This window comes from Diadema setosum, chromosome 18, assembly GCF_964275005.1.
Source record: "Diadema setosum chromosome 18, eeDiaSeto1, whole genome shotgun sequence".
NCBI classification, from domain to species: domain Eukaryota; kingdom Metazoa; phylum Echinodermata; class Echinoidea; order Diadematoida; family Diadematidae; genus Diadema; species Diadema setosum.
The window spans coordinates 25,857,420-25,929,508 of NC_092702.1; the positions used below are offsets into that span (position 1 = coordinate 25,857,420).

The following is a 72,089-nucleotide window of genomic DNA, read 5'->3' on the forward strand; positions in this document are numbered from 1 at the left end:
GGTACCAAATCTGTATACACTATAATGAAGATACAGCAACAAGTACATATGACCTTTGACCCCACTTTGCACAACCTAGATGGCATCTGAGCAAAAAGTGGTTATTTTGTGAAATGATTCTTGTAACATGATCTTTGCGTGTGCAAAATATGGGAAAGATAAGACATGTATTCACAAAGATACAGGATAAAACATTTATGACCTTTGACCCTAATTTACATACCGAAGATGGCGTCTGATCAAGTAATTGTTATTTTATCAAATAATGTACGTGACATGAACTAAACATGTGCAAAATATGGGGGTGATAGGGGCTGTTTTTCTTGAGTTATTGCAAAGAAAGTTGCAGAAACATAGAAATATCTCAATACATCGAAGATAAGCTGTAATTTCAACCAAGTATTTTAACATGATCCCGACATCATATGAAAAAACAAAGGGCACGTAACGATAGCGCAAAGTCTCAGTTACAACATATTGAAATCTGAGAAAAATTCACCGAAGGGCAAGTGAGCTAGTGCTCCATAAAGACAATCATGTCAATTTTCACATCTAGAAAAATTCCCTCCCATAGAGATAACACGTCATAACGAAGAAACAGAAAGAAGTACATATGACCTTTTGACCCCACTTTGCACAGACAAGATGGCATCTGAGCAAAGAGTGGTTATTTTGTGAAATGATTCTTGTAACATGATCTTTGCGTGTGCAAAATATGGGAAAGATAGGACATGTATTCACCAAGATACAGGATAAAACATTTATGACCTTTGACCCTAATTTACATACCCAAGATGGCGTCTGATCAAGTGATTGCTATTTTATCAAATATTGTACGTGACATGAACTAAACATGTGCAAAGTATGGGGGTGATAGGATATGTTTTTCTTGAGTTATTGCACAGAAAGTTGCAGAAAGAAAGAAATATTTCAATACATCGAAGATAAGCTATAATTTCAACCAAGTTTTTTGACGTGATGCAGACATCGTATGAAAAAACAAAGGTTACATTAACGATAGCACAAAGTCTCAGCTACAACATATTAAAATCTGGGAGAAATTCACCGAAGCATAAGTGAGCTAGTGCTCGATAAAGATAGTCATGTCAAATTTCATTTCCAGAAAAACTGCACTCTAATAGAGATAACACGTAAACTGGTCAAATTTGACAAGATTACTTTTAATCCATTTTTACGAGGTGATGCCGTCATCTAATCAAAATATTGTTATTACATTAATGAAAGAACATTTAATAAGCTACAACATACTGAAATCTGGGTGAAAATTGACAAAGGATTAGTGAGATATGCTCGAATAAACTTGAAATTTGATGACGTCATTTTGAAAATTTACTTTTTTTACTTTATTAAGAAATTTGATATCTTTTAATCATTTTGCCAGCATTTCCACCCCATGAAATGACATGTACAACTCATCAGCTTTCAAAATATGTAAAGAAAATGGGGGGTTACCGTCCATCCTGACGAGTAAAATCGGATTTAAAATTGGCGGTTTTTTGGCATAGTTGCACTGTATATCGCCATTGACGCGCGCGCGGAATTTCAATTTTGACGCGCCCGTATGACGTTATATTGAGTCGGATTGACTTGAAACTTGGTAGAAATATTCCTTGACATTTCAGACATCCGATCAAAGTGTAAAAACGGGAAATTTCTATTGCATATGAGCTGTGCGTGCGTATATGTGCGCGCGCGTACGCGTCCGTCCAAATTTTTCAATTTTTCAAAAAATGCTCCAAATGGTCTGAAACGTGTGCAAAAAAATTTTGAGCTCGATTGGAGCATACAAATATTTCAACGCGCGCGTACGCGCACGTTTTATGGGTATAGATGAATTTTGAGAATATGTGTAGAATTCCCTTGACTTGAAATATATGTGACGTAAATCTCATTGAAAAATTCCATTCTATTAATGAGATATGAATGAAAATGTGTTTTCATATAATGACGTCATCGTGACGTCACGGTCGACTGATCACAATGATTTTACTTGATCTGTCGTCTTTGGGACTCGATACATATATGGTATGAGTTTGACATTGATAGGAAGAGCACTTTCTGAGCTAATCGAAACACAACTTTTGTCCAGAAAGAAAGAAAGAAGAAGAACTAGAACCGGAATTTGTCAACACTGACAAATTAGGTGATCCGATCTCTTCGAAAATCAATGATTTGAGTCCTGATCCAAATATTCATGACCATACAGGTTTCATCTGTGTTGACGGGACATTGGTAGTGTGATGTTTGGATTCTCATTTAGAAAAGGGAGTGAGACCTGCCATCTTTGGTACCGAATTCCGTATACACTAACGGAAATACAGAATGAAGTATATTTGACCTTTGACCTCACTTTGTAGACCCAAGATGGCGTCAAAGTAAAAAGTGATTATTTCGTGAAATGATTCTTGTAACATGGTCTTTGCGTGTGCAAAATATGGGAAAGATAGGACAGGTATTCACCAAGATACAGGATGAAACATTTATGACCTTTGACCCTAATTTACATACCCAAGATGGTGTCCGATCAAGTAGTTGTTATTTTATGAAATAATGTACGTGACATGTACTAAACATGTGCAAAATATGGGATTGATAGCCATTGTTGTTGTTCATCTATTGCACAGAAAGTAGTAGAAAGAAAGAAAAATAAAGAAAAAAATATGTTATTTTATAGAAATTTGAAGGAAAAGCATAAAAAAATCAGAAAAAGATAAAGTAAGGAAAGGGAGATTAAGATTAACTAAAGAAAAAGAAGAAAAAACGTGTTTAAAAAAATTCAAAAAAAATATTGGCAGGGGTGAGCCTCGAACCAGGGACCTTAGGATTACGAGTCGGATGCGCTACGCAATGACCTATTTCATTCTCCATAGGCCCTGTGTATTAAGCAAAATGACGCTGCATCGAAGCCTCGTGCCATTTTCAACCAAGTTTTTCGACGTGATGCCGACATTGTATGAAAAAATGGAGGGCACATTTACGATAGCCCAAAGTCTCAGCTACAACATACTAAAATCTGGGAGAAATTCACCGAAGCATTAATGAGCTAGTGCTCGAAAAAGATAGTCATGTCAATTTTCACTGCCAGAAAAACTGCACTCCCATAGAGATAACACGTAAACTGGTCAAATTTGACAATATTACTTTCAATCCATTTTTACGAGGTGATGCCGTCATCCAATCAAAATGTTGTAATTATATTAATAAAAGATCATTCAATAAGCTACAACATACTGAAATCTAGATGTAAATTGGCAAAGGATAAGTGGGATACGCACGAGTGAACTTGAAATTTGATGACGTCATTTTGAAAATTTACTTTTTTTACTTTATTGAGAAATTTGATATCTTTTAATCATTTTGCCAGCATCGCCAACCCATGAAATAACATGTCCAACTCATCAGCTTTCAGAATATGTAAAGAAAATGGGGGGTTACCGTCCATCCTGACGAGTAAAATCGGATTTAAAATTGGCGTTTTTTTGGCATCGTTGCACTGTATATCGCCATTGACGCGCGCGCGGAATTTCAACTTTGACGGGCCCATATGACGTCATATTGAGTCGGATTGACTTGAAACTTGGTAGAAATATTCCTTGACATTTTAGGCATCCGATAAGTGTAAAAAAACGGAAAATTTCCATTGCATATGAGCTGTGTGTGCGAATATGTGCGCGCGCGTACGCGTCCGTCCAATTTTTTCAATTTTTCAAAAAATGCTCCAAATGGTCTGAAACGTGTGCAAAAAAAATTTGAGCTCGATTTGAGCATACAAATATTTCAACGCGCGCGTACGCGCACGTTTTAAGAGAAAATATGAATTTTGAGAATATGAGTAGAATGCGCATAACTTGAAATATATGTGACGTAAATTTCATTTAAAAATTCCATTCCATTAATGAGATATGATTGAGAATGTGTTTTCATATAATGACGTCATAGTGACGTCACGGTCGACTGATCACTTTGATTTTAGTTCGATTGCCGTCTTTGGGAGACGATATATATATGGTATAATTTTGAAATTGATAGGAGGAGCACTTTCTGAGCTAATCGATACACAACTTTTGAGGAGAAATAAAGAAGAAGAAAAACAAAGAATCCGTACAGATACAGAAGGTGATCCGAGAGGATACTCGGATCACCTAACAAAGAATCCGTACAGATACAGAAGGTGATCCGAGAGGATACTCGGATCACTTAAGAAGAACAAAGAATCCGTACAGATACAGAAGGTGATCCGAGAGGATACTCGGATCACCTAAAAAAGCAACAAGAACAAAACGTCTTCATATTTTTGCTGCCACTTTCCTCCCACTATAACTTATTCCATGCAAAAGAGTGGGACATCCGATCCCTGTAAAGTGTGTGTGTGTGTGTGTGGGGGGGGGGGGGGGGTCACCAAGCTTCCCTTCCCCCCCCCACCCCCCCCCCCCCCCCCCCCCAAGGCTGCGCCGGTCCGGTTATGGGCTTGTAATCGTGGTGATGGTGACCATCCCCCCCACTCCTCAGTACGGATTTACGCCGTTGGTATCTAGCGCGTAATTGCCCGGAGGTGCTCACGCAAGTCCGATTTAACCGCAGCCAAGTTTTGAGCATGACCAAAACTTTTTCCGGGTGAGTCGCGGGAATGCCCGTAGAGGTCCACGCAGAACGCCAGTAGGAGGCCCTTAGCGGCAGCACTTCCCAGGCAACTCCCACGCAGGTACTTCGCAGTCCCGTATGCAGCCAAGATAATGAAATTCTGTGGGATTTCGGCCATTCCATTAGAGGAATTCCTTCACCGAGTTGTCAGCCCCCACGCGACTGGTACAAAGGTCACACAGTATACTCGCAAGTATAATTTAAGTAGAACGCGTCCAGCAAGTAAGACACATGCGCTGACTCGCTCAAATCCTGTTCCGCCCTCAGGAATGTCCGGTATGCTAGAAAATCCCTACACGTAACAAGCCTGAATAGCTTGCCCGGAAGCGAATATTTTTTCCGTACATGGAAACGCTACAGGACATGAATTATTCATAAGTTGAGCTGAAAGAATGAAATGCGCATGCACATGGACTTCGGACAATGAACGCCACATGCACATGCACATGAATGCACATTCGCTTCATAGCGAAGTAGCCCTACTGTTCTGTGGAAGCGGTTTATTTACGAACGAATACGAGTACCCGATCGACAAAAAAAGGCGTGCGAAAGATTTCGGAAGAACTCTCATTTGGCCATTTATGCATGTACGAATAGTGGTAATGTGGCATCAATTCCAAGCCTATGGCTGTAGTTTAGGTTGTAGCTTGTAAAGCTGTTTATTTCACGCGAGCTGCGAATGTACCTGCTTCAAATCGACTGCACTTTCTTCGAACCCTGCATGCTCGCTCATGCTCGCCACGCCGGCTGCCCTGGCTGCGCTGACAATCACGATGCTGTCTGCTCCCCGCATATTTACCAGCGGGGTTACGTAGGGCGCTCATGAACTGCGAATCGTATGTACTGTATGTAATGTATGATTGAGGGTACCACCTATCGTCACCCTAAGGATCTGTAGCTTGTTTATTCCAAAAGTATAAAACAAATTCGCCTAAATCTTATCTCAATATGCCATAAGTACTGCAGTTTTGAATGTCGTGACCATTTTCTTCGCGCAGCGGGGTACTTAGATCGGCACCCCCTCCCTCCATAGGTAATACACGTGAATTTCACAGCCATGCGTCGTTACCGTGAGCGGATGTGTAATTGAAACGTGTTCAGTCTGGTTTGTTAGTTTGTTAGTTTCATAGCAAATGGCACTTAATCCCACGCGTACATTTCGTTCTACACGCAAACAGCCATGATACGCAGGGTGCCGATGTCAAGGTACCCTGCCGATAGGTGGTACCCCCTTATCATACACTGTATGTACAGTATGCGAGTCCGTTCATTCGTGTACAAATTGGCCGAGCTATAGAATAAATTGTGAAGTCCACGCGCTTGCGCACTTCAAAATTTCAGCTCAACTTATGAATAATTCATATCCTGTAGCGTTTCCATGTACGGAAAAAATATTCGCTGCCCGGAAAGGTGTGACAGGGCCTAAACACGGTTGCGCGTAATTCATATGCGTGCGCACCTACGGGCGACTACGGTTGAGATACATGCTAGGTACTGTCATGTGCGGATCATCTACGGGGACCTCCGGGTAGTCAAAAATGCTCGGAAGGCTTTTTCGGTCGGTCACTCCCACCCCCCCCCCCCCCCCGACATTCCGCTGATGAACACCCTATGCTCTGTGGTTTGCTGCATGGTCAGGCAAGCTCATGATCATGTGCTAATTTACGACCCTATTCCGAACCGTCTGTAACAATCAATTTTAATACCCCCTCCCTTCATGTTTGTGTAAATTCATCGAATCGTGAAGGCCATTGTTATCTGCCAAGTCGGGCAGGCGTCGAGAAAGCTGACTGGCTCCTTATTTACTATCCATCTTTCTGGGTAAAATTGAAGTATATTTTCAAATCAAGTTTTCTCGAGCAGGCATAGATAATTTTTTACGCATGAGATGTCATATGAAAGGAAAAAAAAATGGATATTAAGGTCATGATTTCATTTTTTGCAAAACATTGCCGAAAAAGCCTGAAAAAAACTCATTCAAAGTCGCCATTTGCTCGTGCAAATGAAAATTTAGTAGCATTCCTGTCTATTGTTCTAACTCAGTCATGCATGAATTATGAACAATGAGTTGTGCATCAAATGAAAGAAGTTAAGTATATCTTTCCATTCATGTACAGCTCAAAAAGCAAATATATGATTATGATCGCAAAGAATTGCAATGAAACTCGGTTTCGTTTTTTCTGGGACACGCTGTAGTAGACTTCTTCTGGAGGCAAAAAACGTTGGAAAAATTCATACCAACCATAAATGTAAGATAAATGTTCAGAACCTGAGGAACGTAGGCGAAGAGCTGTTCAGAAGGTGCGCATTGCCGGAACAACCTCTCGGTGAACGTGGTTGTCATTGTAAGCATAATAATCTTACTCACATTTTAAGGATTTCACATGCACATTGTATCGAATACGTGCTGCGCATAATTTTGTTCCACCTTTTTTTTCTGTCTCTAATAAACAAATCAATCAAGCAAGAGTATGATTCCTCTGGAAATTACAACCGACACATAAGCACAGCTTCTGGTAAATATCTTCTTTTTTCCACTGACATGCTTTTTCTTTTTTTTTCGGATCGTCAGAGGTAAAAGTAATTCATTAAACTTCAGTATATTTGTGCTTAAATTATGTGTTCTTTGTTATGTATCTTCATTGTCTGTAACCTAAGAACCTACCTTTTTAACCTAAATTAATCATTATTTACATGTATCTATGTACGTATATTGTTTGTTTGCTTATTGTTCTTATATAATACCTTGTATGATACTCTGTTGTAATATTCTGTTTCCGCAGCGCCAGCAGTATCTTTCTAGGTATAGAGTGAGGGCTTTATAATGGTCTCTGTACAATTAAGCCAAGAGGTACACATAAAAGAGGCCTGGTACCTCCTAAGGTAATCATATGATTTACGGGAATGAAAGCAAAATGAAAGTATATCTTGTGACTATCTCTCATGGAAGAAAACTCAACTCTGTTCGTGAATTTTAACTCCCCCATTTCAAGCTCGAGGAAGAGAAATGGTTGAACCCATGCAAAATGTAATCACAAAGTGAGGAACATCCTAATACACTGGGGGAATACTGAGAACTACGTAAGAAAACAGAAATAACAGGCCTTTTATCACCCACACCAATGCACTACATTGATATGAAGGTGTCGTGGTACAATTATCATTTGGAAGGTTTATTGACAAAATGATATGAGGATCGTTTATTCGAAGGTTTGTTTACAAATATGTATGCATATCTCTCTCTCTCTCTCTCTCTCTCTCTCTATATATATATATATACATAAATAAATAAATAAATAATATATATATATATATATATATATATATATATATAATATATATATATATATATATATATATATATATATATATATATATATATATATATATATAATGTATATATATATGTATATGTACATTTCTCTCCCTCTCTCTCTCTCCCTCTCTCTCTCTCTCTCTCTCTCTCTCTCTCTCTATATATATATATATATATATTGTTGCGGGAAAATGTGTGTGTTGGCACTGACTACTGTGGGGTTTGCAGGATGTTTACCGAGCGGGAATCATACCCCCAATAGACAGGCAGATTTTCCGCAATGGAAGGGAGTAAGTTAGTTATAAGGTGCGTGCAGATACATTCACGCAATTCACCATCACGATGAGAGAGGTACATACATGGAGTTCAAATGGAAGAGCGTATTTCTGGGTAAACTGCTGGTTTATTGGCAGATACTTTCGTTGACACACGTACATGATCGACATGAGTTATTACAGGACTTGTCTAACTGTGCGACACGAAGACTTTCGCTAAAGTCCCCCGATTCGAGAAGTCGCTCTCCAGGAAATAAAAGTTCTCTGCTTCGTCAGAGCAAGCGATAGTTATACCTCAAAGCTTAATGCATTTCTTTAAACTTACAAAAGTATTCGGGTGATTCAAATTATGTGGAAGCTATGAGAAACATAGAATATTTGGGTGCATACCTTGATATAGGGTAAAACATAGAATTCTTCAGTGGACTATACACAACATAGAATTCCAAACGATGTAATTCGAGGAATGGTCAGAATTTACGGAATGAGCAAGGAATGTGTACTTTATCAGAGATTCAGGCAAGAACGGAAATCCACTTGTTTTGGAATGTGCCCTGCTCTGTACTTTATTAAATAGAGTTATGCCAAAAATCCTAATGTTTTGGGATGAAGGCCGGAAAGAGTAGAAACCCTAGAAAGTGTCAACATGGAGGGGTGTGCTTGGCACGTGTGGAATGTAAACATTGACCCCACGAGAATTCGCTGCGGAAGGCAAGTGGTTTTCATCTACAACAAAGCACGATTGTTCTTCATAGTCAGTGCTTTTCTATATAAGTATAGAATATTACAAAGTGCACAATCATTATACAATTTCATAAACCCCAGTGTTATTGCAGGGCCAACATCAGTACTCATTGCTGATACGTAGGCCTATAGCATACAGCATGGAGATCTAGGACAAGCGATAGTTACTGTGGGCGCAATTTATGGTTGGAAATTCAGAAAAAAAAAAAATGTAACGGCAGTAGCTTCGAAAGCAGTCTTTGATGCGTAAGTGCCAAAAGTCGAACTCTTATTGGTTAGATTTCTTGCTTAATTATGGAACACCGGCTCAGGTTTCCACTTAGTCTCCAAGCCAATGAGAAACCCACTTAATTTACTCACTATTTACGACAACAATGCAGCAGTCAGTACTGTGGGTTATAAAGCGCCCTCTATCGTCACGTTTACTGTGTCCCCGGCAGAATCCTACAATCTCTTTTACCACATGGGCAGGAGCTGTGTCCCGAAAGTGACTCTGGGAACTGAAGAAGTCAAGAATCCTGTTACCAAGGGAGGAATATTCCTGGAAGAGTTCTGTAATGTCGTATGAAATCTTCATTGGAAAGCAGGTGACATCGCAGACCTTGTTTCTGACGCAATCAACTACGTCTTTGGACGTGAAGAACAGTTTGTGGTTATGGTTGCTAAGAAGCCATGGTTTTTCCCGGTACATCATGTGCATCAAGTCGTCTTCTGCAAGGGAAAACAATTGGTAAAGCGGAGATGAGAAGTTCAGTACACGTGCCTGATTTCTTTTGTGGACGTATAAAAAAATAAAGTAAAATAAGAGCCATGCTACCAAGATACTAATGTGCATTCTCTTGACTTGTCCGAAACGCACTAAATTCGACAAGCGCTAGTAGTAGTTTAATGTGTAGACACACAATGTATTGGTATAATTCACATCATAGATGCTGTGCAGTATGACATCACATGCGTGCATGGATATCAACTGTACAATAATATATTATATAAATATATTTATATATGATTATATATATATATATATATATATATATATATATATATATATATATATAAGATTAAAAAAAAAACTTGAACAAAATTCATGCTGTATTCACTAACGGTCTATTTCTACACACAAAATAATTTTCGAGCAATTCGCTCTCTATCTCAAGTGTTGATACTGAAAGAACAATAACAATTAAGCCATAACAATATTGCAAACGGGTTGCAATATTATTCGCCATCTTTAATAATTCCGGCAAAAAGCTAAGCGTGCAGATTTTCAATGGGAGCAATAACAAAAATGTGTGTGCGCGCGTGTGTTTATGTGTGTCTGAGAGAGAGAGAGAAAAAAAAACATGTTTGTTTATAAATAACTGTGTGTTTCTCTCTAAAAAAAGAGAAGAGTTAAAATGTTCACGTTTGAAAGAGTGAATTACAGAAAAGAGTGAGTTTCGAGTGAAATTGGAGTGAAGTTCGAGTGAAATTGGAGTGAGTTGTGAGTAAAAATGTTCATTTTCACTAATTGAAGTGACCTCAGGAATCACTCCAAAATCTTTGAGTGATCCCTGAGGTCACTCCAAAATTAGTGAAAGTGAACATTTTCACTCAAAATTCACTCCAACAAACGCTATTTCCAGCCTTAAGGGGAAATATGGAATAAATGATACTTTTGATAAAAAGCATATTAATTTTCGGAACAGTGCAAAATTGCCATTTTTGAAAAATTATGTCTTAGTATGGACTCAATGAAGCATTGAATTGACAAAAGCGCAAAATGCATCTTACGCCACTAATTTCTGTATGTTAATGAAATAATACAACTTTTCTTTTTCGAAAAAAAACCCCCAGATACATTATGTATAGCTGTACATTCTCCCATAACCCACTTTTTCATAAATATCCAATGTATGCACCCATTTTTTTTTTTTTTTTTTTGCATCGCTGGCAGTCTCCCCTAAATTGGATTGATGCTACGGTCCTAAATTCACACATTCTACATCATCTGTGTTCTACTGTGGACTAGTCCTGAGATCAATGATAAGGCATTATTGTCGAAACCGTAACGGGAATAAAGAATTCCCCTTTGAAAAGAATTCCCATCAAGATACCTCGTTTTGAGACGTGTATTCGCCCTATGGACGCTTTTATATACTAATATATATATATATATATATATATATATATATATATATATATATATATATATATATAGTTATATAGATATTTGTTTGTGTGCGTGTGTTGCATTATGCGTCTTTTTAACAAAAGACCCCAAATACATTGTAGGCCTACTGTATGTTGGAAAAAAAAAGATTTGGCAGCACATGAGAGAAGAATACAGGTGTTTTTTTTTGTTAATATATTAATTTCGTTGTTAACATGGACCTGATATTGAATGAAATTCAGATAAAGAATATCATAAAACAAACAAAAAGTTTGTGTATAATTTCATATGGGTTGCATATCCCGAGGTTGTGGGTTTGGATTTTGTTTCGTTCTCATAAGAGATTAATGTATCTGTGAATGAAATAGTGCTATCGAACATTATAAACACAGACACATATTTTGAAAGTACTGTTGCAAAGATGATATCAGAATAAAGAATGAATACGAAAATACGAAATGTTATGATGTTTGCAAACAATACCTATGATCAATGAAAATGAAAAAAAAACAATAAAAGCATAAACGTGTGTGCTAAATTGACTGCAGTAAATGCGAAATTGGATGCCCAAGAATGAATTCGAATGAACGAGCGCAGCATATACGTGATCACGTGACTATATCACGCTAAATTGAATGAACGATTGCGAAATGGTGCTTGTCTTACGAATTTGAACGGAAAAAGTGCTGATTCGAATGATGTTAAAGGTAATTTGAATGCTCCAAAATGAATTTGAATGAAAAGATTATAAAATTGAAATACCGAACATGCCATCTAGGCTAAATTGTGCTAAAGTGAATGCAGCAATTAGGAATTGGACTGAAAAAAAAGTGCGAAATTGGCCGGGAAAACCAATATTAGCATATCCAATTGCAGGTGCGCCCTCACTTGGCCACCGTCATAATAATAACCGCCGTTATTATTTGTACGTTGAATGTGAAGAAATCAAAGGAAGCACACTCTCTTATAGGCGTGAATCAGTGTCCTCATACTGTATGATAACCCGGTTCGATCACCAGATGTTCTGGCAATAAATATTATTGTGTTTAAAAGGTTACATTACTAACTTTTGGTTATTTTTGTTTGAGTAAAAAAAAAAAAAAAAGGTGAAGAGTCCGTACGTGAGAGTCGGGGCTGACATGTTTGTCGCCGGCGTGACTGCGTGTGTGAATATCTATACACTCCCACCACGGCCTCAACACTAAAGCACCATAATGATAAGCCTTTGTATTTCTACAAGTGTGGCTTTTAGAGGGCAGTTCTGTCACGCTACGGGAAGCGACATTGTTACCAATTTATCTCTTTTTTTTCTAAAATGAAATTGTCCTCTTCATGGGACCCCCCCCCCCAAAAAAAAAAAAAATGTATGAAAAATAATAGAGGACAAGAACGATGTATTGTTGGGTTTTAGATGCCATCGTGCTGTTCTTAATAGGCTTTCCCAATATTTAGATAGACGGTGGACAGGATGTAATTTTTTTTTTCGCCTTTTTCTTTCTCGCTTCACTAGTCAAGTATTCCGTATTAGATATCCTATCCTCCTGCTTATACCCGCCTGCTTTATACAGTTCAATTTGTAATTTTTTTCCTGTAACTATAAAGCATGACATTTCAACGGATGGAAACGTTTTATATCGCAGCGATTCACCTCGATTTGTGGCTTGTATTTGTAAAATTATTCTCCTCAGAACGGTATATTTTCATGAAATAGATAGCTGTTTTCATGGATGCATCTTTTTTTCCCCCCGAATCATTTAAAGGTACCTTATTAGACAATTATATCATGTTCTGTGAATTTGTACTAAATCAGCACCTTTGCAGATGACTACTCCCCTCCCATATCATGTAAAGCAAGTGTGCACTGCAACATTGCCCCTTTTGTGAAATATTTTTTTTTTGGTAAACTTCATTTCACACCTGGGTATCATTCTATAGTTGCTTGATCTAAATGTCAACATCATTTCATTTTATTTTTTTTTTCTAAGCAGGTGTATACCGGTAGGAGGCCTTTATGTTTGGCGGAAAGGGAAACGAGGGTGTTTGGGCATTTTCGAAATTAATGTTGAAACATCTTTTGCACTTTTACTGAATTTTGTTTACTTTTTCACAAACACTCAAACGCGCAAACAAAATTAAAAAAAATAATAGTTCAGAGGGCGAGGGAGGGCAATTGACTGGGTTATCCCCCAAGAAACTCTCCTTTTCCATCATTATCTTCTTTATGCCATTATCTGGACACCCTATGCAATTAATTGATCTATAGGTGGCGCTGTTCATCCTGTCGGTCTCGTGGGCCTTCTTTGCCTAGTGTCGGTCTCGTGAGCTTCTTCTACCGAGTGTTGGTCTCGTGAGATTTGTTTGCCTAATGTCAGTCTCGTGAGCCTTTTAAGCGTAGTGTCGGTCTCGTGGGCTTTGTTTGCATAGTGTCGGTCTCGTGAGCTAATGTGTGTAGTGTCGAACACAATGAGCTGTATAACTTCTGGGCTTATTCTACTTGATGTCGAACTCGTGGGCTGCATACTAGTAACTAGTGGGCTGTAAGACTTGTGAGCTGTATGACTCGTGGGCTGTATGACTTATGAGCTGTATGACTTGTGGGCTGTATGACTCGTGGGTGTCGGTCTCGCGACGTGCACCCCATTGTGATACAGGGCGAAATCTTCCTTCCCCATTGTCACCCTTAACGCTTCCAGTGAAGCTAGAATCCCCCCCCCCGAAATCAATCTACAGCAGTAAACATTGAAGCATTTTAACATGCCATTTCCCGTCACGATGCTTTCAACGTTTGAGTATAGTTTTCTATAAACCTACATCATTTGCCTGCGAATGAAGTACAGTACAAACAATAATACCAAATGCATGGTCGACTGATGAAAACTAATAAATGCTTTTCAGATCTCGACAGCACGAAGAAGAAAATAGAAAATATGTGTTTGTCTGCTCCTTGGGGCGGAAGTCTATGTACTTTCGACTCCCTCTACTCTAGTCATCCATTGTGATAAAGAGCGAGATCTTCCTTCCCCATTGTCACCCTTAAAGGAGACCTCCGGATGATTTTCAGATTTTCACATTTGAACAAGTATAAATTAGTTATACTGAGGACAGAGTTTCAGAATTTGTGGTAATTGGGAAGAAGAATAAGGATATTTTCAAAATTTAGCACAAATTGCAATGAACAAGGATGATGACATAGCAGAGTCACCATAAGAATGCATGAGTTGGGGCTCAAGGAAGCAGAACAAAAGAAGAAGGCATGCATAGATTATACACAGGTGAACTCGCAAGCAAGCAGTATTGTAATGGAATTACACTGCTACATTTCTGAAATATGTGAACCTCTTATGTCATCATCCTTGTTCAGTGTAATTTGTTAAAGGTTTTTGAAAGTATTGTTTCTCTGCTCAAGAACCACAATAAATTCCACAAATCTATACATGGAGTTGTCGATTTATGTACTACATGATGTAAAATTATGAAAATCGTCTGGAATGTCCCTTTAACGCTGCCAGTGAAGCTAGAATTCCCCCCCCCCTTAGAAATCAATCTACAGCAGGAATCATTGAAGCATTCTAACATACTATTTACATTTCCCGTCACGATACTTTCAACGTTTGAGTAGTTTTCTATAAACCTACATTATTTGCATGCGAATGAATTACAAACAACATTTCAACACAATGCGTGTTCGTAAGAAACCATTAGACTCCCACGTATCTCAGTCGGCAGAGTGGTTATACTTGATCAAAAGCACAATTATGCTTGCAATACTCGACAGTACAGAATGATTAACTTGCCCTTTGAAGCAGTTACGCAAATTTGAACTTGTTTGTATGCTGTCCTTCATTCTGAATAATTGGTATTGTGGACATGTTAATTTAATTCTGGTCCAACTTGATCGTCACAATGAAAAAAAAAAATGAATGATGGCAGTCTCATCATACTAATCATCATTAAAATGGAATCTCAAAGTATAGCCTGAGCCATTTTGCTTCTAAAATTTCACGTTTTCCCATGATTTATTGAGAAAAATAGTGATGTCTCATCATATCTTAGGTTCTATCGCGAATTTTTATTTGTTAGGATGTTTTATGATACAGCTGACCCACACATATGCATCAAAAATGTGATAACTCGAACATTTTTAGAATACACTGCTCCCAATGGTAAAAAATAATGTACCTTGCGAACCACGCGAACCAGTTTGATACAACCATTTTCAACATGTTCACTTGCTTTCGTTATGAAAGTCTCAACTCAACTCCCATGAATACCAGGCAATCATCTGCAGGAGCAAGTCAGGTGATTACGGACCTGTTAAAAAAAAAAATCAAGAATTTGTTGGCCTCCTTGAGTCAATTGCTGGGACTGCCAGTGAAAAGAAACTTGAGATTTCATGAAGAATGTTGAAGTTCTGCAAGGGGAAATGTTTGACCTGAAAAAAAAAAAAAAAAAAAAAAAAAACTTGGAGGAGAAGATCAAAGAAGTGAAGAATCTTCAGCAAAACGTCAACAGACTTGAGCAATGCAGCACGAGATTAGAGAACTCCATACACAGCCAAGAACAAAGCACCCGGCGATCATGCATCCGTATCTTTGGCTTGCAAGCGAAAAGAGGAGAGAAGACGGACCTGTTAGCAGCAGACATCATCAAGACAAAGCTTGGAGTGACCTTGGACCTGGCCAAGGACATCGATCGGTCCAATCGGACTGGGAGCCCATGTGAAACTGCCCAGCCTGTTCAATCTGCTCGTTCAACCAATGAGGCTTTACCGTTCCAGTCACGCCCGCGTCCCATCATCGTCGGTTGACTAGCTACCGGCAGAAAAGAGAGATCGCCGAAAATCGCAAAAAGTTGAAAGGAAGCAGAATCGTCCTCATGGAAGATCTGACGCTGAAAAACCAAAAACTTCAGTCACTGACCCCCAATGCCCACAACAAGAAAACAATTTGGTCATCTGATGGCCGTGTGATCGCCCTTTTTGGTACATCTGGGGTAAAGAACATCACAAAACTGATTACATGTGAAAAAGACCTGAAGATACTAAACACAAAATGATTGTCATTTATACACACGTAAAACGTTGTGCATAAATACGAATTTGTGACCCGCAAACAAGTACAGCTGTATAAGTATATGATTGTATTTCAATCCAACTCTCCGTTTATCTTTATTATTTTGTATTGATATACAAGTTTACTTCATTTTATATTCACGTTGGTACCTGCATGTTGTAAAGTCGTATAGTCATTATCATTATGTTCCAGTGTCGATATGTGTGTTTTGTGTTCAGTAGGAGTGTAATGTCGTGTAAGCATAGATTTCTAGGATGTCTCGATGATATTGATTTTAATACTCTTAATGAATTTATCACTACCTGAATCTGAAAGTAATAATGATATATTTCAAACAAATTTTACACCGGAGGAGTTCAATGATTTCATAGAAGATAGATATTTCAACAATGATTTGAGTATATATCTGTCCGTATTCATATTAATGTGAAAGTTTGTGTCATCCGTTTTGATGATTTTTTTTTTTTTTTGCTTTTTCTCTCTTCCTTGTCTATGCATATTAAAATTGTTGGTATTAGTGAGGCATGGCTAAATGATGATTCACCTTTATCACTGTGTAATATTGACAATATGAGTTCGTTGGTAACAGTCGCAAAACTAAACGCGGGGAGGTGTTTAGGTATACACAAAGACATATCTTTTAATCGCCGATGTGATCTTGATACTGACACTGATGTTAGAGTATATAGAAATAACAAATTGCAATACCTCCTCTTTGATACGTGTTGTGTACAGACCACCCAATAAGTCACTTAATGAATTCTGTGAGTCTTTGAATGATATTTTAGATATTGTTAAAAAGGAAAAGAAATGTTTTTATTTGATAGGTGATTTAATATTGATTTGCTTAAAGTAGGGTATGTGCAATATGAAAATGACTTGTTTGAATTCGTTGTCATTGAATTCTTTGTTATCTTTGATTCATTATCCCACACGTATCTCTGACTCATCCGCCTCATTACTTGACAATATTTTTACCACTGATTCTTGTCAGATCCAGTCTGGAATCCAGTGGAATCCACGTCATAGGTATATAATATGACGGTGACATTAGTTTTGATTTTTTTTAATTCATTTGCTGACAAATACAGTTAATTGTTTCCATTGAAACGCAGGAAAATGATAATGAACGGTGTACAAATAATATTCGTCAATTATTTAAAAAAAGTAAAATGTATAAACTGTACGAGACTACGAATGATTATCGTAAAACTCTTTATAATAGCTATAGAAATGAAGTGACCAATTTGATAAAAAGAAATATCATGAGAAAAAGTTAGGTGAGAGTAGTGGGAAGAGTAAAAAGACACGGTCCATGTGATAAATAATGCCTTCGGGAAAAAGTGCAATAAGAAAACAATCATTAAACATATCAAGTGTAACAATAAAACAATAACAAATGAGAAAGAGATTTGTAATTTGTTGAATACATATTTTGTTGATATTGCTTGCGATATTAATTATTCTGATGACGATTCAGATGAATTTAATTACCTTCAATATGTTACAAAATTTGAGTAAACCGCATTTTTAAAACCAATGACTTGTAAAGAAATAATTGCTATTGTAATTAGTTTTAAGAATGATGTCAGAGCTGGATACGATAATAGTGATATGTGAATTGTGCTATCAATTTGATATGTAAACCCTTTTGTGCAATATTTAATCAGTGTATGGAATCCGGTATTTTTCCAGATAAACTTAAGATAGCTAGAGTTGTATCAGTTTTTAGGGTGGTTCCCCTGATTAAATGACAAATCATTGCCCAATATCCTTTTTATCTGTTTTCTCCATTTTTTTGAAAAATGTATTTCCCCTAGGCTTGTTGAATTTCTGACGAAGTGCTATATTATCAAGAAAAATCAGTATGGATTTAGACCGGGACACTCCACATCTTCTGCATTGATTGTTTTTATTCAAACGGTGATCTGTGCAATAGACAGCTGGAAATTTTTACTGAGCTTATTTTTAGACCTGAGCAAAGCATTTGACACGCTTGATCATAATATTCTTTTAGCTAAATTAGGTCAGTATGGTATTCGTGGAGATATTTTAAAAGGTTTTAAGTTATTTGAGTATTCGTTGGCAGTTTGTATCAATTGATAAGAGTGTTTCAGAATATAAAAAAACATATGATGCAGAGTGCCCCAAGGGGCGATCCTGCGGCCTATTTTATTTCTTTTGTATACAGATGATTTACCAAATGTTTTTGATAGTTTACAATGCATTTTATTAGCCGATGAAACAAGGATATTTTTGTGTTGTGATGCTATTGATTCTTTACAAGAGGTTTTTCATAAGGAATTGCAATATGTTACAGGTTGTCTACGAATGAATAAATTAGTAGTTAATATATCAAAAACGAATTTAATGATATTTACAAAGAAAATATGTTGCATTGACACTGTATCTATTAACCTGTGTGGTTCTAAAATCATGCAGGCTTCGTCAGTGAAATTTCTCGGAGTTTTTGTAGACAATAAATTGAATTGGTCAAATCATATTAATTTTGTTTGTACTTACTTATTACAAAATATTGATGTAATGTATAAACTTAAATTCTCTCCTGAAGTCTGTTTCGCTGTCAATTTATAATGCTTATAATTTCACACCATTTGTATTATGGAATAACTGTTTGGGGTAATGCTAATGAATGTCATATTCAAAGACTTTTGGTACTTCAAAAAATAATGTGCAATACGAATTATTCCCATGCCTCTTATCTTACCCAACTCCACCACTTTTTTCATCTCTGAAAATATTGCGGTTGAATGATATGTATAGATATCGAGTGGGAAATATGTATATATGTAAGAATCTTTTATTATGAAAAAGAAAAAAACTCTTAGATTTCTTACTCTGTCAGTCTGTGGAATTCTCTCCCCTGTGCAATACGTAATGCTAACTCTTTGAATATATTTAAATCTGGTTATAAAGACAATTATCCTTAGTAATCACACCCAAGCTCATTTAAGTCAAGAGTATGTCTTATCCCTCATTTTATGAGACATCATGTATTTTGTTATTTGTCATTGTATGTTTTGATTGTTTTGTCTTTGTCTCGCCCTGTTCTTATGTATTACTTGCTCCGAACACATTGATAACAGTTATTTAATGAATATTTTTAGGTCAGCCAAGAATAAAGGACATTTCCTTTCTGGCTGCTGCCTACCATAGCATTTCTTTTTAAACTGTTTAACTGATATGTTTGTAATTGTATTCTATAGTGTCGATGTATATGTTTGTTTTCAATATCTTCTTTGATTTGGTGAAATAAAGAAACCCTAGCTGCCTAACTTCTAACTTCTTTGTAGGATGCAACTGTTGTCTTTGCTGTCAAACTAAGCGTCTGAAGCCAGGAGACTACGAACAGCAGACCGCCTGTATGGCGGTCATCTACCCACGGCGCACTACGTTTCGGGCAAATGGAGCTGCCGTGGCCGCCGGGAACATGGCGTGAACGCAGCTGCAGCTCAATTACGCATAACAAATGGCGCATATTTTATTTGCCTGTGCAGCTCCAAAATTCTGGAATTACCTATACCATTAGACGTCAGAAAAACCCCAACTGTATATGAATAGCAGTCTTTAAATCACGACTCAAAACACAACTTTTCATTAAACTGTTCATTATCAAGTACATCAGAAACTTTTGCAGCGCAGAAGAATGTATAATATCTATAGGTTTTGTGTTTTATAAATTGATATACTATTATTATATATGGAAGAACTCGCTCGGGTGACTCACGCATACCGCTATTCAAAAGATGCACATGCAAGGTTGACCTTGCATGTGCATATAGCACTTCATGCGTTACACGGTGGGCCAAAGGAATATATGACACAGCTGAATTCACGGACACGTTTAAAAAGGAATGTAAACTCTAGAAGGATTGTGAATTTGAACATCGCTTCAGAAAAAAAAAAACAACAGTAAGTGCATACATATTATGTATGCAATATTATTGTACATTGCAAGGAATCTATTCTGAGACGGTCAGGTTCTGTGTGGATGTAATGTTCAAACTTCGTTTACGCATCTACATAATTACTTGATTAATTAATCAATGCATAAACTTAATAACACTTCTAAAACTAGATATATACATGCAGTAATGCACACTGATTCTGTAAGGTCTTCTGAAAGATTCTGAAAGATTTGGGCCACGATGTCAAAGGTAAAACGAAAATGTTTACTTTTAAAATTTCTTTCTCATATTTTGAAAATAAACTTTATCAGCAGAATGGCTTAAAGCCAAAGTATAGTTTTGGAAATTCTTAAAAAAAAACGATAAAAATAATAAAATCCCTAATTGGTTTCAGTGTATAGAATAAGTTCTAACAACCGGGTGAATATGTCATTTTTTGATATACACAAAAATGTAATATCTCGGGGGGACCTCGAGATTTTTCCCGAAGGATTATATACAGAGCTCCCTATAGTGGCCGTTCATTGATTATTCAAACTCTGTCACTTAAAGTCACTTTAAGTGTTTAATTTTATTCTCCGGTTCTGGAGACTTATTTGGAGCGAGGATCATCCAGTTAAAAAAAAAAAATGAAAAAAAAATCACCCTTTCAAAGCAAAACTATACCATTTGAGCTTTAATAATGGACAAAATGAATGCATGGTGGCCCAGAGAGAGAGACTGGTGCTCCTCAACTTATTTGCCTAGGAACCAATGGTTGGTTTTGATACATTATTCGTATACTTTTTTAGAGCAAAGATGTCAAGGAATTTAAATACAGGAAAACTGCCCCATAAAGAAAGGCAAAAAAAAAAAAAAAATGGGTGAAAGGTGGCATTAAACTTCTCTGGGCCCCTATGCTTCATAAAAAATAAAAGTTAGCACCATCCCGTTGGCGTAATTGCATGCTGGGACGAGATACGATCGCCCAGCAAGTGACTACACAACCCAAACCCGAGACAATATGTTTTACCATGGTTGCTAACAGTTATTCATTGATTCAAATGCTCCAACTGGTTCTACCTTTAATGGTACTTTTGAGAACATTGATGAGAAGTGCAAAATGGTTATATTAGTGCTGAGCTTGAAATGCTCTTCCAAAGATGACGTTTTAAATCTAACTGGCCGTGTTATCAGCAGTTGAGCCAAAGATAAAATGTTGATCATTACAGCATATTGAGTGAGCAATGAGCATGGATGGTTGAGTGCTCAAACATTGTTTAGTGAGCATATTGTTTAGTTCAATTTATGTGTTCAAACATACTGTTAGCGTTTACTGTTAAAGTATGGTGAACGAAACATTAGAATCAAGAAAATCATATAAAATAACATGGTAAAGCGGAGGGAAATGTCTCCTAAAACAGATTTTTAATGTGACTTATTAAAAGATATTTGCGCCACTGAGAAATCGCGAGTTAAAACTGACTGATTTGCTTCACCGATATTCGCTCCGGAACAGCCGTCTTTTTCGAGCCCTAAAATATGACGTCACGAAATGAACAAAACCGTTTACGAGTGCAGCGGGACACCGAGGCCGCCATTCATAAAGCACGTATTTCTTGGTGAGGGGATACAATATCTGGCCTGTCTTTAGTCGCCTCTGCTTTCTCGACTGAGACATTGAAACGTCCAATTTTTACCTTATATTGTACGGAAAGACTTTGAGTTTGACACTGAGAGTGAATTGAGTGATGACAGTGACAATAACACTGATAGTGACAGTGGCAAAGTCGGGGTGGCAGAAGAAGCGAGGGAGAGGCGACGGATATGGAAGGCCGCTTCGGACACAACTCGTTTGGGGCATACATGGAAACGGGCATACATGTACGTATACGGGCATACATGTACGTATACAAGTGCCTCTCTATACGTATGCCCCAAACGAACCACGTCCGCAACGGCCCTCCATAGACGGAGCCCACTGTGTGGACGGAGTGCGTAGCACAGCGCACATTTCGTGAGGTCATAATTTTGGTCACCAAAATTTCGCCGTCAGATCGGGTTCAGGTGGTCTAAAAAAGGGTCTCAAAACACCATCTCTCCATCGTTCTGGAGACGTGTCTACCTTCTGAAAGTTAATTATTCATATTCCTAGAGACTTAAGCTTTCCAGAAATGTATAAATCAACTTGTTTATGAATATCGTCCTTTTTTCTCGTTCACTATACTTTAAACATGACAATTTGTGTATACTATGTGAGTTACATTCAATCATTGCCTGCAAACAGAAATAAACCATCGAGCAATGGCAATTAAGGGTCCACAGTGCTTTCTTTACAAAATTGATTTTACAGTTAGTGATTATCTGAAGAATTGTGGGTCATGGGGTCAATTAATGGCAAGGGTTAAAGGTCAAGTGAAATCTTCTATTTGCCAAATACTTGTTCACTTAAACAATTTAGCCCTCCATCCAAATAAAATCTAACTCTAACTCTAAATCTAACATGTCATTTCGATATTTTTGCCAAAAAATGTGAAACTGAAAAATCTCACATCGTCAAGACGTACTGTAGACCTAATGGAAGAACCATGCGATATGGTGGAGGCATACCAGTGGCCATTGCGATATTTCTAGAATTCAGTTGCTTTTGATATTTCTCTCTTGAAAAATTGAAAGCAAGCTTTGTAAGAAATGGTTTTTGAACTAGCATAATTTGCCCTGTTTTGCTTTCATTCTCATTTGATAGAAACATGTCTTTTAAATGGCTATAATTGGAAAAGTAATATTGTATTGTATGTAGGTGGTTGATATTTGTGCTTTGTATACTTTTATTTCTTTTTTGTATACACATGGTCATCATTCGAACAGGACAATCAGTAAAATTCAAGTCCCTGATATATATATACGATGTCAACCAAACTCAAGACAGAGGATGAATGTTTTGTCCATCCGCTGGACTAGCTTTGGCACATTCTATATATAGTCCAGCGTAACGCCTGCTGGACTAGCATTATGGTAGTCGAACGCGCTGGACTAACATTTAGGCCCGTCCAACGTGCTAGACTCGCAAAATGCTAGTCTTAACATCATTTGGACTAGTTTTCTGCGAGTCCAGCCACGCTCAAGACTTGTCCGTCGTAATTTTAAAGCTAGTCCAGCCACACGGACGAATTCTAAAATCTAATCCAGCATGTTATGTCCAGCAGCAAGGACTAGCAAAATGCTAGTTCGTATGGACACCATTTGGACTATTCTTCGTTTTTTTTTCTTGCTAGTCCAGCGAAGCTCAGAATTAGTCCGTCGTAATCTAAAAGCTAGTCCAGCAAGCCCCATTAGCGTAAAGCTAGTCCGGCAAGCATGCCCGCCCAGACGGACTAGTTCGGAAGCTAGTCCAGCATGGTTCTAGTTGTCCAGCAGGACAGACTACTAGTATAGCAAAATGATCCTCCAGATTCCCTGGAGCACACGCAAGTAGGCCCTATCAATAAAAGACACTCACAAGTATTCTCCATAGCTATTACAAAGAAACATGAAGCAATGCAAAATTCCTCTGCGAAAACACAAAAGTCGCATGACAAGTGTACTCCTCACAAAATAAAATCCTCACGAGAAAATTATCCTATCAGGAATTCTCTTGTTGGTGTACTTTAAAAAAAAAGCATCCAAACTATATATATCAGCACAACGCTGTACTGGTTGTCATAATGATCTCTGCTTGAAATTTGATTAAAAAAATGATTAAGATACTATTGTCCCGCAACAGACGTTTTACGTGATGAAATTATGTGGACATCTATCTTTGTATTTCATTTTGATTTTGAGTCTGGAATACTTACCGCACTGGATGTGAACGAGGAGAATTCCGTGAGGTTTCAGCATACCTAATAGCTGCTCCAGGGTCTTTTCTAAGTCATCAACATAATACAAACTATGGACTGACGTTATCAGGTTAAACTTCACGTCGTCGTGCCTCCGTTTGCGGATGAAGTCTTGCTGGGTCCCATGGAAGACTTCGGTCACGACAGACTTGGATAAGTCGAAATTTCGTACTTTGTCCTTGAACGCTTGGAGCATCATGCCGTTTGGCTCGACAACAACTTGCGTGATTCGCTTGTAGTAGCTTTGGAGGCGTTGCAAGATATTCAATTCATGCTCCCCTGTGACAGAAGGGAGAAAAATGAAGAAACTGAAATTACGAAAGCAGCTAGAAATGCCGCTATGGCGACTGGTGTACCTTCGGCATATCCCACTGTTCTCCCAAATAGGTCTGTAGTATATCCTGACCATTTATCATGTGAAACAATAGTGACATAATATTATGAATGACGAAATATTGAAATTATATATTGGAATGTTTGATGACACAAACCCAAATAGGTTGAGTGTTTATACGTCACTTTATAACCAGCTTTCATTTGGAAAGCTGAACTATTTAAGAGAGCAGTTTAGTGTTCGGGAATTCGAACATTTTCGTTTGACCTTTGACCATTTTTGCCTTTCGATCCCATAGCCAAAACTTTCTTCAAACAATTTTTAACAGGTAGTATCCAATTTTCCCCACAATACTTTGAGCTATTTTCAAATATGAAGAAATGTTAGCATTTTCACTTAACCTCTGGCTCCACGACGAAAATATTTCCTTGCGGAATCATTGCAGAGTGATGCATGATAAACCATGATATACCTAGTTTAAGTATCTCATGCAGTAAGTGTATGCATAGATCAGTTTCGACGGCATGGAGAAAATTCAGGATTCATTTCAGAATTACAGTTGAACCTCTCGTATCCGGACAAGTCGGGACCGGGGCTCATCCGGATAAGGGATTTGGGGATGTTGAAATGTCTGGAGGTAAGCAATTTGGAAGGAAATTTGATGTAATGTATGTTAATCATGTTGGAAGTAATATGTATAATTCATGTGTGTTTGGGTAGGAATTGTCAAGGAGTTGGGAATCCCCTTTTCCTCCCGTAATTATTAAAAAAAAAATCACGGCGAGATTGCGTCCGTATAATAGCAACTGTAAGTAGTAAAATTTTACCGTTTCAACCTGACCTTTGAACATGGAAATTTGACCCCATGACCCCAAAATTTCCAATATAATCATTGTCAGCCTGCATTAGGCCTTACATGCATAATATGTACAAAATTTCATATTTAGATTCCACTGAGCCGTTTCCAAGATATGAAGAAAAATATATCACCTGGCCTTTGACACCATGGCTCAACCTTTCTCTAGAGAATCTGGTAATACATACAGTATATAAACAAGTTTCATGAAAATTCTGGCAGGCGGATTTCAAATTTTCCCCAAAAAATCACAAATGACCGCATATCCAAGCAATTTCGCATTATTGTATCATTATTTGTTTTACAAGCTTTCTTTAAGTGTGAAATAATGATTGCTTCTCATACGCAGGCAACTTTAAGCTGAAAAGACGACCACAAGTTTCGTGTGAAGGATGTTTGAATACGCGTGACATTTTGATGTTATCATGATTGCATCCAATACACAAATTTATTTTTATGAAGAGGTGTGTGATAGCATGTGCGAATGCGTGACACCACGTTTGTACATTTTCAAGCCGCTATTGTTGTTTTTTTTTAATGAAATCATGATTGCATTTAAAGACCTAATAAAATGGTTTAGGCATTTTTTTCTCAATGATGTAATAATATTAAATGTTAAATTCTAAGTAATTCTATGGTTGTGCGGGGTTTTTTACTGTTCTGAATTTTGTTCTGTATTTGTTAACATAATGGATGCAATTTCCTCGGTTTTGGAAAACTTGCTATACTTTCACCGCATGCGGCGCACTATCACTTCTAAATTGTGATGACGTCTAAGAACGGAGTCGTTCACGACCAGTCTAGCCGCAGCCAGCGAGCTGGCAAGGCTATGCTAGCGCAGCGCAGCGACAGCCGGCGCGCGGCCGGCGGCTGCACTGGCTAGCGCTGGCGGGGGAGCGAGCTAGCGAGCGCATAGCAGGTGCTGCGCTGCACTATTGTCATTGGCTAAGCCTTTAGACAAAAGAATATTTAATGAACTGTATCGGATTTAATAATGCCAATGATACAGATTACAACTGTGGTACGCTTGGATATCCATTATTTTCGGCAAACTCGTGAAATAGGCCCCACCGCTGCGTGTAGTAATAGTAATACTACGGCGACTCGCCTGTTTCAGCCCCACCGTGTGGCGTTCATCTCGGTAGGTAAGCACGGCGGTGGGGCTGCCTTCCACAGTGAATACTCTTGAATGCGGCGAAAATGACTTTATAATATGGCCCTCGGCTCGACTAATTTAACGGCCAATTTAACCATAAATACAACCCTACCTAACCCTAAACCCTAGGAGGACCTACCCTTGCTTGCTATAAACGCACGGGTACAGTGCACGTGTGACTGCGGTGGGGCCTATTTCACGATAGCCCCACCACCACTGCGTGTCTGTACTAATACTACGGCGACTCGCCTGCTTTATAGGCCTAGACCTACTCGTGAATCCAGCCCCACCGTGGCATTCATCGGTCACGGCGTTTGGGCTTCCTTCCACAGTATGATTTTTTTTTGCATAAAACAAAAACTACTCGACCAAAATTGACGATCATTCTTGGTATCGTTTTTCTTAGAAAATGACGCATCTAAATTACTGATCATATTGCAGAAACTGACTATGGGAAACTGGTTAACGTGTTAGGTTTTTTTTTTTTTCATTTTTTTTTTTAGCCACGACCCATCCTGTAACAACATATCCCCCTAACCGTTAATCGTTAGAGTGTAGCCTCTGTACTACTACCAAAGATTCTGCTATTTACTAGTCTACTAGACCTAGTGCCGTAGTGGTAATAGTACACTACTAGTAGTAGTACTAGTAGACTACTACTACTAGTAGGAACTACTAGTAGACTGCTACTAGATCTACTAGTAGACTACTACTGGTAGTTTAACTTGTAAGCGCCGGCCGACGGGCCAGGCCACGGCCGGGACGCTCCCGCTTGCTTGCTGCGGCCGGAGTAGCCGCTCACTTTGTGAGCGAGCTGGGCCTGTTCTTCTAATCTACTTACTAGACAGTTACAACTTACAATGTCAGTCATGTAGAATACAGTGTATCCTTTCTAACGTTAAACTATATGGGGGCATACCAGACATACCACTCTGTATTTCCCAGGCGATCGTTTCCGTGAGGTCTATAATCTCGGGCTTGGTGCCATGTTCATACGCTCTTGCACTGGCAGCGGGGGAGATGCAGCTGGTTCATATCGGTAAGGTGCAGCCCCACGATAACATTCTGGTTCATCGGCTGCCTCTCCCTCCCCATCTTCCCCTTCAACTTTATGTGCCTCCTCTTCCTCTCCGCTATCGTCAGAGCTGCAGTCTTCATCATCATCATCAATGTCGAAGTTTACCCATATAGGGGAAGACATTATGCTCGAGGTACCAGGTATCTGTGCAAGCTAACTTAGTGATAATGTACGTGGTAATGCGTACAGTATGTCGACAGTCAGTGTGTCGACCGGGAGCGCACATCCCGCGGGGCCCGGGCCTGGCCGGGCTGCGTGGCTAGCTATCGTGTACGCGCGTGTACCAAGCTAGTAATCTGAGTGCTTGTGCTGAGCGGCGTCTGCTAACTGAGCACAACTCCGTGCTTATACGTCATCAATCGGTTCAGGGGTGTTGGTCACGTGACTATCTTTTTCGCAAAAGCTGCAACGGGGTCCTCCAAAAATGTGATATTTGGGGGAGTTTCTAGAAGCGATGAAAACCGGAACGACACTGACAACATATTTACATTGATAATCATGACATATATTTTACATTTCTTTTGCATATTAAAAAATTTTGCAAGCATTTTATTAGGTCTTTAACACACAAATTTATTTTTGTGAAGAGGTGTGTGGAAGGCTAGGCCTGAAGTGGATTCATTGTAATTCATTGATAAAGCTCCCTCTCTCTCTTTTATTCTCACGTTATATCTATTTTTTTAATAGATAATATTCTGTGAACGTATTTATTGCCTCCAATGCAATAAAAGAAAAGGTGGAAGGGTTTCTCGTTATAAAAAAAAAAGATCTAAAAAGGCAGTCTGAACATGGCCGACACACACACTTTACACACACACACACACACACACAAGTATGAGTGTGGGGATCACGATAATGTCAACACATCACGAATCGAATCAGCAATGATATGATTTGCATGAATAGTGTTGTATCTAGTCTACCTACCAACACCGATCCCGATGCCCAGAGCGCGCATATCCGTCTCCGCTGTAAATGTCTCTTGCAGTTTTCCCCACACTACATTGTCGAACGTTTGGGTTACGTGTAGCAAAATCTCCTCCTTGCATGCTATCTTTGCGAATCCATTAAGGTAGGCCTCTTTATAACTCTCTTCGTCATCGGTGAGTGGGGTCAGCGTCTTAACAGCATTATAATTCTCCGCTGCCCCTTGTGTGCCGTGGTTCTTAGAAGCCATCCTACAATCGAAAGAGATATGAAAAACAGGAACAGACATAAAACATTACAGTACATTGCTGAAACTTACATACACATAAGTAATCATCCTGCAGGGGAAGGGTTAAAGCGTTAAGCACAAAATACACATTCTGATTTTGAGTTTGTTTGGTCCGGCGCGCCGGGCACTGTGGTGCACAATGAACCATGTTCTGCTCTTTCAAGTAGGTACTTTTATACAAGACCCCGAGTTGGAATCCAGCCCTGCGATGTCTAAACCTTATTAATGATGTGGTTAACCAACGAAGACCTTCATCGATAAACTATTATCAGTGGCCGTTGAGTCTGCGCTGGAAGCACTGGAAAGGCTGAATTCTTCTTATTATTATTAAGAACAAAATTGACATGCCCTGATGATTGTTACGTTTAGCGATTCCCGCTTAACGGTGATAAACTTTGTGACGACGAAAGAACGGAAGTAAAGCTTTAATGCAATTGGCTGAGTTAGTTTGGGAGTAACTATACACAGCCCAGTCGCTGTACGTGAGCGTACTATACAGCGTCTGGTCGGGCTAGTTTGGGAGTTAGTCAGATGCGACGGGAATCTTGTGTATGTACAGTCATCCGCACCAGAGATCAACAAAGTACATTGACTTTTCGTCTTGTGCAGTGTGAAGGAAAGAGTGCAAAATGGATTGGTTGCCCACTTCAGATTCACAAGGGAAGCAGTCCTGAGATTTTCACTGTAATGACAATTAAGAAGAGTAAAAAAAATACAACCTTTCACCAGTTTATACGCGTGGAAATGAAAAACTGTCTCCGTACGCGATTTTTGAAAAATAATTCCTGCAAGCGATCGTGTAAGAGCCGGCAAAAAGATGGTACGTCATGCACGCCCTACTCACCGAACTAAAACATATATCAACTGACCATGCCCTTTTGAAATTTTATGATTGTGTCTCTAGTGCTCTAGCTGCACGTGAGCATGTTATTGGTGTGTTTATGGATCTTAGTAAGGCATTTGACACACTTGACCATTCGATCCTCCTGTCTAAGCTCTGTCACTATGGTGTAAGGGGTGTGGCTTATCAGTGGTTTTCTAGCTACTGGTCAATGTGAAGACAGTTTACTCACTGCAACTCTGTTAATTCTGACATTCTGTATCTGAAATGTGGTGTTCCACAGGGATCCATTCTAGGCCCACTTTCATTTCTCATCTACAGTGTATATAAATGACATTTGTGATGTTTCAACAATCTTGACCTACACCTTATTTGCTGATGATACCAGTGTTTTCTTATCTCATCGTGATGTTCGAACCCTTGAACTCACTATTAACTCAGAATTACCAAAGCTAACATCATGGTTCAGAAGTAACATACTATCTCTGAATGTGCAGAAGACTAATTTCATTCACTTTAAAGGGAGGAAATGCTCAGGTGCTCAACAAATTAATGTCAATCTAGATGGTACCCGCATTGAAAGGAAAACATGTACAAAGTTCCTTGGCGTATATAATTATTAATGATAAACTTAATTGGAGTGACCATGTGAATCATATCGCTACACCGATATCCCGCAATATTGGTATATTATATAAAGTAAAAAGTTTTGTTTCTGACAAAGTGCTTTTGATGTTATATAACGCTCTTATCTTACCTTATATTTCGTATTGTAATGTTCTGTGGGCAACGTCAAAGAGTTTGACAGATAATATCCTCTTGTTGCAAAAGAAAGCTGTTCGCATATGTACAGGGTCTGGTTTCCTAGAACATGCAGACCCATTGTTCTTGAAATTAAAATGTTTAAAGATAGAAGATACACATTTCCTACAGACTGCTCTCTTCATGTTTCGTTCAAAGCAAGACCTATAACCTGTCTCTTTTTCGACAATGTTTCAACTTAACAGTGCAGTTCACTCGTATCCCACGAGACAAGCATGAGATATACATTTAGTGAACCCTGGTACTGCACTAGCCTATAAATCAGTCAGACATAGCGGTCCTGATGTCTGGAATGCGCTACCTCAGCATGTTCGTGATTTACAAAAAATAGTTACTTTCAAAAGGTCGATCAAACATATTCTATTATCAGCTTCACGCTGAACTCCTGGATACTATTAACTATTAAACTTGCTGTGATCACATATTATTTCCCCTGAAATCGACATTTGAATGGGATTTATGAGAAACTTAATCAATTTAATCAGTATAATTTGCTCATAATGACTTGACACTTTAAACTTTTTCTTGCTCTCTTGTCAATGTCCGACAGGACAAATAGGCACCACACATGCATTTCTTCTTTCCCCCTCATGTTCCCATGCTGTCTTTGTAAATACCCCCCCCCCAACTCCTATCAAGTATCATTTAAACTACTTGCAAGCATAATTGTGTGCACGGGGCTTGCAACGATTTTCAAGCTTTAAGCTTATGTTGCAATTCCTTTGCGTGTTCGTTACCTTGAATAATGTAGCTGTATACTATCCTGTAACTGCTTCTTATCAATGTATACTTATCGTATATATTCTGTCTTGGCTATATGAGATGTACTTGCATACATTTGTATGCATTCCTATTTTTGTGAAATCTTGAATAAATAAATCTTGAATAGATAAATAAAGATAAATCATGTAGGGGTGTACCATAGTGGATAAGACTCCCGATTCCCGAACCGAGGACCCGGGTTCGAATACCGCCCAGTGCTTACATCCTTGGGCAAGATTTTTTACCTACGATATCCTTCTCGACCCAGGTGTAAATGGGTACCTGGCAACGCTAGGGTAATAATAATAGCAGGGCCCTCTGGTAGAGCAGTGGCAACACTGAAGAGGCTACAGGCTGGGTAAATAAGACCTTTTTCTTATTATTGTTATTATTATTATTATTATTATTATTATTATTATCATTATTATTATGTGTGCTATGAATATCTATTTGTTTTTTCCTACTTCGTTTAATATTAACGTGTGTTGCTGTTCAGATTTGGTGGGCGAATTTGGACGAACGGCGGACGAATAAGAAACGAACTCAGAGCGACCAAAACTTTCGATCAGCGGATGCTAAGCGAACACAGAGCGGATTGTCATTCCGTTCGTCATCCGCTCATTTTGGACATGTCCAAAATTAAAATTTGGCTCCGGCGGATCTCTGCGAATCTCTGCGAACAGTTAGCGGATACAGCGAACGTCAAGCGAGTCACGAACGACGAGCAACGGATGTGAGCGTATCTCCAAATTTTCGGATCCGCTGGGCATTCGTTGTCTTGATCCGCTCTAGTGTGACGGTGGCTTTAGGCTGTGTTTTACCATGATGAATATATAGGACCCCATAGTGGCAATATCGGCTCTTGCGTTGTATGAATATTATACAGTAAATCCTCTATTTGGTTCGTTGGCCAAGTAGATTTTTTGAACGATCTTACAACATAATCAGGCTGTCATTCATCAGTATGACAGAAAAAAAAAAACAACTTCAAGCATCATCAAAGTTGAGTTTCGCAGACCAATCTTTCATTTGAGTTTGTTTCTTGGTTTTGTTTCAGCAATTTTTTTTTTTTCATAATATTGACAAGAGCCTGATGGGATGTTCAATATTCAAATAAATCACTGCATCTTTCTTGCTGTTTTTGACAACTAACAGCCTGACTAATGACGACTAAATCTGAAAATTCCATGCTCTTGCGGTACCTGTCATCCACACTGAAGTTTTTGTGATTTTACTGTTGGGGTTTAAATGCTGCCAATTTTATGTGCAATCTTACGATTGACTTATAACTCTATCGTACTGCCGGGAAGATATTGCTCATTACGAATCACATGAAATAAGATTTCACACAGTGATAAGACATAAGTTATTATCATATGATAAAAAGTCATCACTAACAGGAAAGATGATTGTTTTGATGAATAATATATAACATTTATGAGGTCTTCCGGTCTTCAGGCGAAACATTGGAGTCTATGCGATAAGAAGAAAGACTGAGAGATAGAGAGAGAAAAAAACAAAACAAGAGACCCGCGGGTCTACCGCTCACCTGAGTATCGCATGTTCACCTTTCACGCAGTCACTAATCTGAACTATTCACAGCTCTACTAAAATTTGACCAGGCATTCTCAAGTAGAAGATGAAAATGTACAATAAGGGCCCAAATTTTTTAAGATTCCTTAATTTGGGGGGATTAGGGCCCCCTGGAGCCCTCTGGGTGGGGCATGGTGCCCATTTTGATAAATTGAGATCCTGAACCCCTAGGGATGCTACCTGCCAAGTTTGACGAAAATCCATCATGAGATTTTCAGGAAGAAGATGAAAATGTACAATTCAGGCCCCCATTTGGACCTTCCTAACCCCCCCCCCCCACCCCCAAGAGGGGCACCCCTGGATCTGCTATGAACAAACTTGAAACTACAGTCATTAATGTACTCACGCATAGTATTATCTTAGCTCTATAACTTCTGATTCTAGAGAAGATTTTTGAAGATTCCTTCATTTTGGGGGGTTTGGGCCCCCGTGGGGGCCCCCTGGGTGGAGCATGGTGCCCATTTTAACAAATTGAGATCCTATCCCCCTAGGGATGCTACCTGCCAAGTTTGGTGAAAATGGGCCATGTGGTTCTCAAGAAGAAGATGAAAAGGTACAATTTAGGCCCCATTAGGACCCCTCCCCACCCCCTCCCATGGGACTCAAGGGGGCACCCCTGATTCTGCCATGAACAAACTTGAAACTACAGTCATCAATGTACTAACTCATAGTATTAACTTAGCTCTATCACTTCTGGTTCTAGAGAAGAAGATTTTTACAGATTCCTTAATTTTGGGGGGTTTGGGCCCCTGGGGGCCCCTGGGTGGGGCATGGTGCCCATTTTAACAAATTGAGTTCCTAACCCCCTAGGGATGCTACCTGCCAAGTTTGATGAAAATCGGTCTTGGGGTTTTCAAGAAGAAGACGAAAATGTAAAAAGTTTACGCACGACGGACGCCGGACGAAGGGCGATCGCAATAGCTCACTTGAGCCAACATTTCATGCCAATAATGGTGAGCAGGTTGCCATGCCGAGATGGCTTTCATAGAAAATCCATAAGTACAACATTACATTACTGATATAACACGAAGTAGTATTCCACAATACTTTAGCATGTAAATGTGTGCTAATAAGGTAGGTGCGTGCACGCAACGGTCTTGACCGCCGCACGCACGCTTTTCACTTGAGTGTGGCAATTTGCATACAGATGCAAATGAGATCGCCAGAGCGTGCGGCTGGTCGCTCGTCATTGGTCAGTTTCCCGACCGTTGCGAAGGTCTGAATGTCGTGAAAATTGCACTCATGTTTGTCAATATTTTGCTTGTTTATAGACATAAGATATGACCAATCATCACAAAATGTACACAGATGGCAACTTTGATGTATGTAGTCCCACAAAATATAATTCATTTTTAACATAGGCATCGTATTGTTAGTGAAATTCTAAGTTTAAAAATGCGTGTTCATTTCACTCTCTCAGCCCGAGTATACTCGGGATCAGTCCACAGCCTGGAAAACGTCAGTCCGAGTATACTCGGGACTCGTCCTAAACGGGTTAACACATACTAAAAATTAATCACTAAATGTTACCTTTAAACCATGTACTATCCATACTCCTAATTATACCAATACCGATAAACTTTATCTATCACAACCATATTGCATTATGTGTTCTTCTACTCATTCTTCTTTACGCGATATAACTTAATACACCTTGCTACTTTTATTATTCGTATTCCGATTATTTCTGTGACATATATTCAATTCGTCCACAGTAATCTCGCTTTAACCAAGGATTCTAATCTCATAAAGCTTGTGATTACAAGCCAATATTGAAACAAAGTTTATTCCATAAGCTAAGGCCCCCCCCCCCCCCTTAGCCCCACCGTTGGTACGGGACTAAGCAAAAATTTACAAGTGTAAAAAGCCCTATAGAGAAGAGAGAGAGCGAGAAAGGGTGAGATGGAGGGAAGAGATGGATAGGAAAGGGAGAGGAAAGGAGAGAGGGATAGAGAAGAGAGAGAGAGAGAGAGAGAGAGAGACAGGAGAGAGCACAGCTAGATGTTCCCCTTGCTTGTAATATAGGGTTCTTGCCTTGTATCATAAATACACTGTACTCCTCTTTCTGTTCTCTTCGTTCCACTAATAGGGAGTTTTCGATTGGGTGAACGAGAAGGACGTGCCGCCGAGCGCAACCGTACGTCAAGGCGTCACGTCTGTACGTTGACCCGCTGCTAAAACACATTTCGATTTCGGGCGCCGGCGTCACGTCTCGTGGCATGTGCAGGAGGCAACCTGTGCCTTGCGTGTATGCGGAATTTGTGACTCGTTTCTGTACTTGTAATATTTATTTTGTCTTTGACTAGATGCGTATCCTGGGAGGAATTATGTTGATTTTAAAACATGATGCAGGGTAAGACTACTAGGCAAATGCACTGACTGCACTAGCTAGGCCAAAAGCACCAAGATTTGTTTGCGTACAGCATTACGTGTAAATGCACGTGTGGGACTACGGTAGGCAGTTGCAAAGTGCGAAACAGTGAAAACGGGCAAATAAAGTAGGTACCAGAGGTTGTAGTTTGTATGTCAGCGCTGCTGCTGTGACGTATCAAGATCATAAGCTGTCATGTAATTAGAATATAAATATTCTCTCGAAAGAAAAAGGAAAACAGGTGAACTGAGCACGGATTTCCCGAGAGTCATCGTGCTCTTTCGCACGATCCCCGAGAGGAGTGTGACGTCATAGCAAGGTGGGTTGAGCGCGGCGCAACCGATTTGGGTGGACGGTGATAACCGGGGCTAACGCGTTCGAAATTTGTGCGCTGAGCCGAGGGTCGACACTCGCGCATGCGCAGTACGTAAAAACTACGTCATAACAGGGTGACGCCTGGCTCAACGTGCAAATCGAAAAGTCCCTAATATTCTGACTTCCTCGGCCAGTTGGTGGCTTACAGCTAACCTAATATTTACAAAATAACTTTCCAGTGGGCAAGGCACTCTTTCCTTAGTTTGCAGGCACAAACCCTTGTTGGTTGTATTAGGAGTCTGCATGTGCCAAGACTAATACACGCACCACTGCACAACACAGGGCCTATGGGACAATGCCGAAGTGGTGCATATAGTAGTCTTGGCGCAGACTCCTTTACGACCAACAAGGGTTTGTGCCTGCAAACTACTCTTTCCTCGCCTAAAACCCACAAGCTCGACAGCATCTCTTCTTGCAGGCATAAATGCAAGTGTGATTACATAACCATTGTGGGGTGGAGCCCTCTGTTTGCCTGTATTTCAACCCCAAAGAAACCAGTGTCAAGGCAGGAAGTGCAGCTTTTGGAGTGCTTCATGTGAGATTTCATCAGTAAATTGGCATTATGTAGTTCGTCTTGCTAATGTCGGAGTTGTGCACAAAGAGCACCTGTGACGTAGGCCAAATTGCGTGGATCGTTCCATGGCTTGCTCGTTTTCATTTTTTTTCAAAAAATCATTACAGGCTTATCCTGGGTTTTACAATCTTCTCTTTCCAGTAGTAGGCATCAAAAAATGTAGATTAGAATTATCAGACAATTAGAAAATGTCAGTACAGTTTTCTTTTAAGTGTTATATGTCAAATATGTACAGTTGAGTCAGTTAATCTGTAGAGTAATGTAAAAGTTCCGCTTAAATAGCACGTGTGAACAACACCCATGTAGTATTAGCCATTATGCCGGAGTAAGAGTGGCATGTTCACATTTAGTGCCTAGAATGAAGTTAACCATTAGGAAGTAACCGAAGGAGCCAGCTGTATACAGCTGCATGAGTGCCCGCCCCAGCGGCGGCACCCATAGAGATAAGGCCGTGGTCAAGTATAATTGCAATATGGAGCTATAATAAATATGTTAAACAATATCTATTAATCTTTAAAAGCAACCTCTTCAACAGCTTTTTATTTAGATAAAACTTGTGGGGAAATTCCAGATATGCACAATGAAATTGGCATCGTTATCCAAACGTGCTGCCCATAGAAGACCGTGTGTAAGTAACGTTACGCATTGATGATCATGATCGAGCGATGGTTCGCCAGTGCATCCAGTTCAAACTATCTAACGTAGATGAGGGCTGAGTGAATCTAAATCCAAATGTAGATAGACTCTCTTCAACGGCACCCACGATTTACGCTTAGTGAGATGAAAACGGTACCCAGTACACATAGACGCTGAAATACTAGAACTAGGACTAGGACTACTGAGCAGTCAAGGAGTAGGTTCTACGTGGCAGTCCAAGTTTTGATGAGTAGGCCCTACACTCACTCACCGTCGACATTGCAGCTGTAGGCCCTATGTGCACAACGCTAATAAGGCACAGCGTAACGTTACATACCCTGCTGCCAGAACTTGAAGAAAGTCCAGACGAAAGTCCAGACTCCAGATCTAGATCTGGACCCTTGTCCTGCAGGCACTGTTGTTCCTGTGCTGAATTTTTCATGTAAGGTATCTGCTTTATGGATTTCCGATGTTTTGTAGTCGAGTAAATCTCATAGTGGTGTTCTTTACACCAAGGACTAATGTTAGATCTAACAGTTTGTTTCAGTAGGCCTACTGACTGTACTAGGACCCATATCTCGGAAGAGTGGCCTGACCACGTAGATTCTAACACAGTATCGCCGCTTCGCGATCCCAGCGCTGGTGTAGGTATAGTGCTAGCGTACTTCCGTATCCATGTAGATATCTCAAAATTCACCTTGCCAAATGGCACCAAACTCACAGGAAATACTTTATGATTCATATCCAACAGCTCACGTTAATTGGAAACAAATCACATGTCGGGAAGCGTAAGTGTAGATGTCGACTTTCCTGTCGGCGTCGCTAAAAATAATCTGCTCTAACTCGTTACGACTAACATGAGTGATTGCGGCCAGGCCCTACCTAGAGTGTCTATCTGCTGCGCACGCACAGACTGAAGTTAGCCATTTAATATCATGAGACAACTCTTTCAAGTAATCGGGGGCAATAAATAAATTTACAAATTATTTGTGGTAAGTTGAATGAAAAATGTAGTTCCTATATCACACAAGTCGCAAAAATCATTACACTTTTAAATTCAGTTCTCGCGTAAATTCCCCGTTCGCACAGTACTAGTCGGCTAACTTCATTTCTAGATTGTGCATCTTGCGTTCGCCAAGATCTCTCGCGAAGAGTGATTTTTTTTTTGAGTGACGACTTGAAAGTCGGCGTCAATATTGATACTTCTCGATTACTGATTTCGTTCAAATATAAGAGAATACTTCGAAATATGCTATGAAGTATATCCTGTAATTTTGGTGCGATTTGGTTTAGTGAAATATGAGATATCTACATGGATAGAACAGTACACAAGCGCCGCCTGCTAGCTAAATTAGGCCTAAGCGTCGTCTGCTACTCGATACGAATTAACGCACGCGTATGCAAGCAGTAATAGTGAGAGCACCTGTGACATCATAACATCCGGGCTCGTCAGCTCATTAGCATAATTCTCACCTAAAAAGTTCCATTTTTAACATTAGATTACGGACTTAATCGTTATGAAATTTTGATTCTGTTTGCACCGCTGGGTCTTTTAGAATTAAAAGAACAACACATAAAAAAAAAATAAAAAACCGGTAAAATGCCCTTTTAAAGGGAACGTAAACCCAAAGAGCAATGTGGATTGAGTGAAAGCAGTAACATTAGTAGATCACATCAGTGAAAGTTTGAGGAAAATCGGGCAATCGATGCAAAAGTTATGAATTTTTAAAGTTTTGGTGTTGGAACTGCTGGGTAAGGAGACTACTAGAGGGTATGACGTATGAGAGGATTACAACATGAAGAAAATATAAAGAGAATTCAACAGAAATTCATTTTTCATGAAAATTACACATTCCATCAACTTGATACTGACATATGTTAGGGGTAACACTTATTACCCCTGCTTTCTGAAAGCGGTTAGTCAAGTACTCTTTCATTTTGCTATAAAAGTGACTTTTTGTGGAATTCTTTTTATATTTTCTTTATATTGTTGTCCACTCATACGTCATAACCTCTAGTAGTCTCCTCGTCCAGCGGTTCCAACACCAAACTTTAAAAATTCATAAATTTGCATCGATTGTCCAATTTTCCTCAAACTTTCACTGATGTGTTCTATTAATGTTAATGCTTTTACTCGATCCATATTGCTCTTTGGGTTTGCGTTCCCTTTAACATAATTACGTGGCTGGATATAACCTAATAATTTCCAGCGCTACATAGATATGTTTACCATATATCAGTAATATACAATAACATCTCCTTCTTCTCTTGTTTCCCCATTCTCTGTATATCACTGCTACTTCCAGTTGCCACACCGATACTCAACTAAAACTTTGCAATAATATTCCACTCATCACACGCAATCATCCATTTACACAATAACTTAGAAATACACAACAACTGTTATCCTTCATGATACTTTATATTACTTTGATCAGGAAATAATGGGTAGGAAAATGTATTTCTTACCTGAAATAAAGGAGAGGAGGCAGTCAGGTTACTGTTGGTGAAAGTCTCATCAAGCATAATGATGTTGACCCACCGGAGTTGACTGGCACCTTCTCTCTTGAGTTAGGTTTGGATTACTCCACTATGGAATGGGGGTGTTTGGAACTTTAACTTTGAGGGAATATCAAATCTGTTGGCTAAGATTTTAAAATGGGGTGCCTGGTTTTGCACCCGTTTCCACTTCGGGGATATCGCATCAAGTATTACAAACAAAAATATAGGGGTGCCCAATCTGAGGGCCCTTACATTTAACCAAAAAAAAAAAAAAATGATTGCACTGGCAATATCGTCTGCATGCACAATTGGGCAGATGTAGTGCGCGTGCATATGCACTTGCCACTCTTACTTGCCACTCTTAGTAATGGCGGCGAGCTCTCCATGCGATCACAGCGATTTAAATGAGTACGCCCTCTAGCGATATGTAAATACAGCTCTAGGGTTTGTACTTAGCTCTCTTTTGTATCGTCATGTAGGGTAGCCATTTTGTTTCCATTTTTATCACGCGCCTTCCTATCTTCTTAACTCTACTATCTTCGGTGTTAACCAAAGATAGTAGAGAGTAGAGACGCTAAAAGGATGGTCTCGGTGGTTTAGTCAATGCACACGGCGTAAGTTTCCTACAGAGACCTACGCCTCCCTTTAGCGCTTACGCTGTGACCCTTTTCCCCGAGTCCGAAGAAGTCCGATCCACTGTAGTCAGTGGTCCGATCTATGGAAGCAGGAGCCCGTCAAAAACATGGATATACATCGCGTAGCAATTCGAATTACTACGCGACGTAAATAATTACGCGTAGTAATTCCAATAACGACACGACGTAATTATTTACGTCGCGTAGCAATTCGAATTACTACGCGACGTATATCCGTGTTTTTGACGGGCTCCTGTTTCCATACCGATCACAGTTCGGCTCATGATTCGGCTGAGGGGGATGACAGCTTTAACAAACTTCTTTTGTGATGTCATAATAAGAAATACATAATGCACCCACCCTGGCATTACTACAGACTGCGTGATGCGCAGAGGACAACGAAGACAATTAGCCATGTCTACACCTATCCCAAAACTTAAGTTATACTAACTACGATGGTAAAAATTCCTTCCCTTAACCGCTACAAAACTTCGATGCCGTTCACACCTACATGCAGTTAGCAAAACTTCAAGTTAATGTTAACAACGATAGAAAGTAAAGGGCGCCTCGCATTGTCGAATACTGCACACAAAATTCCGCCCGTAAAAGGTCACTCAAAACTACAAGAGCGTCGTGGTTAAAGGGGAAGTCCGGACGATTATCAGTCGTTTCCTGTGTAAAGAACAATATTTCATGAACCTATTACCCCTTTCCCGACTAGAAAAAACCATCAGATACATTTACTATGATTTTTTTTTAAAAAATAAGGTAATTCTTCATGTTCGAATCCGTCGCGAGCAGCCCTTCGTACTATCTGTCCCAGGATGCATTGCGCGTGACGTATCAGGCGCAGTTTCCTCAGCTGAGAACACCGCGAGCGAAGCCCAGCTACGCATCGATCTCCCATTGCACTGCTGACTGCGGCGCGGTATCTGCATTCCCTGTAGGCAATGCGCGAGTTGAATTAGGAGCGTGAGGCCTACACCAATTTAGGAGTGCTGTTGCCAAATGCTGTATTCCTTTATTCAGAATATCTTCGGTATATGTCTATATAATATCCGTCAAAAATTAATGTAAAATAGTCGCAATGCTATAACATTTTTATTTAATTGCAATATTTATGTATTGTAATACTGCTGTACTTATTAGTGTCCACCCCATCATTTACGATTCATTGGCTATTGTTGCCATCAGAGAGTGATCAGGCTGCTCAGGCATACATTTACGTCTGCTGCTGCCAAATGCTATCACAATCCGCGATCGTTTTTTTTTTTTCGACTTCTGAGTGTGAACAATCTGAAATCAGTCTGTCAATTTCAGAATAATTGCCTCTCTTGTTGTCCGAGACTGTTAAGTATGTCTGACGGTGGTAAATTACGACAGTATACATGTAACTTGAACCGCGGAAGAAACGCCAGCGCCAGCTTCATTATGTAGTACCGCCGCCGGTAACTGCGACCAGCAGCCCAATACACACAGCGTAATGGGACTGCGTACTGTAGCATTCAGGATCATGATAAGGTAGTATCGCGGATAAGTATCAACTTAAATTCGAAATATTTCTTCAATTTGAAGACTTACTACTAAAGTTAAAGTATTGAAAACAGGCTTCGGACAACGTTTGGTTCTGCCAATAGTCTCTTTCTGTTCAAATTGATGACTTAAAGGTATTAGCCCACATTGGTAAACCTGCAGCCATTGGTCTCATAGTTAGCATGGAGTTTGGGTATGATTGCAGTAACACCTGTGCAAAATTTCGTTCCAATTAGTCCATTACTTTCATAAAAACAAATGAAAATGCACCGTAATCCGTATGCATGCGTATAACGCTCGCTAGCTCCGGTCCACGTACGTGTTACATGTACAATGTACGTAGCTATAGCCCGCGCTCGTAATTCGATTTTGGGTCGGGTTGACCCGGTTTGAAAATTGATTTTAAAACGATGATTTTCTCTCTTTTATCGAATGGTATAGACAAAGAGCGACAGTGATGAGGTATGTTACTGTTATAACTTGTACTTGAAGTCATATTGGACCTGTTTTATGCAGTTTGGATTTTCGTGGGTTTGCAAATGTGGGCTAGTACCTTAAAATGTGACTCGGTCGTGAGGAACCTTGGAGAGATACATTGAATTATTGACGGCCCGCACAGGCGCACACATCACACGCGCACAATAATTGACGACCGGATAAGATGCGCTGACCGTCAATTCAGTGCTGCTCTCCCAGGTTCCTCTCGACCGAGTCAAATTAAGTCATTAATTCGAACAGAAAGGGACTATTGGCAGAACCAAGCGTTGCCCAAAGCCTGTTGTCAACACTTCAACTTTACTTGTGAGTCTTCAAACTGAAGAATTTTTTTCGAATTTTATGTTGATATTTGTCCGCGATACTACCTTGTCATGATTTTGAATGCTACAGTGCGCAGCCCCATTACGCTACAGTATGCGTATGGGGCTGCTGGTCGCAGTTACGCCGCCGATGGGGAGTACGACGGGGCTGCATCGAGTATATTGTAAGTTTTGACGACAAGCCTGTATTGGAGAGCCATCTTGCGCACCTTTCCCGCTCACTTTCTGGGTTCGGAAAAAACTCTTCTTCTGGCCATCGCCCGGTTTATTAGAACACCCAAACACTTGACACATCGGCATTTTTTAAGTGAAGCAATAGATCATGCCGCGTGCATCCGCTGCGCGGCCGGAACCACACGGTACGCTACCGCTTGGTCGGCCCGTATCGCCGTTGCTCAAGCAGGGCTCCCCGAGCCAGCTGATGCTCCAAACAAAAAGCAATGTGGGGCTAATACGTCACGCCGTCACGTGATCTTTCTCGCCGGCGTACAGAAATCGAACAGTTACGATTCAAAATTAGTGATGCTAAAAAAAAATCGATTGTGACGAGTTGGGAGGGTATTTTTCCATGAAACTTAGTCATTATGGTCCTTGATTTATGTAGATTTTGGTGACATTTATTCAAAACCGTCCGGACCTCTCCTTTAACAAAACTCCGTTCACATTTGTCGTAGTTTTAGCGCTCTGTGGGGGGCATTCCGAAAACCACGACGAACCTACGACAAAACTCTAAGAAATCTTATGGTGTTCTCGTGGTGTCTTCGCCTTAAGGTTTTGTCGTAGTTTTCAAAACTACGCGCGTCTACATCTACACTAACTTGAAGTTTAGTTCCCTAGGGGACTATCGTAATTTACAAAACTTCCAGTTTTGAAAACCTTAAGGTAAAGGGATCTAGATTTGAACTCTGCTAATGTTACTTAGCAACACCTATGCGCTTTACTCTTGACAGCTCAACTTCGGCAATCTTCGTATCAATGCTAACGGTAATCGACAGTATCATCAACAGCGCCCTCTACACTACCGGGGCTATTTATGCGCCTTTAACTGAAAAGAGAGGAAAGTACGCGCTAATCCTGTACAAAACAAATGGACAGCGCGCGGTCCTCAAGCGTATTACGCGAATCACCTGACACGCGCTGTCGTTCATAAAACTCGGACTACTTGACGCATTTGTACAGAATTGGCAGTCGAAGATAAACAGTTCATGTTGTGTCAATTACAGGATCTCCAAAACGATTTTGTGTTAAGATTCATACTTGTTAAAAATTCCTAGCATGTTCAGACAAACTCTTTCCAAAATTCGCTGTGCCAACCACAGATTGCCAGTTGTGACTGGTAGATATGTGGGTATTGAACATTTTGATCGACTTTATAATTTATGTAATTCTTATAGACTCGGTGATGAATTTCACTATTCATTACCGAGTGCCATATGATACATTGACTAATGCCACAAATAAATTAATTAAGTCCTATTATAGAATAAGACGGAACACTTTAAAGATGTCCCAATTATTCAATTCCAGAAATCGTAGTGAGTTTATTAATTTAGCTAAATTTTGTAATTAAATCATGAAGTTCCACAAGAAATAATTATTATGTATATCATTATTTGTTTTTTAATCTTTATAGGTATTTACAATGTTTTGCTTCATACTCTACATCCCCTTAATAAAAAAAAAAAAGCTACGACAACAGTTTTTAAATCCTTTTAAGATAATGAAAAACCACTGCATTTGGAAATGAATGATGTTTCTAGGTGTACTGAGTTTGTACTTAGCTCTCTTTTGTATCATCATGTAGGGTAGCCATTTTGTTTTGTTTCCATTATCATCACGCGCCTTCCTATCATCCTCTCTACTCTTCTATCTTTGGTGTTAACTTATGGAAATTTGCCTTACCTCTGTTGCGAAACGGATACTGTAGTATACGGCGTGCGTAGTGTCGCTCACACATTAAAGGTCTTGTTTACCTTTGGGAACAGTGATTTAAAAAATGTTGAAGATATGACATTTTATGCATATGTGTAGGTCTGTTGTATCACAAAACATCCTATCATATACAATTTTTGCGATAAAGCCTAGAATATAAGGAGACATCTGTATTTTTCTCAATAAACCAGAAAATTACTGTAGACAGTTTAGTGTGGAAACATTTTTATTATAATTATTGTTCACATTTTGTATATTTAACAATACTCAACATCGATTTTACCGATTCAAATTTTTACAGTGGTTCTTTCTATCCCTAACTCACATTTTAGAACTATTTTTAAACACTAATGCTGGGTTTTTGTTTCATCTGCAAATGGTAAATTATGCCTTTAACAGCGATCGTTCTTTAGTTTTGTGTGTTAACATAATAATAATGAGAATTCACCCTTCGTCGCAAAACCACTCCGCGAGAAACTGTGATCAACTGACAGCAAATTGTCCTCACAGTGAGGTCAAATGCCCGGATGCTATACTCTCCTCGTTTTTAACACGCAAATCCCGTAAGCGTTTGCCAAAGAGGGGAATATGAGAAATTCACCCCTTTTCTCCCTGCTGGCGCGCAATCCGTCACGTAATTAGATGGAAATACAATAAGCCAGTTCGGAGTTAGCTCATGGATACACTGGTACGAATGACCTTTCTTTTTTCTCAGTTGGTTAGGGGCACTTCACTCGTTTTCAGTGCGATATAATGCATAAGCTTTACGTAACAATTTATGGGATTCATCAATCCCGTTCAAACAAAGAATAAACTTGCGTAGACCAGATGAGCAGAATGATCTGTCAATTCACACTTGAGACAACATCCATTTCATTATTTTGCATTGGATATATCGTGTTTTCTGTCACTGGTGACATCTTCTCACACGTACCCGAATATCAGACCGCTTGCACGCTTCCGTGATTTTGAATGAAAGCTTTTGTTCGGTGCGTGCGAAGCTCTCCTCACACAAGAGGCAAGCGGTGACAGATTTCCACCACGCATTTACCTATTGATACACTATCTCCTGGCGGGACGATGAATGCTCAGACACTTTAACTTGTAATACTATGTATAAATAATAATTCTCACAGGAAACTCTCTTATACTGATCGTGGAATTTGTCACCAGCCCGTGTTAACTGCAGCCAAAATCCCATAGGTGGTGACAAATTCCACGATCAGTATATATAGGAAACTATCGGCAAACTCTCTATATACTGATCGTGGAATTTGTCACCACCTATGGGATTTTGGCTGCAGTTAACACGGGCTGGTGACAAATTCCACGATCAGTATATAGAGAGTTTACCAAGTCTCCTTAAATTTACACTAAATAAGTCGTGGGTTGTGATCTATATTTTTTTCATGTTGGATAAGATAACATTCTAAAAGTGGTAGAGTACGTGGTCTTGAAGAGAAGGGAAAAGTGGGGTTGATGGAAAATAAACAGGTTAATTACGATTTATTTAGTTCGGAAGTGATATGTGACAAAACAGCGAAAAGAACCAGGGAAACAGTCGTGGATCGCTGCGACCTCCAGCGATCAACTACGATTGTGCGAGTCACTCTCTCGCAGAATACGCGAGCTGTCAAAGGCGAAATTGTCCTGCCGTGGAAATTTGTCACTGGTGACAAATTTCACGATAATGCCGATGTATTGACAATCTCTTTCTATTGATATTGCCAAATACCACTTTTGCTGTCAGGTGGATGTGCTGGCAAGCGGCATTTATAAGGATTACATGAATAATCATTACATGACAGATGCTTATCCCAGTGAATTTAAAAACCAACATGCCTGTTGGTCCGAATGACCTTGTTTCTGCTCATGCTCAAAGTGGAACTCCGAACTGGCTTATTCCCTAAAACCACAGCTCAGATGCCTGACACGGGTAATAATATTGACAGCTCAGCTCGCTGAGTTGGCATTTATAGTCTGTTGTCGTTTTCGTTTTGACGCCACCTGTGGCGCGATTTTTTCACATGGTTCGTAGCTGGACAGCTAAATGGTTGGATAATTATGCTTCTCACATAATCATGCTCATTATTAACTGTTCATATCCCAGCGGCATAGAGTCTGGTAAAATCATTTGAATATTTTTTTTTTCTTTCTTCTTGTCAACACCTGCTGTAAGTCACTTACAAATGGCACAGACCGACTCACCGTTCTTCATTATTTCAACCTTACTAAAGATTTCTAACTAAAGAAATAACTAAAAGTATCTCACGTAATATTCTTGTGTTCTTTGAAGTGTTGTTGTGCCATTGCGAATGTCTGAGCTTTTCTAAATGCTCTGCTGTTCTTGAATGGCTGTTTGTCCATATTTCATGAAAACATGTTGTCACTTTCCCAATACTGAACATATATTCATATACTGGTTTCGACAATAATGGAACTGACTCTGTTAAGATTATTGAATACTAATTTATCTGTTTCTTTGTCCTTTTCTCTCTTTCTTTTTAACCATCCAATGAGAGTCATTTGATAATAGTAGATGCCGAGTCGCCCGCCATTATTTGGTTATAGAATTATTACAAACACATGCGCGCACTACAAATGATGGTTTGGTGTTGTTGTTGTTGTTGTTGTTGTTGCTGTTGTTGTTGTTGTTGTTGTTTTGTTTTTTGTTTTTTTGCGTGCGTATAACCCCAAGGGGGTCGCCGACATAAACAATAGTATTTTTCAGTAAACAGTTATCAATACCATCAAAACCAAAACTTTTCTTATCATAGAGATCACATACAATAAAAAAACAAAAACAAACTCCTAAGGTAATGTCTTGATACAAAGAATATTGAAGTGGGGTGAGACGCACCTAAGAAGTCATTGAATGTTCTTCGCGTCGCTTGAACATCCCGGGCTATTTTTTTTTTTTTCAATTGAACAGAAATTCTCATTACAAGTTTCAGCTATATCAATTGACTTCTCACTGATAACGTTACCCCATCTTATTTTTGAAACCTTAGAAGTATTTTTTTAGATATATTCATTGCATCTTTGATGACGTTGCATGTATTTCTCATATCATGCTTGAACAAATCAAGTTCATTTGTGTAGTATTTTTTATATTTTTTTTTGTATTCAAAGTACATTTGTAAGAAAAGTCTTATACTTAACATATTTCAATCTATTTCGTCAGTAGGGTTATGCTTATATCTATAAAAAAAGATTATTTGTGTTTTTTTGTCTGTTAATCGAGCTTAAAATTTATTTTGTAAGCCAAGAAAGTCTTGGAATTTTTTAGCCTTTTTTTTTTTTTTAATCATCGGATATATCTGTCATCGGATATATCTGATAACACAAAACCAGCTGATTTCGGAGGAGAAATTTTATTTAAAAATGTTGTCAATTAAAGTGACAATAAATTCTGGTACTCGGGTGGGTTTTGAGATCATAGGCATAAAAGAGACGGACATCAATAACTCAATGAATTCTTGTGATACAGAGTTGCACTTCATCAAATCAATATTGAAATCACCAACCAAGTATTTATTTGCAAATATTGGATCATTTAGTAAATTCTGCAAATAAATATATAAATTATGATACATGAAAGTATTTTTTGAAATATTGAGATTGTTTATTCTTATTATTAGGTAAATTTGTAAAGAATTTCATGTTCTTACCCATGCCTTGGTGACCTTTTCAGAAGACTTAATAGTAGACACTTGTTTCTGTTTATCTGCCTTTCTTTGTTATTCCTATCTTTAGTTTGTTTTCCTGTCTGTTCCGTCCCTGCTTTTGTTCTTGTCCTTGTCATCATGATCTTAGGCTGCGTTTATTATCTTTCCCCTGTTTGAAACGGCTTTCAAAAGCCATTTCCAAAGCCCTCTAGAAACGGCTTCCAAAATAGTTGCGTTTATCAACTCATCGCAAACACGAAAACTGGCCTTGTCACTGTGCAGCTGCATTGCACATTTTGACCGAGAAGAAGGCATGGTTCGTTACTGCAGTACAAAGCCGTTTCAAAACAGCTTTGCGTTGATCTTGCTTCAAAGGGCTTCTAGAAACAGGTTTCTGGAAACCTGTTTCGGAAACCTGTTCCAGAAAGCACAAATTTGCGGTTTTCAAAAAGGCTTTCCGAACCCCATAATCAAAACAGCTTTGCATTTAATCATCTCGTAAAAATTCCCTGAAAGCCGTTTGGAAAAACCTGTTTCTGCCGAGAAAAAGAGTTGATAAACGCACCCTTAGTCTTTTCTTTCTGTTTGTTTCGCTTGGCGTCATGATATTAAAAATGTTCACACATGGAGTCCTTGACGGATCTTGCGATGCTCCTAGAGTAATTCACAAAATTTACAAGCTATGCTTCTCTTGTGAATAATCCTCTTTTCCATGTACTCATGTAAGCGTATGATATTGTTTTGTATTACTTTATATGGAAATAGAATCATTTGAAATGAATTTGAATTGAATTGTTACTTTTTTCAGTTGAAGGAATTATGTTAAAATGAGGCTTGCACTATGAGTCTCTTTGTGTGATAGACACAGGGAATTAGAAGATGACTTCATCATTTTTCAGAAATTAGTTTTGCTTTTGTTTGTTTGTTTGTTTGTTCATTTCCATCTGTGAAGACGGCTGGATAGCCCATGGATAGCCCATATTCAGCTAGCTGGTCTTCCATGGGGTCCAGTTGGATGTGAGGTGGGACCATTTCACCGGGTTAAACACCCTACTCTTTGCGATGAATGAATGAAGCGGGATCTTTTACGTGTATGAGTTGTGACTCTCTCATACACGGGACCTCCATTATTTTTACGTTCTATCCGAGGGACAGAGTGTTTTTGCCTCTTGTATGTTAGAGGGGACGGTTTTATTACACACAACATTGCTCAGTCCAGACTCGGGTTCGAACCCGGGCCCTTAGGATCATGAGGCAGACGCGCTACCGACTGAGCCAACTCACCACAAGTTGCTGTTTTTGATCGCCATTCTTTAGCACTTAAAAAATGCTTGTTTTTGGTAGTATAATGCAGTGTCTCCATCTTGAGCCACACATATTTGCGCTTCTGCCACAGGGAACAGCTCGTGGACCGGTTAAACCGTGGACTCATTCTACTCGTTATCGAGCTCGAGGCAATATAATAGCATACGTCATATATATCTAATATAATATAATTAACGATTATTTTATTTCATTTCAGTTTCTCTTCATTTATTTTCATTTTCAACAAAGAGGGTAAGTGTGCAAAACACAGCATGAAGAAAGAGCGATAAATATTAAACACATTTTACATACATCAAAATATAATATAAACAATAGATTGAGGAAGAAATAGATACCTGTTATTTAGTGCATAATGTTTACAATGTTGAAATGGGGGAGAAGCTAAATAGCTTGTAAAATGCGTTCCCCTTTAAACCATTACTAATTAAGTACGAAAATGTAATCGAAGGCTGGCAGAGAAACGTATGAATATAAAGTGACTAAAACACATCGAACACTGCATGACGACAGAACTAAAACCCTACAAAACCCTTCTAGCAAGGCCGACTTTTTGCAGCAAAGAATTGTGGTGGGGGGGGGGGGTGACAAGAAGTCATGAGCTGAATTAGAAACGGCTTATTCTGGACCGGGAAAGGCAACTGTAGATGACAGACTAGTTGAAAGTTCATTTTGTCACAATCAGTTGCAAATTACCTTTGCTTGATGAGACGTTCGCCTACTGGATCTGTAGGCTTCTTCAGATGGAAACGCTGTGACAGAGACTTCCCACTTTCCGACGTAGCTGGCGCATGCCGATCTGAGAGAATGGGATCGTACATTGAGGAAAGTAAGCCCATAGTCCGGGAGCCAGCGGGGGGTCATCCTAGCTGAAAAGGTTACCAATTTTTATGTATATAGCAATTTAGTACATATGCCCCTGAGTATGGAAATGCACGTCTGGCTGGTCATCGGTGGTGGGTGTGGCCAGGAGGGCCAAAAAAAGGACCCCCCCAAAATTATGCTAGCCTAGCTGGAAAAGTAACCCCATGAAAACAACTGGAGCTTGTTCGTTACACTCACAGGATAAATGAATGACCATTGCCAGACGTTTTAAGTGGTGGGGGGTAGCCGCCAGACGCCCTTAAAGACCCACCTCCAGCTAGGCTAGCCTAGCTGAAAAAGTAACCCCATGAAAACCACTGGAACTTGTTCGTTACACTTCCAGGATAAATGAATGACCATTGCCAGACGTTTTAAGTGGTGGGGGGTAGCCGCCAGACGCCCTCAAAGACCCAACTTTTTCCAGCTAGGCTAGCCTAGCTGAAAAAGTAACCCCATGAAAACCACTGGAACTTGTTCGTTACACTTCCAGGATAAATGAATGACCATTGCCAGACGTTTTAAGTGGTGGTGGTGGGGGGGGGGGGGTAGCCGCCAGGCGCCCTCAAAGACCCAACTTTTTCCAGCTAGGCTAGCCTAGCTGAAAAAGTAACCCCATGAAACCCACTGGAACTTGTTCGTTGCACTTCCAGGATAAATGCACGACCATTGCCAGACGTTTTAAGTGGTGGGGGTAGCCGCCAGACGCCCTCAAAGACCCAACTTTTTCCAGCTAGGCTAGCCTAGCTGAAAAAGTAACCTAGTGAAATACCCACTGGAACTTGTTCGTTACACTTGCAGTATAAATGCATGACCATTGCCAGACGTTCTAAGTGGTGGGGGTAGCCGCCAGACGCCCTCAAAGACCCAACTTTTTCCAGCTAGGCTAGCCTAGCTGAAAAAAAAATAACCTAATGAAACCCACTGGAACTTGTTATTTACACTTACAGGATATATGCATGGCCGTTGCCAGACGTTTTAAGTGGTGCAGGGGTAGCCGCCAGATGCCCTCAAAGACCCAATTTTACCAGCTAGACTAGCCTAGGCTGGAAAAGTAACCTCCTGAAACCCACTGGAACTTGTTCTATGTTTGTATCTCACCTGGTAAACACTGTCGACATAGTATTCTGGTGTTCTTTCAAAAACCTTCCACACTTTTGAGCTATATGACCACCAAATTCACTCCTCAGATCATCTAATGGTTGTTGTCAAGTGTTAATATTGGTGAAGTCCGACTACGTCAACAGTCAAAGAGTCAATGAACTATACCATTTGAAAATCTCTGTAATCACAAAGTCGATACGTGGACGAGACATCACTTCGCCTTTGCCTTGTTAGATGGTGAATATTTGTAAGCTTCCGTTTCTAATTCATACAGCATCAGCATGTCATGTCTGAGAATAGCGGTAAAGAAGATTAGAGTCTTTGGCAACAAGTGCAAAATTAAATTCTGTGCCTTATTTGCTGAACAAACGTCGTAGGACAACGACCTGTTAGGCAATATGGTGGAACAGTAACTCTATATTATTAGTGTTATAGAATAAATGACAATGATGTAGTTCTGAAGCATACTTTTCATTAGATACTTTTGCAATGACTCAATGTATACTTTTAATCGAACTAAGTATATATCCATGACTTGCACATGAATTACGGCCGGACGATTCGGTGAGGAAAGTTTTCTGTCATGTCATTACGGAAGAAGTGAACGTGTCAATATTTTGCTGTTTGTTCCATAATTATTTCTGAAGTGGTTAAATGTATTTTCCTAAAACATTTTTTCTTTTATTTAACGTTGCATCCAAATGCCTATTCGTTGAAAAAATGCGGGCCATGTATTCAAAGGTCAAAGATCATAGGTTAATGGAAGTATAGGGTACACAACATTTCACTAGTTGTTGGTTTTTGTTTTGTTTGTTGTTGTTGTTGTTTTTTTTTTTTTGGGGGGGGGGCATGATTCAAAGTGCCCTGAAACCTTGTATAATACATGTATTTAATTTTGTAGTCACGACACTTGCTATATATGATGCCAAACTCTTCCCGCTCATACAAATGCAGCCGTTTCAAGGCAATAGTTGATATTCTTATACTTCATGATTTGGTAATGCTGAAGTGGTTCATAACATTCCATTGATACTATGTATAGAACAGAAAGTGAATTTGACAATTGTATATAATATCCGCAGTTTACTCTTTGACAGGTTCTATCATCCATATTCAGTAACTACAGGTTAAGTTAGATAAGCTGCATTCATTTTGAACGCGACCATGGCGTTATAGCCAAAGATGATTGAGTTCTGTAAATCTCTGTGTGCCTGCATAGGATTGGAAAACGAAACAACTTTCTGTGTAGAACAACGAAACAGAAACTGGTATATGCATTATTCTCAGTCACTTTGTTATTCATAATGATGGTTTGCTCATTGCAGTTCCGGAATCTCAGCTCGAGGGACTCGAATAGATCCCAAATCAGTCGGAATGCGTGTGTCACCCAAAACAATATCTGACCACATAACTGCAATCCTACATAGTCGCTATTGGTTGCCGATAAGTGCTGGTATCAAGTTTGATTTTCATATTATTTACAGTACCTTGTATTTAAACGTTTTCATCAAAATGCCCGTATACCGTATGCGTATCTCAGTTAACTCTTTAAACCATACTTGTAATCTACATGCCAAGAATCTCATGTTTTCAATAAGCGTGAACTCCAAGACATGTCGTGATAAGGACTTTAAGACAATAGTTGGCATCGTCATTATAAAACAAATTCCCCTTTTACAAGATACGTTTTAGATTTTAGATAGAAATATGGATTCGTTTGAATGCATACAAACAGCTTCTTAAATCCTCTTACATTTTGTTTTTAAGATATGGTGTATACTTTAGAAATGTAAGAAGCATGCTCTTGTTTTAGAGGTTTTGAGTACTGGTAAGAAGCATATCTTATTCTTATGGATTATGTGAATAAGTGCGCATTCAAGAACGTTTTGAATAAAACATATCCAGACAACTGCATATCATATTTTCATCTCTCCCTTCATGCAGATGTGTACTCTTGCCGAGAGGGTTTGTTTGATAGATAGTGATTCTAGTGCTCACCTTATTGAAAAGGTAATTGGGTAAATTTTTTTGGTTTCAGTATATTATTCAAACACAACTAAGTTAACTTTTACATTAATATTTTCACGACTCACAAATTCCACACGCACACACATTTCATGATTCACAAGATCCAAGTTACACTAATCCTATTTACTTTGCAGAGTGCAACAACAACATAAGTTATATACTGAGCAAATATAGGCTTAGATCAGTTCGCACTATTCAAGGTTTAGAGTAGTTAAGTGACTAAATCGTACCTGATTATGTGATGGTAAGTTGCACCTTGAGATGATGGGCAATATTGCCCCTATAAAGGAGCAGGCAGTGACACTCACTTGCTCCTTTAAAGGAGCAATTTTGCAGCAGTCATGGAGCAAATAAGCACCACAAAGGTGCAACATCATACCAATAAGGCACAAGATTGCACCCTCAAGAGAGGGTACATTCTTGCATCCTTCGGTGCGAGGTTGCGCCTTTTCCAAGGGGGCAAAGTCGCTCCCGGGGGTGTAACTTTCACCCTTTCTTGCGGGTACAAAGCAGCACCCAAAGTTCCAAGACTGCACCCACAAAACAAGGCACAATCTTGGAACTTTGGGTGTTTCTTTGCACCCTCACGAAAGGGTGTAAAGTTGCACCAAGATGTAAAGGCTACACGGGGTGCAAAGGTGCGCCGAAAGGTAAAGGGTGCAAGATCGCACCCTCAAGAAAGGTGCAACTTAGCACCACTTAGTGTAGGTGGAAAGATGCACCCTCAAGAAGAGGTGCAATCTAGCACCACTTAGTGTGGGTGGAAAGATGCACCCAAGGGAACATTTTCGCACCCTCAATAAAGGGTTCAACTTTGCACCCTCTCTGGAAGTGCAATGGTGCACCCACACGGTGCAAGATTATACCCTTGCGCAGGGTGCAACTTTTGCACCAATTTCTTGAGGGTGCGAAATAAAACCAATTGGAAGCCGCCAGTGCGACATCACTTTCCACCCTTAAATTGTGCAAAAGTGAACCTTTTTTTTTTCTTAGTGTGTACAAAGCTTGTTATGAGCTGGAAGTCTCTATTTTGCTATTTTATCTTTACTCGTCACCGTCTTTTCAGCAACAAGGTATAATACTAGGTCATATAGTACGTCCATGAGCTCATTGGCTATATCAAAAGAAGTTGAGCATTTACTTACTGAAGCATTTGCTTTAAAACATTAGCATTTTAATCCCTAGCTAACCAAGTACTTGCAGTATTATTTTATACACACATGAATTCCTTGTTCCTGTGAGCTACGTTTAATATGAGCGTGACCAAGTATATTAGACACGTGTCAAGCCTTTGCAGACACATGTTTTTTTTTATATTGTTAAAAGGTCATTTAAAACAAATTTAGATATATATCTATTTCTTTTAAGTTAAGAGGAGCAAATGTGGAGATCATGACCTGTGATACATGTTACGGGAAGTCTATATTTTTATGTGTATACTCGTTTGTTTTTTTTTTTTTTCAACTACAAGGAATTACCTATGAGCTAATTGGATAAAGAAGCTGAGCATTCCTTTTTTCATCAGTTAATGTCAGTGCTGGAGCATTATTCTTGAAAAGTTGGCATCTAAATGTCCTCCAAACCAAGTACTTACTGTATAAAATTATATTCCTGTGAGTTACGTTTCTTATGAGCGTGACAGATCTGTAGACACGTGTCATAGTGGTTACAAACACTAAGTTTCCTTTGCTTTCGTAGATATCAGGAAGCGATTTTGAACAATGTCAGATGTTCTGGGTTTTTTCAATTTCGTTAAGAGGAGCCAATAATGATTTCATGTAAGGCATGTCAAGGAAAGTTGATAGTTTGATTATCTTATCATTACTCATCTTCGTCTTCTCAACAAGAAGATGACACACATGAGCTCATATGCTAAAGAAGTTGAAGGATGTTTAAATGCTGGTAGCCACGTAGGGGCTTTTGTCATAACATTTTGCATCTTAATCCCTCGAAACTAAGTACATGCAGTATTAGTTTATAGATAACATAATATTTTTGTTGTTGCTGTGAGCTTATTCATATGAACGTGACAAATTCTTAGACATGTTTCTCATATGTTTCTGTCATATATTTTACTGAAGAACAGCAAATGTTGAGTTTATTGGCAAGAGAGGTTGATCATTACTTTACATTTAAGTTCATTTAAGTGCCGGAGCATAAACTTGTCTTGAAATATTAGCATCCAAAACCTTCCAAACCAAAAACATGCAATACTAGACATGACATGCAATACTAGACATAACAACAAGACATGAATGCCTTGTTGTTATGAGTTATGTTTCTTAAAAACACAGAATTTTTCTGCTTTTGCAATGTACTATGTTCAAAAACACTCTTGAACAATTTTCAGATTTCGTTTCTTTCTTAAGATAAGAAAACGGTGAGGTAATGTGAAGCGTGTTCCTAGAAGTTTTATTTCGTTATCAATTTTTCTTTACCCATCTCCTCAACCGTAAGATGATACGGTATACCTAAAAAGTCATAGGCCAAAGGTGTTGAGCTTTACTTCCCATTTTAAAGTAAATTTAAGAGCTGGGGCATTATTTTTTAAAAGTTGGCATTTTAAGCTATGTACACTGAGTACGAGTCTTACTGAATGGATTTCTTGTTGCAGTAGAATTGTATTTTTATGAGCTTGATGGAGTATTAGACAATTTTATCAAGCGTTTGCAAAAACTGCTAATGTATTCCCTTTTGCTAATGTCCAAAGAGTTCATTTGCCAAGTTTTGATTGTCTTTTGTTTTAATCATCAGGGGTTTGTTTTATCATGGTCATAGAGGAAAGAAACTTAATTATAAAAAAGCCTTCATATAAGAAGAGATACTGTAGGACACGATTTCATCAAAAGTTGTGTGATTTTCAACATTTCCAAAATGGAATTGATGAATATTTCTCCCCAGGGCAGAGAAAGAAAGTAGTTTTTGTCTTTTTTTTTCACCCGCGTGTTTACGCCCATCCCACCAATTTCCATCCGGATACTGTACCCGTCCCTGTTTTTTGTTTTTTGTTTTTGTTTTACACTGCATATAAAATGAGAACATGTTTGAGAAAAATCCCGACATGTTTGATTGGGCAATTCTTTTTCGCTGTCTATTATTCTTTCCAAATAAGTTTTTTGGTTCTCACTGAGGACAAATACAGATACCCTATTTCTTCTACCAAAACCACAGCACTGTATATTTTCATATTTCTACAGTATTTCGTCTCAACACTTGCCCTATTGATATTTCAAAGCATGTTTCCCTGTGCGCTCAAGAAACTCCCCCATTAAAGGAGACCTCCGGGTGATTTTCAGATGTTTACATTTGTACAACTATGAATTAGTTATACTGAGGACAGAGTTCCAGAATTTGTGATAATTGGGATGAAGAATAAGAATATTTGCAAAAATAGAACAAATTGCAATGAACAAGGATGATGACATGGCAGAGTCACCATAAGAACGCATGAGTTGGGGCTCAAGGAAGCAGAACAAAAGAATAAGGCATGCATAGATTATAGACAGGTGAACTCGCAAGCAAGCGGTATTGTTATGGAATTACACTGCTATCATTTCTGAAATATGTGAACATTCTATGTCATCATCCTTGTTCAGTGTAATTTGTTTAAGGTTTTTCAAAGTGTTTCTCTGCTCAAGAACCAGAATGAATTCCACAAATCTATACAGGGAGTTGTTTCCGGAAGTTACTTTTATAGCTAGGCTAGCCTATAGCTGGTAAAATTGGGTCTTTGAGAGCGTCTGCGGGTACATTCCCCACCACTTAAAGCGTCTGGCAACGGTCATGCATTTATCCTGTAAGTGTAACGAACAAGTTCCAGTGGGTTTCAAAGGGTTACTTTAATTTTCAGCTAGGCTAGCCTAGCTGGTAAGAGTGGGTCTTTGGGGCGTCTGGCGGCTACCCCCACCACTTAAATTGTCTGGCAACAATCATTCAATTATCCTTTGAGTGTATCAAAAGAACAAGTTCCAGTGGGTTTCACTAGTTACTTTTTCAGCTAGGCTAGCCTAGCTGGAAAAAGTTGGGTCTTTAAGGGCGTCTGGCGGCTACCCCCACCACTTAAAACGTCTGGCAATGGCCATGCATTTATCCTGTAAGTGTAATGAACAAGTTCCAGTGGGTTTCATTAGGTTAGTTTTTCAGCTAGGCTAGCCTAGCTGGAAAAAAGTTGGGTCTTTGAGGGCGTCTGGCGGCTACCCCCACCACTTAAAACGTCTGGCAATGGTCATTCATTTATCCTGGGAGTGTAACGAACAAGTTCCAGTGGTTTTCATGGGGTTACTTTTTCAGCTAGGCTAGCCTAGCTAGAGTTGGGTCTTTAAGGGCGTCTGGCGGCTACCCCCCACCACTTAAAACGTCTGGCAATGGTCATTCATTTATCCTGTAAGTGTAACGAACAAGTTCCAGTTGTTTTCCTGGGGTTACTTTTCCAGCTAGGCTAGCCTAATTTTGGGGGGTCCTTTTTTTGGCCCTCCTGGCCACACCCAACACCGATGACCGGCCAGACGTGCATTTCTATACTCAGGGGCATATGTACTAAATTGCTGTACACATAAAAATTGGTAACCTTTTCAGCTAGGCTGACCCCCGCTGGCTCCCGGACTACCAGATCTCGGTTGAAGGTTTTCCCTTTACGTGTTGTTTACGGATGTGAATGGCTTCCCTCATACAGCGTGAGGTTTTCACAGAGTCTCTGGCTAAGATGGAACACTTCTCCAGTTGATGTGGTGATTTACACTGGCCACATGGTCACTGATTGCTGATGTCCGACTTGTTCATGTGGGAGGTGGATTCCTTTATTTTTCCTCTTATTGAGTTCTTTTCCGGAAACCAAAGATAGCTCGGTCACAGCAAGGAGCTATCACAGTAATTGTTCACATTTTTTGTAAAGTTTTTTTTCTTCTTTTTTTTTATCACATAGGCACACCCAGCTTTTCTTACTTGGTACCATTACATCACCTGGTCTTATCTTCTATCCGTTCTCCGTTTCTATTTTTCACAAATACTGATTACTTGGGGCTTACAGCCAAACAAGCTAGCTTTCATGTAGGTCCCGTCATACTTCCCTTTGTTCAACCCCATTTCGATTTTGACCAGTTATTATTTCAATTGCTGTGTTATCGCCATGTATAATATTTGTTTTCTGCACATTGTTTACAGGTAAAAGAACTTGTATTATTATTTCTATTGTAATGTACATAAATGAGAAGTATGAAAAAAATAGGATGCGCAAACTGTGTTCAAGTCTTGCTCGTGTATATTTTTTTTTTCTTTTCTGGTACCAAATATCCTGGCTGTTTCTCCAATGTAGGTTTTTGTTTTGTTTTGTTTTTGCAATTCCCACATGGAATATGGTAAACTACCCCCGCTTGGTCGTCAATGGATCTTTTGTCTTTTGGTTGTACTAAGATGTTCCTGAGTTTTTTTTTTTGTAAAGCCTGAATGGTGTGGAAATAATGGTATTTCTTGTAAACCCTTTGCAATGTTTCAGAGATGCCCTTCACATAAATGGGATGGTTACCAACCTCCTCCTCTAACGGGCTCACACCTGTAAATAAAATGGACTGTCCCAGACCCCTTCACAAATTCGTATCAAAGATACCAAAATAAATGAAGAAAAAAATTAATTAAAAATCAATGATGTAGTTTGGCAAAAAAACTGAATAGCTGTAGATATTGAGTATGAATTCCTCTACAAACTGCATTTTGGTTGGAAGATGAAAGCTTTTCTGATGGAATTTGAGGGGACTATATTTCATTGGGTACGTGTACGGGAAATAGGTGATTTTTTGAGTGACAAGAACTCGTAGTCTGACTTTGCGGACCCTTGGGCAGAATTTGAGCAAAAGAACCCACCCTGGAAATTTGATGGATGAAAGGTAATATCTCACTTATCCAGGTTAGTGAAGATGAAACACCTCATTTCTCCCAGCTATTTTACAAATCTTTTTGAAATTTGAAGTTTAACACACATCTCTAGGGGGAATTATTTACCCGTGTGAGCCCTAACTGCTTTGTTTAGTCTGTGAGTTCTTCTCTCAGATCGGCGTGCGCCAGCTACGTCGGCTAGTGGGAAGTCTCTCTCACAGCGTTCCATCTGAAGAAGCCTACAGATCCAGAAGGCGAACGTCTCATCAAGCAAAGGTAATTTGCAACTGATTGTGACAAAATGAACTTTCAACCAGTAGAATTTCCAATCAGATGAATCTCTGCGTGTAGATGACAGAGTATACGCTGTTTCCGTTTTTTTTTTTTTTTTTTTTTTTTCATAATGGGAAGAAGAACACATGCGATAGCCTTCCTTTTTTCTCATCCTGTCCAGGTTAAAAAAGACATGTTTTTTCTTTTTTTTTAAACATCCCAAGCAATGAGAAAAGTTCTGCAGTGCTTAAAGCCTATAACAGTTACACTCTTCACACTAAGAAAAAAAGGTTCAATAAGGGAGCTAGAAGGGTTCGAAGTCGCGAAAATGGGTGCAAACTACACGATTTGCGAAAATGGTGGAACTTTGCTTCTTATATGGTTCATTTTGGGTTCGATCTTGCCACGGTCATTGACGGTGCAATATTACGCCCCAAACTAGTCTCAAAACAAAGGCCATCCTATGGTGTTGCTCGGCACTAAAATGCAATATTACATATCCTTGTGCTGATATTATGAACATATATTTTTTGATATCAGGAAACTTAAATTTCTTTCATATTCTATAATCATTCATCGAGAGTATATTTTCAAATTAAGTTGAGTCCATGATGAAAGGGGTCTACTAAAAAAACAAAAGTAGAATACCTGATTGCTTGTCTGGTATTGACCAATCACATTGTACACATAACCTAGGAGGTTTAACAGGTGAAGTTCCAACTGGATGTAATTATTCAAATAGTCGTCAGATTTCTATTGCTGTACAAAACAATTCCACAGGTGCATTTGTGCCTTCGCTGATCGGGATTCGATGCCGCCGTCTCACTGAGCAATCTGAAGATTGTGGACGTTTACGTAATTTTGGCTATATTTTGCTTCAAATGAAATCCTATACTTTAAGATAAAAACATATAAAACAAAAGTCAATTCTGAACAGAAATATTATTGTGCAAAAGTGTTAATCAGAGCTGTTTCATGTGAAAGTGTTTAAACTGTACACTGGATAGACGGTTTATTTTATCACTTTTCCTCATGATTCTGACAAAGCAAACTGATATGAATCTTCAAATAGAATTCTCTATCAATAGAAACATCAGATTACTGCCCAGGCATGCCTATTAGAATAATGTTCGTTTTATTTCATTTTTTTTTTGGAGCAATTTCTATTCGTGTATCCCCGTGTCTTTAACATTCACCTAACCTATCCCTTATTGGTTGGGATGTCGAAACGTAATTACCATTACAAAGACATATCTTCCTGTTTCTGGTTCATTCTTGCTAAGGTGCAATATTGAGCCCATAACAAGTCTCAAAGAAAGACCCATATGGTGTTGATCGACACTTGAATACAATATTGCATACCGTCGTGGTGCTACTATGTACATGTTTTTTTTTTTAAGACATCATAAAACTTGATGTTCTCCCATAATTTCATAATCATTCATCGGAGCATTTTTAAATGAAGTTGAGTCTTTGATGAAAGGGTCTGCGAACAAGCTAACGAAGAATATTTGACTGCTCGTCTGGTATTGACCAATCGAAATGGAATATGTCACAGCATTCCCTGCATGCTTACTGTGCGATGATGGAATCAAACCCTACTACACGCTAAAGATTTTCGTTGCGACTCGATCTCGGGACAGAAAAAAAAAAGTCAATATTTTTTCAAGGCCCTCAAATCTGGAATTCCATCCACTCTGATGTGAAATGTAAGAAAACGGTACAAAGTTTTAAGGAAGCTTTAAAACGTATCTTACTTGAAAGGTTTTCTGAAAGTTACCAATATCATTTTACGAATTTATAAGAGACTAGCAAGATAGGGTGTGTTTGTGAAAATGACATCTTGTGTATTGCTAATATGCGCTGGTCCATGTTTTTGTCTGTGTATGCATGTGTGTGTATGTGTGAGTGTGTGTTTGTGTGTGTGTGTGTGTGCCAATGTTCTTCTCTGTATATACAATGTATTTACTTTTCCGGGATTAGTTTTAAATAAGGCCAATTGCCTTCTCACTCACCCCTTCACTTGATATCTTTTGCTGTTTGTTTGCTTTGTTTGTTTGTTTGTCACATTGTCATTTTATTCATACCATTGTCACATTTTATGTATGCATATTTTATTAAGTGAACGTAAAGGAAATGATAAACTAAAATCATTTAGAGAGCAAACTCGCGGATATATAAGGGTGCAAACTACACGATTTATTTGTAAGGTTGATTTTTTCCCCCTTTTTTTTTTCATGGATTCATGCACGTTAAAGCCTAAGGGTAAAATGCATGCCCATGAAAAATGTAAGCACATGTTTCCGTGTGCTTGCAAACACCACATTTTAGAATGAATAAAGACTAGCTGCGATAGTGGAATTTCTCATGAATAAATAATAAAGCATTAAACCTGGCTATTGTTCAACACCATTGTCAGGGTGTTAACCACATACTCCCATACACACCCATTGACCCCTGTGCAAAGTGAAAATTTTGTACAGAGGGTTGGAAATAGAGCAAAATCTGTAACCTAACTGTGAAATTGATCATGGATTTCATGAAACTGATTTGTGTTTTAAACCACCTCCAACGAAATTGTACACTATACAACTATCTCCCATATCAATGATAGTGTTATCTGATATATAGTTACTGAATTATTAAGAATCAAAAGTGGATTTTTTTAAACGCCTATTAATCCAGAGAATACATTCGATGCAAAATAATGACATGGATGTTTCCTAGAGTGTCAATTCACGGACCCAGTAGTTTGGTCACCTGGTGTGGGCATGTTCATTCTTTTCTTGAACATGATTTATGAATTCAATGAATTGTTGAGTCGTGCAAACTTATGTGCACATAAGTTGACTCCCAGATGGCTCATTGTACAGCTCGTTCATGCGTGTTTGAGCTGAGCATCTAGCGCAAATTCCATTTCCATAGCAGATCAGCTCTTCTGAGGCTTTTCGTAGCGGCTTACTGCAACTCTGACTTCAACATTATTTTGTCCACTTCATAATATCAAGACCCCGCAGATTCCTACCACGTGGAAAATGGTGAGTTAAAACATCATCGTAAAGCATGATTTGAAATATCCACAATGTTCTCGATCAAGGCCTTACTCTCGATATTACCCTTCATCAAATTTCTTGTATCTGTTATGTTTTTGGTTGTATAGCCATGTCTTATAATATAGGCTTGCAGGCAGTAATATTAAAATGTTCATTTTAGAGTTCTGTTAAAACTGGCTAGTTTTATGCGTGCTGTTTTCTGTTCTATTTTGTTTTGTTTCGTAACCATTCTGTGGAATTAGAGCAGCTTTAGCGATAAAATGTCTTGCTAAAGACGTCATGGCATTCCGATTTCAGATTTCAGATTCATTTATTGTTCATTTAGGAAATTCTTTTTGTTGGTACATGGGCGTGCACATAGGAATATCTACATACATGCATAAACTCACATATATTCATGTACATGTACACATTATAAATGATACAATTTTCACTACATACACAATTATACAAGCATGATTTATACTCACAATACAGTGAACACATACATAATCACAAATTTCAAGTAATTCTTTATATTTACCGATCAACAACAAAACAAAATAGTTAAGAAAACGTGGAATCGGATATTCCTATAGGAAGTGTATCCTTAACATAACCTTTACGCCACCCCCCCACACACACAAACACACATCCCCAAGGATAATACATCGCGTCGTGCCATACCACATTTGATTAATAACGAATAAAAGGAACGGAACTGAAGTTGATGAATAATTTTTGATAAACTTTTGGATAAATAGACTAGTGTACTAACTAAACTTATAATGGCAAACATTGCACGCTTATCTTTATGCTGGGATAATTCTCTGTAGTCAGGTAGTGTTAGTGGTAGACTTAAGTTCACCCTGTATGCAGCAAGGCAGTGCATAAAAATTGAACTATACATTAAGCTGCCATGGAGAGAGTTATGTAGTCACATTTACATAAGTTAGCTCTTCTGCAAAATTATTACACACGCATGAACAGTGGCCTTGAACTCATGACACTTGATTTTCCTTTTCAGATATTCAAGCAAGATACAATAATTTGCGCGCATTCTCCTGATCACGTAAACTGATATGCAATTCTGAAGGACAGAGTGATTCCTCAACAGAATATATAAGTTTCATTAATGGATTAATCCGTAATACATGTACACTTGTATATGTATTTTCAGGTTATTGATTCATCTAGATTTTCAGCATGTGATATCCGTGAAGTATATTATATTAAAGCGTATTATTACACATGAACGCAGTTTTATCAGTTACTATAACGTAGCCACCGTTTAGTGGGTTGCGGAAAATTTGATAAGACTATAGTGCAATTTTTGATACCATCTATAATCGAGAGATATGTTACTCAAGTGGACCATTGCGATCATTCATTCTTGCCTTTTCCGTTCTACGTCTTCTCAGCTTTTTTTTTTTTTTTTTTTTGACTTTTTCCTGAAAACTCCATGATGGATTGTAACTCATACAGGCAGCATCACTACCCCGCAAGAATCTTCATTTTTTTTTTTTTTTTTATATTATTTATTTTATTTTATTTTATTTTATTTATTGTTATTATTATTTTTTTTTTTTTTGGGGGGGGGGGTAATCTTCTTTTCTGTAACCAGTATTATCAAAGTAAATCAAATCAATGTTATGAATAAGTAGAGGGGGCTATATTTTCTCTTTTTTGTGTGTGTGGTAGCAGGATTAGAGGTGTCAACCATGATGGGCATCATTACACCCATTGCCATGGCCAGCACCCGGACCATCATCTGTGGCAAGCTCAGCAACGGCTGAATGGCTGAGGTCTATAAGTCTTACTCCTTTCCTAACTGTGTAAAATATACAGCAAACTGATGTTAAATTGGCATGTAATTTGATGTTGTCTTACTTTGTTATTTTATGTTATGAAGACTTTGATTTGGTCAGGAAAAATGTGGGAATATTTGAATATGCCCTATGTCATGAATGTATACAGGCCTACATAAAAGTTGTGTATTTTCATCTCAGTCCAAATTCGCCACATTTTTCTTTTCAACATGACTTTACTCAGGCTATTCCACATTTATTCTTTTTTTTTCCAGCTCTAACTTAGTGATGTCGGCATGCTGTCTCCTAATTCCCCGTCTGCCCGGAGAGGACATGCTGTATGTCTGTGACAAAGTAAGTGCTGCACTTTTATTTTTTTTTTATGGGAGACGGGAATTCCATCTGCTTTGTGACTAGAAATATAAGAGGAATATTTCCTTGCAACATTATCATGTTTTACTTATAAGACAAAGAGCTGAAATAAATCTATCCGACCGGATTTGTTTAGAAACCAATATCAAAGCTTAAAGGGATGGTATAGTATTGGTGGAGGTGAGGATTTGGGCTTTTAACTTTTTGTGATATACCAAGAACCTACTTATGAAATAATAGAGAGTATGCCATTCTAAGAGGAATTCTAAAGATTGTTTGATGAAAATTGGTTTTGAAATGGATGAACCATCCAAAAACAAAATAAAACGCAGCGATCGTGATAAAAAGTGAGTCCTATATTATATTATTATTGCTCTGTTTTGGATATCGCAGCTATTTCAAAACCATTTCTCATTATTTCAGCAAAAGACGTTTGAAACCTGAAGTAGATCTATGCAATCAATTTAATTTTCCATTTTCTGGTCAATGGTCATAGTTGCAACCTGTTAGTTTATGTAAGCACCAAAACCGCCTATAGTGTAAACGATCTATTTCCTTCGAAATTTTATTCAGTGATTATTTATTCATGCCAAAATCTCTTTCAGAACCTGGCAGGACTAAATCCCACAATCTTCACTGTGAATGCTGCGCACTATTTGACTGGATGGTTGTGAAATCTGCCCGAATTCCTGTATACAATCGTGTCTTCCTTCGCTACAATGTTTCCGGCCTTCTGTGCTCTGTGGCTTTCAGTATCCCAGACAAGGCAGAAACACCCGATGCATACTTCAGCAGTACATTACAAGCCTTGATCTCAACAGGCAACTATCACGAAGAAAAACCTACGGCATTTCATTAACAATATTGTTCAATAATTGTCTTGATATAGTTTACCAGCCTAAAGTTTTCATGGTGTATACTTTTACAAGGAATTGTCACCAGAGAAATGATGTTGTTCAGCTTGTCCATCCGTTCGTACATCAGTCTGTTATCGATTATGGCAACGTTGTATCACGAAGGGAAATGAAACGAAAAGTACAAGTGGACAAGTTAGTGCATGGAGATTACTTTAGCAGTTGAACACATCGTCACAAATTGAGGAATATCGGAAAATCCGTTGAAGAACTATATATACACATATATTTAGAGTTTCAGTGCCGCCATTACGAGATGAGAAAGCTACATCTTTGACGTCAACCATGGAAAATTATATAAAGAAATGTAAAGAAAATAGGCATAGTTTCACGTTTCTAGCATTACAAAAGGAGCACTTGATTTACTTCTTCCAGAAGGGGGTGGGGGTAATATTACCCTTAACATTATGGCAACGACTAATAAGTGGAGGCAATTTGTACTTTTCATGTAGAATCAGATTTTATGGAATTCCCTTGATATTTTCTTCATATACGTTTCCATACATGAAAGTGACACTGAAACTTTAAAAAATGCATAACTTCCACTGGATCATACGATTTTCCATGTTCACTTATGTGTTCTTATGATATTGCTCCAATCCACGGGTACATTTGGGTTTCATTCCCCTTTAAGTACTGTTTGAGGTATCCAAATGAAACTTTGCATATGTATGTACGATTGGATGAAGTTACTTCTACCACCTTGTGGGTGCCAGCGTTCAAGGTCAAATATTGTAGGTCATTGTCAAATTCTACAATGTCATTTCGTGCTCTTTCTTTGTATCTCACCTTGTAAGCACTGTCGACATAGTATTGTGGTGTTCTTTTAATAACTTTCCACACTTTTGAGCTATATGACCACCAAATTCACTCCCCAGAACATCTAAAGATGGCTGTCAAGTGTTGATATTGGTGAAGTCCGACTCCGTCAACAGTCAAAAAGTCAATGAGCTTACATTTGAAAATCAGTGTAATCACAAATTCGATATGTGGGCAAGACATCACTTCGCTTTTACCTTGTTAGATGGTGAATATTTGTGAAGCTTCCGTTTCTAATTCATACAGCATCAGCATACCTTATGTCTGAGAATAGTGGTAAAGAAGATTAGATACTTTGGCAACAGCGTGTAAAATTCGCAAAATTTTATTTTGTGCCTTATTTGCTGAAAAAACGTCGTAGGAGGACTACAACCTGCCAGGCAGTATGGCGGAACAATTACTCTATTATTAGCGTCATAGAAAAAATGACAATGATGTAGTTCTGAAGCATGCTATTCATTAGATACTTTTGCAATGACTCCATGTATACTTTCAATCGAACTAGGTATATAATCACCAATGTCTTGTACTTGAATAACGACAGAATGATTTCGGTGAGGAAAGTTTTCTGTCACGTCATTTAGGAATAAGGGAACGTGTCAATATTATGCTATTTGTTCCATAGTTATTTCTGAAGTGGTTAAATGTATTTTCCTTAAAAAAAAAAAAATCTTTTTATATATACCTACGTTGCATCCAGATGCCTATTCGTTGAAAAATATGGGCAATGTATTCAAAGGACAAAGATCATACACTAATGGGCCTAGGGTATACAACATTTCACTCGTTGTTGTTGTTTTGCTTTGTTTTGTTTTGTGGGTTTTTTTTTTTGGGGGGGGGGAGGGGGGGGGGACACGGTTCAAAGTGTCATGAAACCTTGTATAATACATGCATTTAGTCATGTATGATGCCAAACTGTTCCCGCTCATACAAATGCAGCCGTTTCAAGGAAATAACATAAGATTATTCTTATACTCCATGATTTGGTAATTCTTAAGTGGTTCATAAGAGTCCAGTGAAACTGTGTACAGAACAAAAAGTGGATTTGACAATGGTATACGATATCCGCAATTTACTCTTTGACGGGGTCTATCATCCGATTAATATGTATAAGCACGGTAGTCCCCTATTCGGAAACTACAAGTTAGATAAGCTGCAATCATTTTGCACGCGACCATGGCGTTATAGCCAAAGGTGATCTGCAAATCCCTGTGTGCCTACAGAGGATTGGAAAACGTAACAACTTTCTTTGTATAGAACAACGAAACAGAAACTGGTGCATGTATTATTCTCAGTCACTTTGTTAGTCATTATGATGATTTGCCTATTGCAGTTCCGGAATCTCAGCTCGAGGGACTCGAATTGATCACCCAAAACAAAATCTGAATACATAACCATGATAACTGCGATTCTGCCTAGTCTCCATTGGTAGCCCATAAGGGCTGGTATCAAGTTCGATTTTCATATTATAATTATACCTTGTATATAGATGTTTTCATCGAAATGCCCGTATACCTGAATATGGTATGCGTATGTCAGTTAAGTATCTAAACCATAATGAATTGTAGTCGTAATCTATAGTGCCAAGAATCTCATGATTTGAATAAGTGTGAACACCAAGACATGTCGTGATAAGGACTTTAAGACAATTGGCATCGTCATTATAAAACAAACTCCTAATTGTAAGACATGTTTTAAATTTTAGATAAATTCATGTCTATGCTGGAAACATATCTTTTTGATGATTCATGATGACGTCACTGCTACATGAATATTGTACGCATGGAAATATGTAGGCCTATTCGTTTGAATGCATACAAACAACTTGTTAAATCCTCTTACATTTTTTTTTTTTTTTTTTAGATATGGTGCATACTTTAAAAATGTACGTAGCATGCTTTTGTTTTTTGAGGCTTTGTGTACTGGCAAAAAGCATATCTTATTCTTATAGATTATGTGAATAAGTACGTATTCAAGTACGTTTTGAATAAAACGTATCCAGACAAATGTATATCATATTTTTACCTCTTCCTTCATGCAGATGTATGCTCTTGCCTAGAGGGTTTGTTTGATAGATAGTGATAGTGCTCACCTCATTGGAAAGGTAATTGGGTAAATATTTGGTTTTAGTATGTCATTCAAACACAACTACAAGTTAACTTCTACATTAACATTTCAAAACTCACAAATTCCACGCACACATTTCATGATTCACAGGATCCAAATTACACCAATCTTATTTACTTTGCAGAGTGCAACAACAGCATAAGTTTGATATACTGAGCAAACAGGCTTGCATTAGTTCGCACTATTCAAGGTTTAAAGTAGTTAAGTAACCAAATTGTACCTTGTTATGTATATTAAGTATATTTACCTTATAGGTATAATGTTGCAAATATGTGGTGCTTATTTCATCCATAACTGCTGCAAAATTGCTTCTTTAAAGGAGCCAATCAGTATCACTGCCTGTTCCTCTAGAGACGCAATATTGCCCAGTAATCTCAAGGTTCACTTGAGGTTATACTGGGCAACATTGCGCCTCTAAAGGCGTAGACAGTGACACTGACTGGCTCCTTTAAAGAAGCAATTTTGCTGCAGTCATGGATCAAATAAGCACCACATAGGTGCAACATTATACCTATATATATATGGCACAAATTCGCACCCTCAAAAGAGGCTACAATCTTGGAACTTAGGGTGCTTCTTTGCACCCTCACGAAAGGTGTAAAGTTGCACCAAAAGTAGAGGCAAGAGAGGGTGCAAAGTTGCGCCGAACATTAAAGGGAGAAAGATCGCACCCTCAAGAAAGGTGCATCTCAGCACCAATTAGTGTGGGTGGAAAGATGCACCCTCAAGAAAAGGGTGAAACTTAGCACCACTTAGTGTGGGTGGAAATATGCACCCAAGGGAACCACTTCGCACCCTCAATAAAGGGTGCAATGTTGCACCTTCTTTGGCGGTGCAAAGGTGCACCCACAGGTTGCAAGGTTATACCCTTGCGCAAGGTACCACTTTTGCACCCATTTCTCGAGGGTGAAAGATAACACCCATAGGGAGCCACCAGTGTGACATCACTTTGCACCCTTAAATGGTGCAAGAATGAATCATTTTTTCTTAGTGTGTTGATAAAGTACATAAACTGCAGTCTGTTTGTTGGGTTGCGGACTGGGCTGGGTAAAGAATACTTGTAATGTGAAATCACTCTTGATCTGTTTTCATCCCCTGTTCAATAATCCCCACCGAAAACTATCGTGACCGAAATACGTCATCCTCCCTTCATTATGAGCTCTAACTTGCTCAGTGATGCTATAAGTAATCTGTGAAATTCCGTCGAATGCTTTCATTTCTTCCTTTGTGTTATATTACTTTTTTTGTTGTCCCCGGTCTCTGTGTTGATCTTAATTCCAGTATTGCCTTTTCCCTCCTATTGTCTTTTTCAGCAGTTAAATCTTTGAGGGAGCCATGATGTTATGTGTTGAAATAAGAGTAGTCTAGTCCTATCACTGGGTAATATTCAACTTGCCGAGTCTCTCCGTACATGGTATTTATATAGAGAAGTAGCTACTGTAGAATTTTATGGTCATAAATTTTCAGATCTAAGTGCTTGTCAATGCCTTTGGTTTAATAGGTTTATTCGTTCCAAATCGAAATCCTACTTATTTTATGAATCCTGGTTTGATAAAAACATTATTACCATGTCTGACCTATTCAACCCCCCATTTCCAGGCCACAAGCTCTTTGAAGAATTAATTTTAGATTTTGATATTCCTTCAGGAGAGAGAAAGAAATTCAACTTTTTAATTAAAAGCATACCTGAAAAATGGATTGAAAATTTTGATATTGGTATTTTTGGTGTTCATGAAATCATTGTTCAAAGCTTGTAACCACAAAGAAAGTTCCAAGGAGTGCATACAATACTCTAATTGGCTCCCATGTTCAAGACAAGAGATATTTGTATTGGTGTGATAATATCCCGGTGCCTGTGAATTTGGACTGGGAGGAAATCCATACAGCTAATTTTTTCTGTACTATTGACACAAAACTAAGATCATTAGGTGATCCGAGTATCCTCTCGGATCACCTTTTGTTTCTGTACGGATTCTTTCTTTAGTCTTCTTTATTTCTTTCTCCTCAAAAGTTGTGCAGAGGTTAGCTCAGAAAGTGCATGTCGCAAAGACGACAAATCTTGTAAAATCATAGTGATCAGTGGACCGTGACGTCACTATGACGTCATTATATGAAAACACATTTTCATGCATATCTCATTAATGGAATGGAATATTTCAATGAAATTTACGTCACATATATTTCGAGTCAAGTGGATTCTACTAATATTCTCAAAGTTCATTTCTATCTCAAAACGCGCGCGTACGCGCGCGTTGAAATATTTGTATGCTCAAATCGAGCTCAAATTTTTTTTTGCACACGTTTCAGACCATTTGGAGCATTTTTTGAAAAATTGAAAAAATTGGACGGACGCGTACGCGCGCGCACATATTCGCACGCACAGGTAATATGAAATAGAAATTTTCCATTTTTTCACACGGATCGGATGTCCAAAATGTCAAGGCTTATTTCTACCAAGTTTCAAGTCGATCCGACTCAATATGACGTCATACGGGCCCGTCAAATTCAAAATTCCGCGCGTGCGTCAATGGCGATACACAGTGCAACTATGCCAAAAAACCGCCAATTTTTAATCCGATTTTACTCGTCAGGATGGACGGTGACCCCCCATTTTCTTGACACATTCTGAAAGTTGATGAATTGTACATGTCATTTCATGGGTTGGCTATGCTGACAAAATGATTAAAAGATATCAAATTTCTTAATAAAGTAAAAAAAGTAAATTTTCAAAATGACGTCATCAAATTTTAAGTTTACTCGAGCGTATCTCACCTATCCTTTGCCAATTTTCACCCAAATTTCAATATGTTGTAGCTTATGAAATGTTCTTTCATAAATGTGAAACATAATTTTGATTGGAAGACGGCATCACCTCGTAAAAATGGATTGAAAGTAACCTTGACAAATTTGACCAGTTTACGTGTAATCTCTAAGGGAGTGCAGTTTTTATGGAAATGAAAATGGACATTCCTATCTTTATCGAGCACTAGCTCACCTATGCTTCGGTGAATTTCTCCAAGATTTTGATATGTTGTAGTTGAGACTTTGGGCTATCGTAAATGTGCCCTTTGTTATTTCATACAATGTCGGAATGACGTCAAAAAACTTACTTCAAATTAAAGTTTATCTTCGATGTATTGAAATACTTCTTTCTTTTTGCAACTTTATGTGCAATAACTCAAGAAAAACATACCCTATCACCACCATATTTTGCACATGTTTAGTTCATGTCACGAACATTATTTCATAAAATAACAACTACTTGATCAGACGCCATCTTGGGTATGTAAATTAGGGTCAAAGGTCATAGATGTTTCATCCTGTATCTTGGTGAATATATGTCCTATCTTTCCCATATTTTGCACACGAAAAGACCATGTTACAGGGATCATTTCATAAAATAACCACTTTTTGCTCAGATGCCATCTTGTCTGTGCAAAGTGGGGTCAAAGGTCATTATGTACTTCTTTTTCTATCTTCGCTGTGACGTGTTATCTCTATGGGAGGGAATTTTTTAGATGTGAAAATTGACATGACTCTCTTTATCGAGCACTATCTTACTTATCCTTCGGTGAATTTCTCTCAGATTTTAATATGTTGTAGCTGAGACTTTGCACTATCAGAGCTCGAATCATTGATTAAAAAAAATCGGATCACCTTAATTTGTCAGTGATGACAAATTACAATCTCTAGTTTTATTTTAAGATTTTTCATGAGGCTATTGCTTTAAACGAGTTCCTTCATAAAATTAAAAGAAGAGATTCCCCAAATTGCTCATTGTGTGATAAAAAAGATGAAACCATGGTTCATTAGGTGATCGGAGAATCCTCTAGGATCACCTATTGTATCTG

General features: G+C 38.7%; 1 protein-coding gene across 1 annotated transcript; it reads right to left on the bottom strand.

Annotated features, from left to right (window-relative positions):
• Positions 1-9,349: 9,349 nt before the first annotated feature.
• On the bottom strand, positions 9,350-29,743 carry LOC140241414 (histamine N-methyltransferase-like). Its single transcript, XM_072321144.1, has 4 exons — positions 29,721-29,743; positions 28,359-28,609; positions 23,966-24,286; positions 9,350-9,708 (listed from the first exon to the last, which is right to left on the bottom strand). The coding sequence occupies exons 1-4, from the start codon at positions 29,741-29,743 to the stop codon at positions 9,350-9,352; spliced, it is 954 nt and encodes a 317-aa protein (XP_072177245.1).
• Between the last annotated feature and the right edge of the window lie 42,346 nt (positions 29,744-72,089).

Coding starts and splice junctions, on each gene's coding strand:
- LOC140241414 (XM_072321144.1), bottom strand. CDS start 29,743: ATGTCAGAATTAACAGAGTTGCA. Junction 28,610..29,720: donor TCAGAATTAACAGAGTTGCA/GTGAGTAAACTG, acceptor TTTCGATTGTAG/GATGGCTTCTAAGAACCACG. Junction 24,287..28,358: donor GGGCATCGGGATCGGTGTTG/GTAGGTAGACTA, acceptor CTTCTGTCACAG/GGGAGCATGAATTGAATATC.